The following is a 70,295-nucleotide window of genomic DNA, read 5'->3' on the forward strand; positions in this document are numbered from 1 at the left end:
TTCTCAAGCTATGACATCATTTTCTGGAATTTTCCAAGCTGTTTAAAGGCACAGTCATCTTAGTGTATGTAAACTTCTGACCCACTGGGAATTGTGAAACAGTGAATTGTAAGTGAAATAATCTGTCTGTAACAATTGTTGGAAAAATTACTTGTGTCATGCACAAAGTAGATAAAGTAGTCCTAACCGACTTGACAAAACTATAGTTTGTTAACAATACATTTGTGGAGTTGTTGAAAAATGAGTTTTAATGACTCCAACCTAAGTGTATGTAAACTTTCGACTTCAACTGTATGTATGCAGCATTGGTGTGATCAACTTGGTTCTGAGAAGTTCCACGACAAAGTTATTGTAATTCCAAAACCAATGAACCTTCGAGTCAGAATTATGCTGTTGGGTGCGCCTCATGCTTGTGGAATCAACTTTTGTCTTCCTTAAAAGCATTGTTGTTTCTTTGCTAAACCTGTTGTAGAATACCAAACAAAGCTCAGAATGCCCTGAATGCTGGTTTAAAAGCTACCATGAGTAGTAATGTTTGTATTAGTGACATTTTGCAAACAATCAATGATTTAAACTTACTTTCATACTCTAATGCTGACCGATAGTGTTAGATTGTTGTTCTGGAATGTTCTTTGACACACTCAAAATTAACTTTTATTGATTAGGTGTCACAATTCGGTCAAACAGAATTTACAAATTGAAAAACATCTGTCAACTGTAACCCAGATACTAAAACATCAGCATACTGTATGTAATTTCATATGGTATTTACAGTTGTGACTCAGTCTAAACCTTCTCTCAACCATGACAAGTGTCCTCATGACCTGATATTCCATCTCACTCAGTAATTGCATGTAAACTGGACACACACATACACACGCACACACACACCCAGCCATAACAATTTACATGATGGGATAGAAACAAGGTCAGGATTTGCATCTCTCTCTCTCGTTTCATCCTATCCCCAAGCTTTCAGGTAAAGTGCTTTTTAATCAGTCAGGTAGCCTTTTGGCAATCAATGTTTACTTCACTTCATCTGTCATAAAGCTTTTACAATAACATTTCTTAAAACGCCATTTATTTATTTCATTACATATGCATGGCGATAGATTACATTTATCCTCATATATCAGTGAGTTGTTGACTGTTTGACACAACACTGCTCTCCCATAGCATACCACTAGAGGGTAGAAAAATTACAAATACCAAATCTAACCTCCCAAAGCTGCTTGTCAACACCATTGAGGTGTAAAAGAATGGTCAACGCCCTGCTCATTTTTAAGTCACAGGACACCCGATACAAGCATTTCGCTACACCCACAATAACATCTGCTAAACATGTGTATGTGTATGTGTATGCCCTCCAGGACACCTACACCACCCGATGTCACAGGAAGGCCATAAAGATCATCAAGGACATCAACCACCCGAGCCACTGCCTGTTCACCCCGCTATCATCCAGAAGGCGAGGTCAGTACAGGTGCATCAAAGCTGGGACCGAGAGACTGAAAAACAGCTTCTATCTCAAGGCCATCAGACTGTTAAACAGCCACCACTAACACTGAGTGGCTGCTGCCAACACACTGACACTGACTCAACTCCAGCCACTTTAATAATGGGAATTGATGGGAAATGATGTAAATATATCACTAGCCACTTTAAACAATGCTACCTTATATAATGTTACTTACCCTACATTATTCATCTCATATGCATACGTATATACTGTACTCTATATCATCGACTGTATCCTTATGTAATACATGTATCACTAGCCACTTTAAACTATGCCACTTTGTTTACATACTCATCTCATTTGTACATACTGTACTCGATACCATCTACTGTATCTTGCCTATGCTGCTCTGTACCATCACTCATTCATATATCCTTATGTACATATTCTTTATCCCCTTACACTGTGTACAAGACAGTAGTTTTGGAATTGTTAGTTAGATTACTTGTTATTACTGCATTGTCGGAACTAGAAGCACAAGCATTTCGCTACACTCGCATTAACATCTGCTAACCATGTGTATGTGACAAATAAAATTTGATTTGATTTGATTTATGTGACCAATACAATTGATTTGAGGATGTTAATGGAGCATAGGGCATCCTTATAAATCAAAAACGTCCATATCGACTGAACATCTTCATCTTGTTTTGTACTACACTCTCGTGGAAGCGTTGAACAGAGTAGCTGATTTGGTTCTGGGAGCAGAGATTCATCTTGGACCGACAGACAATACAGCTGTGCTGGATAATGATGATGTCATAATTATAGGATGATGAGAATGTAATGAATCCCCCGGATCCCACGGAAGCCTCCATTTCCTCCTCATAACAGCTCGTCCCAGATCAGTTTGGGCTGTATAGCCAACTGGTATGACCATAGGGCTTAGCTATAGAGCAGATCTGGTAACAGGGTATCCTCCCACACACTGGTCATTTTCATTAGCAAGAAAACAACAGTTTCTCATTAGATAGGTTCAGGGAGTCACTCCCTCCCTGGTATGCTATGGGAGAGCAGGGTATCGTCAGACAGGGCCACAGTGTCCCACGATGTGCGGGGGAGTTAGGGTCAGTCTGTCCTATCTGGTTTATTTCTCCTGTCTTATCTGGTGTCCTGTCTGATCTTAAGTATGCTTCCTAGAATTCTCCCATCCCCCCCCCCCCCCCCCCCCCCCCCTCTCTCTCTCTCTCTCTTCCCCTCCCCTCCCGGAGGACCTGAGCCCTAGGACCAGACCATGCCTCAGCACTACCTGGTCTGAGGACTCCTGACTGTCCCCTCCCTAGTCCACCTGGTCATGTTGCTGATCCAGTTTCTGCTGTAACCACTGTGAATATTATTTGACGATGCTGGTCATCTATTAAACTTTTACAACATCTTGAAGAACAGTCCGGCTATAATGGCCATGTACTCTTATAATCTCCACCTGGCACTGCCAGAAGAAGACTGGTCACCACTCAGAACCTGGTTTCCCTCTAGGTTCCTGCCTTTCTAGTGAGTTTTTCCTAGCCCCTGGGCTTCTACATCTGCATTGCTTGCTCTTCGGGGTTTTAAGCTGGGTTTCTGTATAATCACTTTGTGACATCTGCTGATGCAAAAAGGGTTTTCTAGAAGGAAAATATGTTTTTGGAACACTGCACGTGATCACGTTTTCACGTGTAGTTTCATGTTGTCACATGTTATCACATTGACTTCACATAAGATCACATGATAACATGAAAACGTGTTTTTGGAATACCTCACATGTGAAATTCATCTGTTTTCCCCCCATAAGGGCTGTGTTAGTCTGTTTTTTCTGTTTGGTGCCAAATGAACATGGCCCAGGGAACCTTCACATGTGAAATTCATTAGTTTTTTCCCCCATAAGGTCAGTTTTAGTCTGTTTTCTTCCGTTTGGTGCCTAATGAACATGGCCCAGGGAACCAGGGCGCCAGGAAAGTATATATCCTCCTTCCTAGCTCCCTACCCTACAGCCCAAATCCTGCAGCTGTCGTCTCCAAGGCCTGTTGGCCTGCTGGTCTGGCAGGACTGACGTGTGGGGGTGGAAGGATGGATGTCTCTGGCCATCTTTCGCTCTCTAGTATTTGTCTTTCTTTCTGCTTTCTTTTGATCTCCCTTTCTCTGTATTTCCCTCTCTCCCTCCAACTCGGCTCCTCTCTCTACCAACATGATAGCAACACGTTTATATATAGACTATAGAAAATAACCAGACTGGAACCAATAACCAAACTGGAAAATAACCAGGGCTTCGACTGACAGAGCTAGCTTCCCAATCCCCCTATATGCGTTGGCTGTGATAGCCATGTTGGTTTTGTTGCCCAGTGATAGTTTTATTGTTTTGAGTAAAAGGACTGGCTGCTGGCATTCCCCTCACCCTGCCTGGCTTTGCATTGCTGGTTTGCAACGTACATATATCACATAATTAATGAGAAACTGGGTTGTTGTCTGGATGGCAGCAGTGCACATGTCACTGACCGGGCCCTCCCTGTCTTTCCTGCAAGACTCCAACACACACACCATATCCAGTCGTCTCATTCGTCAATGTCTAGCCCCCCTGTCCACCCTCCTGCCTATGCCTGTTTTCACCTCTCCCAGGGAGAAAGGGAGAGAGACAGGGATTGGAGGATGGAGGGAGAAGGGGAGGGCCCACAGGAGAGGGAGGGGGAGGAGGGAAATGAGAGTTGCGAGGCAAAGGACTGGTCACATGACCAACAGCCAGAGCTCTGTTTACAAACCAAAGAGAGAGAGAGAGAGAGAGAGAGACCCTTGTATTGAATTGAGAGAGGCATAGGCAGAAATATAGGAACAGCAGCAGCAATAGCAGAAGCAGCAGAGGAGGATCGAGGCAGATTTCTAGACCACCATTATGGATTGAGACGAAGAGGGAACCCTGCCATCATGACCAGGCCAGCTGGAGGTGGGAGACTGTCTTTGTCTCAACATTTTCCCCAATCGAAGCAGCAGATGGTTAGAGGGAGAGTAGGAACTTCCCCCTCCTAAATACACACACACACACACTAGCAAAATATCCTAGCTAGAAGACTGTTCTTTGTTTGTGTTTTGGGGGAATCATCTTTTTCCTGCTGTGAAGAGTACGCTCTACCCCCCTAGTAGATCAGAGCCCTGAAGGAGTAGAGGAAGAGGAGGAGAAGAGAGGGCAGACAGAGGGGATAAAGCTTGTGAAAATCCCTCTGTTCAGAAGGATTTGGAGGGGGACAAAGCAGGGACTAATACCTCCCACACTGGAATAAGAGCAGGGACTCTTGTCGTTTGGAATGGTTTTCTGTCACTGTGATGAACTGGACAGTTGTTGTTTACCGGATTGCAATTTATGGAGCTGTTTTTCTCCTGAATGCAAGTTGTTTTGATTGGGAGGAAAGGAAGTGTGTGTTGTTTTGATCCGTGTCGAGAGAAGATTTCACCAGTGGACATTGACATGAGGTAAGAGCCATGTGACTAAACTGATTTCTTCGTCTCTCTCTGACAGTCATCACTTGGACGTCATCGTCAACGTTGAGAGAGGAGAAGGAGCACACACGAGGACTGCAGCACTCCCAATCCCACATCTCCCAATCCTACATCTCCCAATCCTAACCCTCGGGAGCTAATCCAGATTTGGGAATGTCGCGCATAGATTGCTGAGTGGACAAAACCGCACAGCCAGAATCTGTACACTCTTCTTCTCTGATCATCTTCATGGTTTTGTTTGTGGACGATCCACCACGACCTCAAACCACCCCAGCGACTCATTTGTCTTCTTTTAGCCCCAGTTTAGAGACTGATTTTGGGCTTCCGGGCGTCGGGGTAACCTGGTAGTTTGGCCCTCACACAGGTCCAGCCTTCTCCTGACAGGGCCTGGATTTACTGCTGCAGTCCTGGGAGTCAGGTTTCATGCAACCATTCCAATGGTGTAACGGTAAGTGTTTTTCCTCAACCTTCTGCCAAGTCAATGTAATGCAGTCTGTAGCTTACACATCCTGTGTGTTCCACTATAACCCTCCCCCCTCCAACTCTTTACTTACTGCTAACAGGGCTTCTGTAATTGATATGCTTGAGAAATGAGAAATGACGAAGTTGCTTGTGGGTTCAGTTGGGTTTGTCGACAGGGCGAAACGGAACTCAAAATAATTATATTTTCCAGGGTCGTGTTTAGTTAGTTATATATATATATATATATTGGCTACATAGCAACCATCATGTAACTGTAACTAACGGTACGACTAGAGGTTGTTTAGCTATTCAATACCTAGCCGGTCTCTGCATATGGTCCATTCTACATCTGAGAAAATAAACTGTCTATGTAACCATGTTTCAATTCTAAGACCCCCCCCCCCCCCTTACTCCCATTCCCCCCTCCCTTTACCCCAATGTCATATTAATGACCCCCCCCCCCCCCCCGTTCTATCACTCCAATTGAAGTGACACGGCCGTTAAAACAGACTGGCAAAGAGAGGGGGGTAAGGGGGCATCTCGTCCGTGGTGAGGCAAATTCACAAGAACAGAACACATGGGGCATATGGGTGGAAGTGGTGCTTCCTGGTTACCATTGTCTTGCCAAATGGTGCCTCAGTCCCTAGAGTGTTGTGTGTCTGTTCATGAAAAGGCTAGCTAAAGCCCCCAACCAACCCCCACCCATGACACACACACACACACACACACACACACACACACAACACACAAGCCAGCCACCTAGTCTGTGAAGGGGAGTCTGTGGAACAGATGGCCCACCGACGGAAGTGGAGCCACCGTACTCCATGTTGGTTTAGTTCACTGCCAATTACGTGCCTCGGCTCCAGTCAGAGCAGAGCAATACAGAGCAGTACGGGTGGGATGGGAGCCAAATACCAGGCAGTCACTTCCCCCTCCCTCCTCACCAAATATTGACCTTGTCGTTTGGATTGTCAATACAAGGCTTACTAGGCATTCTAACATGAAGCCCTAGATAGTAAAACACATGTCGGTGGCTCTGGTGTCCTACATGGAGGGTATAATGGAGACGTCTAAGGGAGGAATACCATACAATAAGCAACGCAGTTATAAAGAGAGCCCTATATTTAGACTGAAATATATTAGTCCAAATCTAAATATGTCTCTAGTTATAACACCTACGTTAGAAGTGAATCAGCGAGAGATTCTGTGTTCCATTTTAGTGTCTCTCTCTCCTGTTTTAAAGGTGTGTAAACAAGAAGCTGTGAACCATTTGCATGTGGGGATATGTCCCCGGCTCCTCTGTTTTGAGAGGGGAAAACATATCAGTATTTATAACACTTACATTATATGGTAAGTGAGGTAGGCTGTGACATGTTTTCGTTCAAGTCCCTCTATTGTTTTGACAATCTCTTTCATGACAACAAGCTGTGCAAACATTTTTTTTCTCTCAGGATGCCTGTGGTTTAGGTCTCCAGCACTTTGAGAAGTACTGTGGACATAGCAAGATGGATACCACTTACCACCTGCCACTCAATGTCTATGTGATAGTGCTGGGCATCGGCCTGTTCGTTTTCATGCTCAGCCTCATCTTCTGCTGCTACCTCTTCAGGTATGTAGGGTCATCACTAGCTGGAACAGCCACAAAGTGATAAACCCTGCCTATTTCTACCATTTAACCTCTGAATTTAAACCTAACCCTAACATTAACCACACTGCTAACCTTATGCCTAACCCAAACTTAAATTAAGACCAAAAAGCACAGTTTTGTGCTCATTAATTTTGACTTTGTGGCTGTGCCACCTATTGGAAACCCTAGGGCGAAGGACCCAAACAAAGATGGCTGCTGGCCGGTTGCCATCGCAATCAGGATATTAACATGTAGACTTATCCACATGGAGGCTTCACTTATTATGCTTCAAGAGCCTTTCTTTAATGACATATTATAGGCCTATGATATTATTTATATACAGTACAAGTCAAAAGTTTGGACAAACCTACTACTATTTGTTTTATTTTTACTATTTTCTAAAATTGTAGAATAATAGTGAAGACATCAAAACTATGAAATAACACGTATGGAATCATATGTGAGATTCTTCAAAGTAGCCACCCTTGACTTCTACTGTATATTACATTATGTTGGTGTCTGACATTGTTAATGCATCAGTTGTTATATTCTACATCTTAACAAAGCGCCATGCAATGGAAGCAAGAAATACCAAGTCTGACATACAGTGCCTGTCTAGGTCAAGGGTTGTGAATACTTAGAGGGCACTGTATAAGATAGGCCATTGGAATACCCTGCATTTTAAAGTGATGCCACAGAGGTTTTGTATAATTGTGCCCAATTGTGTACTATGTCATCCATTTCGTGTATGTTATCCACCCCCAAATAAGAAATGTTATGAATTCCAATTCAGTTTCAATTTTGTAAATCAAATCAAAGTTTGTCAACTTAATTGCTTAAGTTCCCAGACTCCATCTTTAAACACGGCCATTTTGTATTTGTCTCTTTGTAGGTTGAAACAGCAAGGGACGAGGGAGCAGTTCAGCTACAATGAGGTAGGCCTTTCTCTACACGAGCACATGTAGCACTGGGGTCTGACCAGGGTTAAACTACTACTACAGTATTTCACACTGTCTGTTGTCGTGCGTTGAAACACAACGCCTACTCTTTATAGTAAACCTTCATTACATCAACCCTGGATTTGTACCAATACCGGTGTGTGTGTCAAGTAGCTCACTCTAACACATGTACAAACTGCTTTTTATTTTTATTTCTCAACAGGTGGTTCTTAAAGGGGCAGGAAAGAAGCTGAGCCTTCTAGGAGTAAGTCGTGTTATTCTGTGGGGCGTTTTTTAGTTCAATGCAGATCGTTTGGAAAATAATCTAACATTTTCTGACCCATTTCTGTGTGGGCGATGCAATGCCGTTCATTTAACCTGGTGTCGAGTGTTTGAACTCAGATGATGTATTTAACTTCGAAGCTAAGGGCGGGTTGACTCGATCATTGTTTTTGTAAATGTGACCACACACACTAACACACATTTTTCTTCTTGCCCTTAAAAGCAAACGTGTGCAGTATGTTTGGAAGAGTTTCGGACCAGAGATGAGCTAGCCGTGTGTCCGTGTTCGCACGCATTTCACAAGAAGTGAGTTAACCGTCAGGCTCGCCTTATAGACAGAGCTCACAAAATGTCAACACGTCTGTGGTCATAATGACGTTCCAGAGGCAGCTGAAACTAACATGATAACATCATAAATCCTTCTGGTTCCATCCCCCCTTTCCTTGAAGTTAACATCCTTGTCAGATCAATGATTAGCTCATGGAAGAAAGGAATGAAGGATAGACAGAATAAAATGAAGGATGCATCTCGATAATATTTGAACAGGTTATGCACTTTTGAGGAAAATCGGTCTATTTTGTGTGTCCCATCCAGGTGCCTACTGAAGTGGCTGGAGATCCGTAGCGTGTGCCCCATGTGTAATAAACCCATCCTCAGGCTCCACCCAGACCCCACACAGGGAACTGAGGGGCCCCAGGACCCAGAGGAGGTGTGAAGGACCCACAGGGGCCACCACGACCGCCATACGCACCTGTACACATTTACACAGAATTGATGGTCATTTTATGGACATCACAGAGTCGATTGTATTCTTAAAGTGGCTTCCATGGTGTTAGTCTTTGAGCATTAATCAATATGGCTGGGGTTTGGGTACTGTATATGGATGTTGATTACACCCGTCCAGGCCTTTCAGATCGTCAAGAAAGTCAACGATGACCGAGGGGGCAGGGCGCAAGAGAGTGTTTCAGGATCGGGCCCTACTAGTTTAGCAATGGAACCTAAAAACAACATGATAACTCTAACCTTGAGGGATGTGGTGTTTGGAATTTGGCCATACTAGCATGCCAATGGGGCTTCCTGCAAGAAATGAAGGATAGGGTAGGGGGTCAGGTGCAGCAGGTCAGTTTGGGATTGGGCCCTCCTAGCTTAGCAGTGGAGCTTCATAAAGCTGCCGTCTAGCCTCCCCCTTTAGATCAGGGAGAATGAGTAAAGGCTATACGGACACTCCTGACCCAAATATTCATTTTGCAGGTCAGCAGCGTACTAATAGTATCTCCAGTGAGAATGAGAGGAAAGTGACATAGGAACGGGAGCCACTTTAGAATATCGAGTTCTCCCCCAGTCATTGGACGATGCCTGGTACAATACTCCCAGATACAGCCAATCACAAACGACACGTCAGGCATTCTGAGAAGGTCATTGGTCAAGTATCAGGATTGATGTAAATGGATACCTCTTATACCTCAGGGGTGTTACAATACAAGCCAGCACAAACATGCCATTCAATACCATGTGCCACACACAGAACATGTCCAATACTGCCAACTCCAACCTAGGTAACACGATACTGAGGTCGTCAAAACATTGGTCACGTTCCAGGCCGACTACATTGCAGTCGTGCTGCACACAGCAACAAATGGTTCTGCGCCACGTCATCGACTGAGCAAATGCGGTTAGCTGACATGTTAAACACTTATCCAGGCGTGGAGATCCGGCAAGAGACTGCAATGTAGTCGGTCTGGAACGCAGCCATTGAGATCTGGCAAGTGACTGCAAAGTAGTTGGTCTGGAACGCGGCCAAAGGCTGGAATCACAAAACCAGTCCAATACCAACATCACAGCAGCTCTCTGATGTACAGAACTATATATCCAGGGGTGTGTCAGAAATGGCACCCTATTCCTTACACAGTGCACTTACCTTTGACCAGAACCCTATGCAGGCCCTGGTCAAAAGTAGTGTACTATATAGGGAATAGGGTGCAATTTCTGACACAAACCAGGTCCATAACCTCGAAGACTGATAGACAGCTAGTCTTGCCTGTATGTATGTACGTAATGTTGTGACCCCCCCCATCTTGTAATTTTGTACCGTTTGTTGCTTTTAAATAAAATTATGTATCATCTCTGTGGTGCATCTTCTGTAGATGATTATTAGATGGTATATAAGACATCAGTTTAGGTTATTTACTGTCATTTATTTCATTACAAAATGATAGTCATTCTATTCCGTCAGGTCAGCATGCTTTCTCATCCATACATACAAAAAGTTCATTTAGTTTAAATGATGCTATTTATACAAAATGGGTCAAAAAGACTAGGTAGAATGACCTCCCACATTCCCAAGTCCATATCATGTGTGACATGTCACCATTTGAAAGCTTTCAAGCAATTAACAAATGTCTTCCCCGAATATCCATCAACACTATCCAATAGCAGGGTGTGTATCTGTGTGGCTACATCTGTGTGTGTGTGTGTGTCGAGGCTGTTATGACACTCAGGTCAGGCTTCCCCCTTGAGCACTTTGCCAGTTTGCTTCTTTTCCCACAGTTGCACAACAGCTGTTGGAAAATCCCCAAAACATGATGTGTGTGTGTGTGTGTGTGTGTCTATCTGGCGGCCTCTGTCCCTTTAGACTCCACGTACTCCAGAGCCTTGTCCTTGACAGCCTGGATGCTCTCTGGCGTGCCGCTCTTCTTCTCATACTCCAGGTAACGCTTGAAGAAGAACTTGATCCTCTTCACCGCCACACTCAGGTGGATCACACGGTCAAACACAGCCCTGAACACAGGAAACAGGATGTTAGACCAGGTCACATGACAGGAAACACCTTGCCACCAATGACGGTGCATTCAGAAATTATTCAGACCCCTCGACTTTTTGTACATTTTGTTACGTTACAGCCTCATTCTAAAATGAAATAAAAATGCCTCAATCTACACACATTACCCGATAATGACAATGTTCGCAAATGTATAAAATAAAAAATGAAATATCACATTTACATAAGTATTCAGACTCTTTACTCAGTACTTTGTTGAACCATCTTTGGCAGCGATTACAGCCTTGAGTCTTCTTGGGTATGATTCTACAAGCTTGGCACACCTTTATTTGGGGAGTATCTCCTCTGAAGATTCTTCTCTGAAGATCCTCTCAAACTCTGTCAGGTTGGCTGGGGAGCATCACTGCAAAGCTATTTTCAGGTCTCTCCAGAGATGTTCGATCGGGCCCAAGTCCGGGCTCTGGCTGGGCCACTCAAGGACATTCAGAGACTTGTTCTGAAGCCAATCCTGCGTTGTCTTGGCTGTGTGCTAAGGGTCGTTGTCCTGTTGGAAGGTGAACCTTCGCCCCAGTCTGAGGTCCTGAGCGCTCTGGAGCAGGTTCTCATCAAGGTTCTCTCTGTATTTTGCTCCATTCATCTTTCCCTCTATCCTGACTAGTCTCCCAGTCCTTGCCACTGAAAAACATCCCCACAGCATGATGCTGCCACCACCATGCTTCACCATAAGGATGGTCCAGATGTGACGCTTGGCACTCATGCCAAATAGTTAAATCTTGATTTCATCTGACCAGAGAATCTTGTTTCTCGTGGTCAGAGTCTTTAGGTGCCTTTCGGCAAACTCCAAGTGGGTTTTGTGCCATTTACTGAGGAGTGGCTTCCGCCTGGCTACTCTACCATAAAGACCTGATTGGTGGAGTGCTGCAGAGATGATTGTCCTTCTGGAAGGTTCTCCCATCTCCACAGAGGAACTCTGGAGCTATGTCCTTCCCCAGATCTGTGCCTCGACACAATCCTGTCTCGGAGCTCTATGGACAACTCCTTCAACCTCGTGGCTTAGTTTTTGCTTTGACATGCACTGTAAACTATGGGACCTTATATCGACAGGTGTGTGCCTTTCCAAATAATGTCCAATCAATTGAGTTTACCACAGGTGGACTCCAATCAAGTTGTAGAAACATCTCAAGGATGATCAATGGAAACAGGATGCACCGGAGCTCAATTTCGAGTGTCATAGCAAAGGGTCTGAATACTTATGTAAATAAAGCATTTTTGTTTGAATAAATGTGCAAAAAAAAAATCCTAGACTAAAGTTGATCATATTTAATATTTAAACATGTCTCCATAAATGAAATATTACCGGGTTAGCCGGGTCCCAGATGTGTTGGTGCTTTATTGCCAACTCCTATGGTCATTGTCATGCCAAACAGACCTGGGATCAGGCTATTCCAACGTCATTTCGTAAACATAACAAAACTAGTGAGGTGCCGTCGGGCTCACTCACCGGACTTCCTTCTGGGAGCCGTGTTTGACCATGAGGTCTATGAAGACGGACCACAGGTCGGTGCGTTTGGGGTAGCTGGTCAGGATCCTGTCCAACATGGCCTTTCCTCGCTCTACGTCTCCGTAGCGGAACTCCAGCTGGGCAAACTTGGCTATCAGATCCACATCTGAAGAGGACGACGGAGAAGGTGGATGGTTAACATGGAGATACTGTATGTAAGGTGTTAGTACCTTTTTGTCATAGAGTCAAAAAGGTACTAACTAAGAGCTGTCAACCTGGACAAATGACTTGGTGAGTGGATCTGTTGAAAGATAAACGGACTGAGTAGAATCAGGACAGGAAAGATTGGCGTAAAGCAATACAGACAAAATTCCACAAGATGGCGCTATTGCCATCTTGTTTATATCAATCCAACCCAGTGTCCAATTGGAGCTAGAGGTCGAATAGGGAATGTGTTGAGGTGGGGGGCTCCCAAAAGGTGTGTATGAGTCCGAAAGGTGATAACAGGGGCCTTACTGTCTTTGTTCGGCAGGCTCTTGATGGCCCTCTGTAGCAGGGCGCTGGCCGCGTCACTCTGACCCTGCTGAAGCAGGAAGGTCCCGTAGCTCAGCCACACAGCCTTCTCCTGACGGAACCGCTTCACCATGGTCTTGTACAGACCTTCCGCCTCCTACACACACAGAATTGATGAGAACCTACTCCAAACCGCACCAGTAAAAACAGCGTGCTAGTAGGACCATTCAACAGAAGAAACCTTACAAGAGGCTCAGAAAAAAAAGCTCCCAATACAACATCTAACGTGCTCTAATTCGACACGAGTAAATACGTGAAGTATATCACTTTTTTCCCATTGAGGAATGTTAGCCGTTGTAATGAATGTTTGTGAGCCCTGGCAGTAAGCTACCTTAGTCTTCTGACACTTGGCGTAAATGTCAGCCAGCTGCTGGTAGACGGGCATGGGTTCACAATACTGCACGGCTCGCTCAAACACCTTCTGAAGACTCTCCTCTGTCCCATACAGGTTCTCCAGGTTCAACAGAGCCACCCATACATTCAGCTTCTCCTGCTCTTCTCTGAGGGAGAATACACACACGTGTTATAGAATACATACGTTACACACACCCTTTCCTTCTTCCTTTCACCTCCTTTTTTTGTGATACATCTTTGTAAGAATGATTTGATGACAGACAGGATACAGACATTACACACAATCAACACTAGGGCTTTTAAATTATTATTATTATTTTTTAGAGGTGGTATGACGGTATTTTGTGTATTTTTGAATAAATAAAAGTTGTAAATGTGCTTTATGAGTAGTGGTTGTGACCCTAGGCTGGCAAGACATACATTCTAAGTGATGGGTCTTTCTACATTCTGATTGTTTAATACTGTTCAATTCAACCAAAACGATGTTTCTACATTTTATGAATTTCTGCATTTCCTGCACTAATTTGAGATCATTTCCATACTGCCAAGTAGGGCTGCACGATACAGGAAAACAATCTAGGCATTATTTTTAACCAAATGTTGCAACTGTTGCAAATTTGACTTGCAATTCAGAGCAAAACACTTGGGTGAACTGTTGGAATCATGGAAATAGAATGATTATTCTAATTATATAGCTAGAATATAATAGTGAGCACTTCGAATAGTGTTGTTTGACATGACAACGAATGAAAATGCCAGGGAGTTATTGTGACAGGGTAGGAACCAAAGTGTTGACAAGTGTTTCCCTGGGGACCCTACAATCTTTGGCTACATTGAATGTTTTCTTTAAGCTACTTAATTTAGCTAACATATTCATGTTTTGCGTATTCCTCTCTGATTTAGAAGATACTGTTGATACACGTATTATCAGGCTGTATAGCTGATTACGTTCTCTGACTCAGTACATTTATTAGCTAGCTAGCCAGCTAACTAGGGATTAGCATTAGCGGCAAATAACCCAATTTTCGAAGAAAAGACAAACTAGCCGTTTGCTGATGTAAGAAACACACTAAGTGTTGAAGAACAACAAATGCGCTCCTTGAGTGACAGGGGGCGGGGCTCGGTCTGTGGAAACGGGAATGAAGCGAGAGAGAGAGCAGAGAGATGGCCCAAGTAGCGAAGTAAACTATAAAAATGGACGTTACACACAGCGTACCACATTTAACAAACCAAACATTCAAATACCGTTTTAGAAGGCCAAGTAAAAAAAAAATACAGTATACTGCCCAGCCCTAATCGACACATTCATATCCCCCCACGCCAACCCACCCACAGGACCCGCTTTCTTCTTCGTGTTGTCCGCCCCCCAGCCCAGCTGCGCTGGTAGAATCCCCCCAGTAGAACTGAGGGTTGCCAGAGCAACATTGGGGCTGGGCGGGGCAGGTAGACTGCTCTCACACACCAATGACTCAAGCACCTCCAACTGTACAGCCAGAAAGCTGTTGAGGGCCTCCAGGCTGGAGTTGCAGTACTCAGAGAGCGACGACAGCACCAGCACAGGAGAACCCTCCAGAAGTGGATCTAAGGAGCGTGTTATGAACACACACACACACCTGTCCCCACCACACAACTAACCTGAAGGAGATAGTCTTCAGAGCCCTCTCAGCCACCGCTCTAGCCTGTTCTATCTGTGTGGCCTGCAGGTGGAAGGCCATGAATTGCAGCCAGAGCAGAGAGCTGTCAGGGGAGCCGAGTAGCAGGCGCTCAAAGCTAGCCGCCGTCTGGGGTCGCAGGCCTGGGTCCATCAGCTCCGTCTCCAGCTTGGTCAGGGCCTTCTCGGCCTCCCGCTTCTCTATCTCCTGCACATGGTGAGACTTCTTCTGGGCCTGGTGGACGAGGGGGATGAAAGCAAGGAAAGAAGAAAATAAAAAAAGGAAAGAAAGGATTTAGAGGAGAGTGGCAGTTAAAGAGAGATAGAGAAAGGTCATACAAGGTCATGAAATCAATATCAGTACTATAAATAATCCAATCCAGAGGTCAGACGTACACCTCCATGAACATTTGGGGCTGTACAGCCATTCTAACCCTCATAGCAAATGCAAAGAAAACATTCCTTAACTAAGTGATTTCCTTTAGTAGGTGCCACTCATAGTACAGGTCCAGCATTACTCGTTACCTTAGTGTTCCCCTCGCCTTACAACCCCAGCATTACTCGTTACCTTGGTGTTCCCCTCGCCGTACAACCCCAGCATTACTCCTTACCTTAGTGTTCCCCTCGCCTTACAACCCCAGCATTACTTGTTACCTTAGTGTTCCCCTCGCCGTACAACCCCAGCATTACTCCTTACCTTAGTGTTCACCTCGCCGTACAACCCCAGCATTACTCGTTACCTTAGTGTTCACCTCGCCGTACAACCCCAGCATTACTCGTTACCTTAGTGTTCCCCTCGCCGTACAACCCCAGAATTACTCTTTACCTTAGTGTTCCCCTCGCCGTACAACCCCAGCATTACTCCTTACCTTAGTGTTCCCCTCGCCGTACAACCCCAGCATTACTCGTTACCTTAGTGTTCCCCTCGCAGTACAACCCCAGAATTACTTCTTACCATAGTGTTCCCCTCGCCGTACAACCCCAGAATTACTCCTTACCTTAGTGTTCCCCTCGCCGTACAACCCCAGCATTACTCCTTACCTTAGTGTTCCCCTCGCCTTACAACCCCAGCATTACTTGTTACCTTAGTGTTCCCCTCGCCGTACAACCCCAGCATTACTCCTTACCTTAGTGTTCCCCTCGCCGTACAACCCCAGCATTACTCGTTACCTTAGTGTTCCCCTCGCCTTACAACCCCAGCATTACTTGTTACCTTAGTGTTCCCCTCGCCGTACAACCCCAGCATTACTCGTTACCTTAGTGTTCACCTCGCCGTCCTCCCCGTCGCTGGAGTCCTCTCCCCCCAGGGCAGCGGACGCTGGTTTCAGGGCGCTCAGGGCTGCATCCCAGGAGAACCCTCCGGTCACCTGCAGTCTGGCCGGCTGCACTGGGACGGGCTTCTCTACCTCCGCAGGCTCACACTTATTTTCCTCCTCTTCTTCTCTGAAGTACACCTCCACTCCGCTGTCGCTGTCCTCTCCTTTCCCCTTCTTCGTCTTCTTCTTCGAAACATTTTCTGCGGTTCCCTGCGTTAAGACAGAAGATAAGTGATTATATGGATTAGACATTCCAGTCCCCAATCAAACTGCTATGGCAATCCATGTTATACAGTGATCAGTGCGTCCTCTATTCTGTTTAGTAGTATTAGTATCAGTGACATCATGGAAGAGGACAGGTTTCCTTTGAAAATAGCTTATTATCTAAATTGTATTACATGTATAATTAAAAAAAAATTAAAAGCACTCACATCTCAGTTATCTTGTGTCATATCACTTTGTTTATTCAAACTAAAAAAGGATTAGCTTGTATTTCACCCTTAGCGGGGTCACTAGAAACCAGAAACATCCAGTTTTCAGGGATACAGCGTCTCCAACGTAGCGTCCTTTACCTCTGAAAACTGGATGTGATGACCCCGCTCAGACGCCTGCTACGTTAGATGACCTTGTATTAACAAAAGGGGGACAAATAGACACCTGCTTGCTCTCCGACTCCGTGCGTTTCCTCTTCTTGGTGGCGTCACGCTTCTCCTTGGCCTCTCCTGTCAGGCGCAGGTGCAGCCCCAGGGATTCTGGGAGCACGTCTGGTTTCCCAGTGTCCTCTTGGAGCAGAGACAGATCCACCAGCCCGCTTTCTTTATCGATGCTGCGAGGAACAACACATTCGTGTTAAAAACCTAAATGTAGAAACCTAACAACTCCTACACATTGGTGCTCGTGTTTGCTCCATAATAACCCTGTGGGTCACAGACATGTTCAATATAACAAATAAATCTAGGTTATTACCCAAAAATATGACTAACAACTTCCTTGTTTTATGGAACACCCCTACTCAAGAATGAGGTGGTCAGGAAGGGCCGACCTATTCTCCTAGCAGTGGTGGTGGGGTTGTACCAAATTATTGTAGGGGGGGGGGGGGGGTCTTACCTGAGGATCTTGGTGGTGAGCAGTGTGGACTGTGGTACTTTCTTGGCATAGTCTTGGTGGCTAGCCAAAAAGTACTTAGTGGCCTTCTGGAACTGGGCCCTGCCCTTTATGGATCTAGACAAACTGTCAAAAACAAAAAAAGCAACATTTTCAATTAGCTATATTACCATAGCAACAGCTTTTATACATTGGTTTTTCATATTCAGAATTGATCTTCAGGAAAAAGCTGCATGATAATGTCATACCTTCCCAGAACATTGTACATGTATACTAAAGGGACTGTGAATCTGAGATATAATGTCTTAAGTATAATACTGAAGTAATGAATACCTTACATGTATTTTTCATTCATAGTTTCATATCTTTCCAGGACATTGTAAAGGTATGTCATTTTTTTACATTTTATTAAAAGGGTTGGTTTCTATAAAGGGATAATGGACTGAGTTACCTAACAAAGACTCCCTGTGCATTGACAGTCCTCACATAGCCTCTGACGATCTGCCCCTCTGACAGGTCATCTAGAGACACAATCTCTGGGTCTTTTACTACCGAGGCCTTCTCTGGGTTCGTCCTGAAAGATCATTCAAATGATTCATTTAGAAAATGCCCTTTTCCAGTGCTCAAAGCGCCCAACATAGATATATGATAGTTAGAATGGACCAGTAGAATAGAGGAGAACGAAGAGAGAGACATGTATAGGGTTGAATAGGGTGTCGATATTGCATTTCCTAATACACTTAAACTCTTTAATTCATTTTGTCCATGAAAACCAAGTCAGATAGGGAATCGTACCTCGAAGAGCGGAGGGACAACTGCCAATTGCTCTTCGCCTCTCCTACAATGCAGCACCTAGAGAAAGAGCACAAAAACAATAACACGTTACTTAGTATAACCTTGAAATAACTTGAAGAATTACATAAATAAAGACCAGCTTTATAGAGTTAACACTCCAAAACCATTTTAACTTGACTAAACTTCTAGACTAGTCCAGTTAGCCTTTAACCCGGGTTTAAAGTGTGCCACTGACCTGACCAGCTGGTCCAGTTAGCCTTTAACCCGGGTTTAAAGTGTGCCACTGACCTGACCAGCTGGTCCAGTTAGCCTTTAACCCGGGTTTAAAGTGTGCCACTGACCTGACCAGCTGGTCCAGTTAGCCTTTAACCCAGGTTTAAAGTGTGCCACTGACCTGACCAGCTGGTCCAGTTAGCCTTTAACCCAGGTTTAAAAAGTGTGCCACTGACCTGACCAGCTGGTCCAGTTAGCCTTTAACCCAGGTTTAAAGTGTGCCACTGACCTGACCAGCTGGTCCAGTTAGCCTTTAACCCAGGTTTAAAAAGTGTGCCACTGACCTGACCAGCTGGTCCAGTTTCCTTTAACCCAGGTTTAAAGTGTGCCACTGACCTGACCAGCTGGTCCAGTTAACCTTTAACCCAGGTTTAAAGTGTGCCACTGACCTGACCAGCTGGTCCAGTTAACCTTTAACCCAGGTTTAAAGTGTGCCACTGACCTGACCAGCTGGTCCAGTTAGCCTTTAACCCAGGTTTAAAAAGTGTGCCACTGACCTGACCAGCTGGTCTAGTTAACCTTTGACCCAGGTTTAAAGTGTGCCACTGACCTGACCAGCTGGTCCAGTTAACCTTTAACCCAGGTTTAAAGTGTGCCACTGACCTGACCAGCTGGTCCAGTTAACCTTTAACCCAGGTTTAAAGTGTGCCACTGACCTGACCAGCTGGTCCAGTTAACCTTTAACCCAGGTTTAAAGTGTGCCACTGACCTGACCAGCTGGTCCAGTTAGCCTTTAACCCAGGTTTAAAAAGTGTGCCACTGACCTGACCAGCTGGTCTAGTTAACCTTTGACCCAGGTTTAAAGTGTGCCACTGACCTGACCAGCTGGTCCTTGCTGTACCGCTCCAGAGGTTTTGGCTTATATTTGTCGGCTAGGTCCTCCATGGCAACCGTTCCCATGGCGCTGAACGGCAGCTTCACCAGCAGACCCAGGTTTGGATCTAGCTTCTGCACCAACCCCATGATTACATGGCCCTTCTCCAACTTGTGTACACCTGACAGCGATTGACAACCGACACCACGAGTGAGTAAATGCAACCACAACATAGCGAGAGAGCTGTATTAGATGAGTCAATATGTCTGTATTGACAGTTCAAAGTTTAAAAGTTGGTTATACGTTGACATTTCTGTATTGGTGGTTAGCAGGGCCCATTTTCAATGTACTGATGTTTAGAAGGTTCTATGCGATTTTCAGTGTACTATTGATGGTTGGAAGGGTCTTATATTCACTGTATTGACGGTCAGAAGAGGGTTGTGTTTCTTGTGTTTAATTTGTGTTCTCACCATTGAGGGACAATGAGAGGCGTGAGGGCTTGGAGGAGCTGACTGTCACCACCTTAGCACTGACCGCCTGGCCCAGCTTGAACAGCTTCTCTGGGTGTTTGGCACCCTGAATAATACAAATTAATGATTTTAGAGAACCTATTAGGGTGAACACAGATCCATACAGTATAAGGGACATCTGAGGGATGACACCATCTCCATTTTACCGTTTTACAAAAATGTCTGGGAATTCCCCATAGCAGGAATGAGAAAAACATTGAGTTAAGTGTATATAAAACATACTTCAGGGTCAGAGGTCATGGCCAGTTGTTCAACAGTTCCAGTTACTGAGGGACCAGTAGTCACTTCTAGACACTTCCTATTTGGAAAGTACTGAGGAAGAAAAACACATTTAACACAGCTAGTATTACTACTAAACATGTTTCACACATTCTGTATAACAAGTTACTTAACTTCAATTTACGTTTGTTCAAACTCACCTTTGACACAAAGCAAATGACGTCGTCTCCGACCTGATAACGCTTCAGCTTCTCTTTGGTCTTGACTGGCTTAACATCTGCGTCTTCTTTCAGGTTCCTGTGACCAGAGAGGGACAGATTATCTAACAAGAAACCAAAAAGGCAGTATAATAACAGAATACGTTCTTCTAAATGTTCAGAACATTTACCTGGGAAGAAGTGAGAGTTCAGGCATGGAGTACGTGAAGTTGGGATGGGAGAACGGCAAGAACCTAAATAAAAGAAAGACAATATATATTTGCAACTAAAATAACGCAAATATTTAAAGCAGAATACCTGTAATTCAGAAATATCCTTCAAATGATCGAACTATATAACAAAATGTGGCTACTTAAATCTGTTACTATATTCTTATCCTTACCTGTGACTGTTGCCCTCCCGTCCTCCGATGACCCGGGCTGTGACCTCACTTCCTATCTTGAGGAGGGACGTGGGGAACGTTCCCACGCACACCACTTCCTGTATCTCGGACACGTGCACGCACCCCGTGCTCCCGTCCTCTAGCGTCACCAGCACACATGTAGGCTTCACTGTCTTCACCTTCCCCTTGACCACGTCGCCGTAGCGATACATGCCCTTCGACCTCTTGGAGTTGGAGATTAATCTTTTGCTTATGGGCGGGGCGAGTTCCCAGGACACTAGGGGGAGCCCTTCTAGTTCCTCGCAGCTGGATTTGGTGACGGTGATCGTCAGGGTTTTACCGGCGGTCAGTTTCTCAGCGTCGAAGCGGAACGTTTCGTTGAGGTGATTGGTGGTTTGGATGACCGTCAGTTGGGCCGTGTCGCCCAATGAGATGACGGCAAAGTCGCGGTCGGCGTGATGCACAGTGGCAGTGTGCGTGGACCCTGCCTCCACCTATAAGGACACAGGTTATGAACTATCAAGATTTAAAGGCTTTTCAAAGTGTTAAAGATTGTTTAGTCCAAAAGGGTGCAGGGAGTTTCAACTTGAGATAGAATACAGATCTATTGCATTGAATGTTTAAAAAAAAAAAATTCACCAAATGAACCACTATTGACTTCTCAGCCACCCAACCACTCATAAATAAGCTTCATGTAGTCCCAAATGAAACTAGCTATAGTAGAGCAGTGTTCCAAACCCACTATATAGGAACTAGGGTGTCACTTGAGATGCAGCCTTGTACTCACCGCTTTCCTCTTGCCGGTCAGTTTAGCCAAGAGGGACACGTAGACTTCAGAGGTCACGAGGTCAACGTGGAGGATTACCGGCATGCACTCCTGTCCCGTCGCCAACTTACCTGAAACATTACACACATTTAGTTTACATTATACCTATGATGTAACAGTCAAAACATGTGTCACACTCAAAAGATTCCTCATGTGTCTGGTAGAAGGGTAAACAAAGCTCTATTATTGGGTTCATCGCGATGACTAAGGTGTAACAGTCAAAAGATTCCCCATATTATGTCTGGTAAAAGTTCCACAGGGTACAGGGTCAATTCCATTTAAATTCAGTCAATGCAGGAGCTACAATTGTAATTTCAATTCACTTCCTGAATTGAAAGAGAATTGAGCCCGACCCTGATTGGACATATAGTGAATACTCACCCGGCGCATGGTCCTTGGTGGCCAGTACGGTGGCTGCGCTGAGTTCGTCTGACTTGAAGGTGACACTCCCGTCCTCCCTCACCTCGTCTACGCTCATCTTCATCCTCTGGCCTATGGTCACCGCAGACAGCTGCTTGAGTAGGTCAGAGTCACCTGTCAGAGACAGAGGATGAACAAGAAAATAGAGAGAGAGTTAAAGGTAACTCTTAGCATAATCATTTTCATCAATTTAAATGTATTGGAATAGCACTTTTGAACCTACTAGGAAAAGGGAACTTTAGCAAACGGAAGAAAACTAATAGTTCCTTGAACAGTTGACAACAACGTTACAACTCCACCCACGTACCTCTGCTGGCCATCATCTCCATCACCGCCTTCCTTTCCTGCAGGCCTCGGATCAGCCTGGCCTGGCCGTCTCTCTCAGGGGAGGGGACCTCTGACACCTTGAGACTGACCAGGAACCTGTGCTTCTCCTCGTCCAAGTTGGTCACCTTGGCAACCACTGTATGGCCCAGCTGGAAGTGAGCCGCAGTGTCGCCGACGAACTTGTCACTCATGGCCTAGAGGAGAAAGAGTATGTCAATATAAATTATTCTATACTAATGGCTTTTAGACAATGTTATTGATGATTTGAAGGAGAAAGGAGACGTGAGCTGCATAAATTATACAAAGAGAGGAATCCTGAAGAAAAAAAATCTGTTCCGATTGTGTTTCTTTGGTTGAACATATGACTGAGCTTCAGATCCTTGTGGACCTTGGTCAGGGTGATTATACCTTTTCAACAAACTGCATAATATATTCTTAGCTAACTCCCATTGACCCCTACTAACTCCCATTGACCCCGACTGACTCCCATTGACCCCTACTAACTCTTAGTAAATTCCAATTTACTCCCACTAACTCCAATTGACTGTTGCTAACTCCCACAGGTAACTCCTTCCCTACCAACTCACCGCTTTAGGGGCCAGGCCAACCAGGCCATAGGGGAACTCCACAAACACTCCATAGGGCATGATGTTATTGACCCAGCCAATCAGCTGCACCCCAACTGAGATGTCAGAGAACTCCTTAGCCACCACGCCCCCCTCCTCCAGGAATGACTTCAGAGTGGGCTTTTTAGTCAGGGTCTTGAGACAGGCAGGGTTAAGGGAAAGAGGTACTGTGTAGTCGTACTACAGTAAAAAGTGGTTACGATGTCCTTTAGTTAGAGGTAGTCGTTTCCTTGGTATAGCCACTACATTCTAAACACAACCACGACAGCCAGCCACAATGGTGAGACGAACACAACATTCAGCCACACTGATGAGCGTTCTGTTATGTTTTGGGCTATGTGTCTGAAATCAATGTGTGAAGGTAAGTGAGCGATCTGAAGTTCAAAAGTATGAAAAGGATACAATAGTCTGTTTCTTCTTGCTGAGGCAGACAATGTTGGAGATGATGTCACCCTCTTGCAGCCCCTCCCACAGCAGTAGACAGTTGGACACGTGGTCGGAGAGGTGCATCATGGGTAGCAAGGCGGTGGTCTCCTCTGGGAGAATGGACACCTCCAGACCGGTAAGGAATTTACTCACCACCTTAACCTCCACTTTCTAAAACAAACAAAAAAAATACAAAAAAGCAGAATACAAAGATCAGTTTAGAGTCCAAGCCAACAGCGGAGATGAACCTAACACGTTTAACAACTGCATAGAACATGCAACTATGTAAAAGACAGACCATCTTTTACATTTTTTAAAAACAAATTCAGAAATGATTATATGTGTTAACAATATGAAAGGACGTGCTGCCATTTTCTTACCTTCCCAACCTCAAAGTCAAACTTGGGTTTAGGCGGTCCCTCAGTATCTCCTCCTGCCACTGCCTTGAAGGAAAGAAGGAGCTTCTCCTTCTTCACGTCACAGTTCAGCACTTTAGCCTTCACCACCTGAACATAACAGAGAACCAAGGTAGCCATTAAGACTGCGTTTAGAAAGGCAGCCCAATTCTGATATTTTTTTTCCCACTAATTGGTATTTTAACAATTAACACCAGACCTTTCCACATCAGATCTTTTTGTTTGTTTGTTGATGTGATTGGTCCAAAGACCAATTAGTGAAAAAGAGATCAGAATTGGGCTGTCTGTCTAAACTAAGACTTCCCTGTTTTGATACAGAAGTTTAAAACAGAACCTTTTCTGACACCGGCAAGACAAACTGGTGGAAGAACTTCAGTTAAACTTTTATGTGTCAAAGTTCAATAACTATCAGTAGGCTACTTCAAAGTTATTCAAGAGGACAATTAGCCTATATCGTAAGTAGAACAGAAAAACAACAACAAATCTACAACGCATAAGAATTATCAAGATACAGAAAAGTTCCAGGCAGCCATTTTGTTTCCCCTCACCTGTCCGACATAGAACACGTTCTCAGGAACTATCACTGGCTCCGTGCTGAGCTCGTTGGGGGGCACCAGCCCCTTGACTTTGCCGTAGAAACAGACGATGCAGCCAAAGTCCTTGACACAGACGATGAACCCGTGGGAGACGTGACCGCGGCGGGCATCTTCGTAGGTCAGGAACGGGGGGAGGGAGGAATCTATCAGGGCCCTTTTCCTGGTTAGGGTCAGCTTCTTTGCCCGTGGGTCCACCGACAACACCTGAGACAGAGGGATGGAGGGAAACCGTTTTAAACTAAGAAATTAAACAGCAAACCAGACAAGCAAGCATAGAGTACGTTAAAACCTCTTAAGGATCTCTACAGACTGGTGTTCCACCCGCGGGACGGTTGAGCTAATGTGCGCTAACGTGGTTAGCATGAAGTTGTAAGTAACAAGACCATTTCCCAGGACATAAACATATCTGATATTGGCAGAAAGCTTAAATTCTTGTTAATCTAACTGCACTGTCCAATTTACAGTAGCTGTTACAGTGAAAGAATACCATACTATCGTTTGAGGAGCGTGCACAGTTATGAACTTGAAAAGTTATTAATAAACCAATTAGGCACATTTGGGCAGTCTTGATACAACATTTTGAACAGAAATACAATGCTTCATTGGATCAATGTAAAACTTTGCACATTCACCACTGCCACTTAGTGGCCAAAATCTAAATTGCGCCTGGGCTGGAATAATACATTATAGAATTTCTCTTGCACTTCAAAGATGATGGTACAAAAAAAATACAAAAAAAACATGTTTTTTTCTTTGTATTATCTTTTACCAGATCTAATGTGTTATATTCTCCTACATTCATTTCACATTTTCACAAACTTCAAGTATTTCCTTTGAAATGGTGCAAAGAATATACATATCGTTACAAGACAATTTTTAATCTACTTATTAGGTAGATTAACCTACACCTAATATTTGCTAAAGAGAATTATGAGTAGGTGTTTATTTCATCAATGATTGGTTCCCCAAGGTTAAAGGTCACCACAGTTGACCCTTTCTAAAGGTGAGCGGTTACACAGTACTACTGACCCGGCACTTGATGATCATGCCCACTGCGTACTGCTTCTCTGGGTTCTTGAGGATGATGTCAGAGAGGTGTGTCCGGGGAACCAGGCCTCTGATATAGTCGGTCACCTTCACCATCATGCCATGGTTCTGGAGGGACGTCACCGTGCCCTGGGAGAGAGGGAGGACAAACTGGGTTAAAACACACGCCACTAGGAATGCAGAATTCCAAGGTTGGAAGGTTCCTGGAATCAGGAGCAAATCATCCAGAATCCCCCAACCTGGATTTCTAGAAAACCTAGGAAAGTTACCAGAGTTTTGGCAGCCTACACACACACACACACACACTTTAATGGGCAATTTTTTTTGAAGACCTTTCAGAGGTGTTGTGCGAGAGAGAGAGACAAACTAAAAATATAAAATATCTTACCTGAACAATCTGTCCAGGTTGGATGTCATGGTATCTTCTGAAGAACGGGGCATCAACGATGCTCCTATAGGAGAGACAGCAAGGTTACAAGCTGGTACAAACATACGTCCTTTCCAAGCTGGAACAAACATACGTCCTTTCCAAGCTGGAACAAACATACGTCCTTTCCAAGCTGGAACAAACATACGTCCTTTCCAAGCTGGATCAAACATACATCCTTTCCAAGCTGGAACAAACATACGTCATTTCCAAGCTGGAACAAACATACGTCCTTTCCAGATGTATTGAATATTGAATGGAATTGAAAACATCACACACATTTGCAACAGGGCTTTCACGCACACACACTATTCAAAGTCGGGTTCGTGACCCCTAGTGGGGTTGCTTGGGAATTGTAGTTGGGTCACCCGAAACAGACAATTAAGAATACAGATTATTGTATGGGACAATACACAAACGTTTGAGAAAGATAACTTGAAAAATACTATGTTATTGAATTAATGTATTTATTGTTTCCGCACTTACTGACGCAGGCTGACCAGGTGCACCTGCTCCATGGGGCTGAAGTCCATGATCCTACAGGTGTGTTCAGGCTTGGCCATGACACGGTTCAGGTTGAACGCCTCCATGGGCTCCTTCATGTGGTTCCTCTGGAGACAGGAGAAACGGACGGATCAAATCAAACCACTGCCACTAGGCCAGTCACAGACCACATTAGTCCACTTTCACTGGGTCAGGTCAAAGCAGCCATGGGTTTGAGGGTTTGCATTGTTTTTAATGTTGGGTTGTCACATGATCCAAGGGGCACAGGCTCACCATCATGTTCTCACCTTCGCAATATTCTCTACAACACTGTCTTTGTCCTATAGTGGCTAGTCCTTAGCATTTTGGCAGTAGTAAGGTGCTCTACCAGGTCTACAAAGAGGGGCTTGGCTATAGTTAGTATAGTACACCAACAATATGGTCTACCAACAATAGGAACTAACATGTACGAAGACCCGAGTTGGTACTTAAACTCACAAGACGCAACGCAGGTATGGTCTAACAACACGGACTCACATGTACAAACACCACAGTCTGGTCAGGCAGCTCCAGCATGGCTCCAGACAGGTGATGGAGAGCGGTCATCTTGCAGCCATGCGCCACCTCCCCTATCCTCTCAGTGGCCACCAGGTCCACGTCGCCCCCTGGCTGCAGCAGGTGGCTGCGCAGGGACAGGCCCACCAGCCGGGTGGACGGCTCCACATAAAGGACGCAGGCCTTCACCTGGGAGAGAAAGGGGTAAGAGGTCAAAGGTCAATCAAGGTCAACTGAATGTAATGTCTAAACAAGATTACAGTCATAATTGGCCAATTTGAAATTCTCATGAATTGCTTGTTTTTGTTTTGTTACTCGAGGTAGAAATAAGTACTAAATAAATAAGAACTCCTGCATCTACGATTACTGTTGAAAAACTCGCTTTCATACGATGCAAAGTCCGACATTCTATACCATTCTGTCTCATCCAACTGTGTGACAGACTGATTGGCAATAGCCTAATAGACTGTAAATTCTTACGTTGTCTCCCTCGTTGAATGTGGAGGCCTGTTCTGGTTCCAGGTGCATAAAGTCCACCAGGCCGGTGAAGGAGGAGAGGAACTCCAGAATCAGACCATGTAGGGTCACCTAGAACCACAGTGTCAACCACAATGAAACAGGACATCAACAGATTATTGACTTTAAAAAAAAAAGAGACCTCTCAGATATACTAAATTGCAAGTTCTCTAGTTGCTATAAATATTACAAAAAGTGTATACATCAAGCAACAAGAGACATTTACCAACAATACTAAGCCATGAAACGGTGCAATTGTTCATTTATAATCATAGGTGTAAGCCAACACTTCTCTGTGCTTAGACTTAGAATACTAATATGTATAAGATTGTTGTTAGAATACAGTATTCAGTCAATGTACCTTTTTGATCTGCGCCTTGACCAGTAGGCCAGGCAGCAGGCTGGTAAGGGTCCAGCCGTGCGCTGTGTCTGCAACGGCCTGGGCCACCGCCGTGGGGCTGATGGACAGACGGACCACACGCTCATCGTTCTTCACCTCCTCCAACAGAGAAGTCACATACTGGCCCACCTTCAGCTCTGCAACACCAGGGTTGTTGTGTTCGTTAGGCATCAAACGGAAGAAAACAGACTGAAACAGGAAGGGGCTACCGGGACTTGTCCCATAAGAAATTCTCATTTATATTTTCCGTTGCAAAACATTTAAAAGCTATTCAATTGCGAGCCACAATGAACATGATCCAGAAAAGTCACATTCAACACAGTTAAAACTTCTTTGGGATAGGGGGCAGCATTTTCCCTTTTGGATGAATAGTAAACTGCCTCCTACTCAGTCCCAGATGCTAATATATGCATATTATAATTAGTATTTGATAGAAAACACTCTGAAGTTTCTAAAACTGTTTGAATGATATCTGTGAGTATAACAGAACTCATATGCAGGCAAAAGCCTGAGAAAAAATCCAAACATGAAGTGAGAAATCTGAGGTTTGTAGTTTTTGAACTCAGCCCCTATCGAATACACAGTGGGATATGGGTGATTTTGCACTCCCTAAGGCTTCCACTAGATGTCAACCATCGTTGGAACGTTGTTTCAGGCTTCTACTGTTAAGGGGGGCCGAATGAGAGGGGATTGAGTCAGAGGTCTGGCAGCAGCCTCGATCTCAGTCACGCACATTCACATGAGTTAGCTCTCGTTCTATTGCTTTTCTACATTATTGAACATTTAGGATAAAAACATCCTAATGATTGATTATATACTTAGTTTGACAAGTTTCTACGACCTGTAATATAACTTCTTGAACTTTTCGTCCGACGTTCAGCTGGACCTCAACAAGCGTTTTGGATTTGTTTACCATACGCCCTAACAAAATAAGCTATTTGTACATAAATGATTAACTTTATCGAACAAATCAAACATTTATTGTGGAACTGGGATTCCTGGGAGTGCATTCTGATGAAGATCATCAAAGGTAAGTGAATATTTATAATGCTATTTCTGACTAATGTTGACTGAGCAACATGGCGGATATTTCATTTGGCTGGTTTGGGCTCTGAGCGCCGTACTCAGATTATGCTTTTTCCTTAAAGTTTTTCTGAAATCTGACACAGCGAATGCATTAAGGAGAAGTGTATCTAAAGTTCCATGCATAACACTTGAATTTATCAACATTTATCATGAGTATTTCTGTGAATTGATGTGACTCTCTGCAAAATCACTGCATGTTTTAGAACTACTGAACATAACACACCAATGTAAAATTAGATTTTTGGATATAAATATGCACGTTATCGAACAAAACATACATGTATTGTGTAACATGAAGTCCTATGAGTTTCATCTGATGAAGATCATCAAAGGTTAGTGATTAATTTTATCTATATTTGTGCTTTTTGTGACTTCTCTCTTTGGCTGGAAAAATGGCTGGGTTTTTCTGTGACTTGGTGGTGACCTAACATAATAGTTTGTGGAGCTTTCGCTGTAAAGCATTTTTTTAAATCAGACACTGGTTGGATTAACGAGCATTGTATCTTTAAAATGGTGCCTAATACTTGTATGTTTGAGAAATTTGATTTATGAGATTTCTGTTGATTTGTATTTGGCGCCCTGCAATTTCATTGGCTGTTGGCGAGGGGTTCCGCCAGTCCTAGACTAACAGCGTGACATTGAATGGTATGTGTACTATATTTGATGTGAAAGGGGACTCTTTAGATACCTTTCGGACTATTCGTTTTGTCTTTGGCTGCCTGCTTGGGCAGGAAGGCCTTGGTTCCCTTGATGCCGAGGTCAACCAGGTAGCCGTGATCCTCAATACTCTCCACACAACCACTCAGGATCTGAAACAAAAACGTGACACATCCGTCTAAGCCTAAAGCATGACCTCAAAACATTAACAGGATATCACAACTTTTCTTTATTTTTCTAGCTCTTCTTAGACAAATGCCTCTATGTCTTCAACTGAAGAGACACTGCTCTGGGGAACTGAACCCAGAGACACAAAACATGACCCTGACTCAGTGACCCCCCCAAGACAGACTGTGCTCCGCTCCGACTCGTCATCGTATCATCACTGAAGAGGATATCACAGGCCCAGATCCTGTTTTTAATTTGTACTATATCACGTATACTGTAGGTGTTGACTCACCAAGCCAGCCTTCAGAGAGCCAGTACTCAAGCCCTTGTTGACCTCTTTGGGGTTGATTGACAGCTGAATGCTGACCGATCCTCCTTTGGCAGTGTCCAACCTGGCTACCACACACCTGACCAGCATGCCCGGGGAGAAGAGACTGGCGAGTGAGAAGATCTCCTGGAGAGAAAGAGCAAAGTGGATCCATTAGGATGCGTTGTTCACACCTCATTCGTACAGCATCAGGCATTGTCTTCTGAACTCCGTAAGGTCGGGAGCCCTACGGTGCACCAAGCAAAAAAATTATAATTAAAGCTGTATACGTTTTTAAAAAAAACTCAGAGCACAGTTCTTCTAAATATTGTATAATATGAGGATAAGACCTCTCAGGCCGTGTGTAGACTACAGTCAATTAAGTGTTGTATTCTGATCAAGGAGTTTTGATCATGCATCTACACTACATTTAAATATGTCTACAGTGTCCGGATTTCCTTTCCCGCACTATAATCAAATGTCAGTAAGCATTCTGCTAATGGTGGCATAGGCAAAAGATGATAATAGCACAAGAACTTGATGGCAGTAGTAAAATACTGTAACTAGTCAACTAGCCCCTGTAGCTAGCCAGCAAGCTCGGAAAGCTAAAGAGGTTAGCAGAAACATCTCTGTAACTCTAGCCAAACAAAATTGTGTTTTTCAAAAATATTAGCCAGCTGGATTACATTTATGAAGCCAGCAAACACATTCCTCACACACAAAGAACATATTTCCCCCACAACAGTATAATGAAAAGATGGCTCTCGCTCCCAAAAAACAAGTTTCTAAAGACTTGCCGTTGGAATGCTGATGACGTTGCCCACTATATACGCTTTCAGTGGCCTGATTGCGTCCAGACTCAGGAGAAGTCCGCACACAATGCGTCCCTGAGGTGATCAGCCTTATATGAACCCAGTGCGACTTTTGTGCGCCTAGAACTGTCTTTTAAGTGATTATCATATTCTGATAGCAGAAGTAGCATCTATGTGTCAAGTGTAGACATGCCCTTAGAACTAACTTATTAGACATCTCAGAAACTAGTGCATAGCCTTTTACCTATATAAAGACAGAACAATCCCCTCGGTAGGAGTTACATGAAATGTGTTACCTCTGAAGAAGCAGAGTCCAGGTGGTCACTCAGTATCTTGGTGTACGAGTCCGAGATATTGGAAATGTTCAGGTATCCCAGAAGGCCGCTGGGCAGGTTAATCGTCACCTCTAAATCTGCCACCTCCTTCACACAGCCCAGCAGTAGGGTACCCACCTTCAGGCTCTGGGGGTAAAACACACAAAAAAAAAACAGGATTGTGTTCATTAGTAATCAACCAGAATAAAATGTACCGAAACAGAGGGACTCCCTGAACGTGTCCAATAAGAAACACTTTTTTTTTACCCCTTTCCCTGTTACACAACCTTTAAAGAAAAAATTGCAACGTTGTGCCCTTATGAGCATGACCCAGGTTCAGATCACATTCAAAGGGTGTGCAAAGGAAATGAGATGGCAGAGAAATATAAAATGTTAAAAAGTATGTTGTTGATTGAACTTACTTTTAACTGTAGGATATCTATAGAGGTTGTTGTATTGAGCTTCAGCGCCTCCTCTTTGCTCGTCCTTTGCCTCTTAGCTTTCTTCAAGGCATCCCCTTTCTGTCCCTTCCTTTTCTTGGATTCCTCTGATGTATGTGTCTGAAAGGGTCAACCACAATAGTATCTTTACTGACAGACAGAATACTGTTTGAGATGCACATTTGAGCTTATCTCTGGTCCAGGGCGTCAGTAGGTTGCATTGTCGCCAGAGTGTCAGTCGGCTGCACTGTCGCGAACGAATCTCTGGACCAGAGCTAATTAGAGCTAAACCACAACAAGGTTCGTATATCACATTGATGATCGACTAGACTCATTTTTTTTTATACCTCGAACAGATTGTCCACTTCTGTATGCCTTCTCACAGGTTCTGCTTTACTTTCAGTGGTCTGCTTGGTTTTACCTCCGCGAGGGAAGTCCTCCTCCGTTGATGCCATGGTTGTTTACTGATTTAAAGGTCTACAGACAAAATACACAGTGAATGTTATCAATCAGAGAGGAAAGGGGGTGATAAGGGTTATTTTAGAACACATGCCAGTGGTGGAAAAAGCACACCATTTTCATACTTGAGTAAAAGTAAAGATAGCTTTAAAGAAATTAACTCAAGTAAAAAGTTAGTCACCCTGTAAAATACGACTTGAGTAAAAGTCTAAAAGTATTGGGTGTCAAATGTACTAAGTATCAAACATAGAATACATAAAAAATAAAAAAAAATGCCTATATTAAGCAAACCAGACGACACGATGTTCTTGTTTTTATTAGGATAGCCATGGGCACAGTTCAACACTCAGACAAAATTTACAATCGAAGCATTTGTGTTTAGTGAGTCTGCCAGATCTGAGGCAGTAAGGATTACCAGGGATGTTCTCTTGATAAGTGCGTGAATTGGACAATTGTCCGGTCGTGCTAAGCATTCAAAATGTAACGAGTACTTTTGGGTGTCAGGGAAAATGTATGGAGTAAAACGTACATTATTTTCTTTAGAAATGTAGTCAAAAATATGAATACTAAAGTAAAGTACAGATACCCCAAAAAACGACTTAAGTACTACTTAAAAGTATTTTAACACCACTGCACATGTCAAGCAATGTATGATTGTACAGTTTCATATATCTACTATTTCTAATACACCTATGATAAAGCTTTTGATTGTGAACACTTTGGCATTGCTACATCCACATTGAATGTATTATTTACCTTCTGCTTTACAAAATACTTAGCTAGAATCTTGATGGCTTGCTACATCCCCACTAGCACATCCCAAAACATCAGCAGCATTGCTAACCTTAGCTAGTAAGCTACAGTCCATTAGCATGCAAGCTATACGTACCAGACAATCGGTTAAAACACAAAAATACAACAATCAATACGTGCCAAGGTTTTCCTCGATTCTACATGTTTATAAAAATGTAACATCTACCAGCAAACTCTACCTTTTTTTTAAAATATCCAGTTCAGAAGTTGGTATGCAAACTCACATGTGTGGATCAGAAGCACACCATGTTTTCAAACCGGAAACGAACTTCAGTGGGCGTTTCCCTAATTGTCCATTCACGTCCATCTTTAGAGTGATTGACGTTTCAACAAACCTATCACTGTCCAATTTTACAATAAAAAGGCGGGGTTATTCATTGACTGACGTTAGCTTCGTCCAGAAAAATTGGTTCATTAAACACTAACCACTGAACATGCGCAATAGAGAGTAGGCGGGACTTCCTGATACTTTTAGCATTTCGGCCTCTCTCGTTGAAGGGCACTTGTTCAATTTCGTGCACGGTGAAGGTAAGAATAGTGACAATCAATATAACATCTAGCTTTATTCATTTCCCTACGTTTTATAACAGCGTTGTCCAGGACGCTGTTGCTTGTGGTGTCTCTAAAATGCCCGTTTGGTTTGTCAGTACAAATTAATCTTGCTAGCCAATATTGCAAACGTTAGCGAGGTAGCAAATAATCTGTCTTGAGCTAACGTTAACCTCTAGCGGTAGCTAACTAGCTACTGCCTGTCAGGTACTGTTTTTGAATGAAAGTGAACCAGCTAACAAACTAACAATACCCACACAAATATAGCAGTCCGCTTTGGGTTGAATGGTACCACACAATTGCATGATATAATTACTGTAACTAGCTAACGTTACGTTAGCTCATTTGTTTTCACTGTTGTGGGAAGAAACTGCCTGGCTTGCAGACCGTTAGGCTTGTCAACTAGGGCTACTGAGGGTCAATGTTTGACAGGCAAGTTGTCTTGAGTAATTATTCTCCCCCCGAGTACTGACATTAACGTCTTGCGCGTGGGTGTTAGAAATAGGCAATTCCATAATTTGTGGTTGGCATTACTTTTACTTGCCCTCTGTAATCCTCCCACTATTAATGCATTGTAATTGACTAAGTAATCTATTTCTCTCTGGACCAGCTACTATCCAACATGGGCGGACACGACGCAGGAACCAGTCACCAGTTTACTGGTTTTGCCAAGTACTTCAATGCATACACAATCACAGGCAGGAGGAACGTAAGTTCATGCATGAATTACTGTGCAAGATGGTGTACAACCAGTTCACATTCTCAGAAAGGTCACACGTGTGTTATTCTGTCCACAGTGTGTCTTGCTCACATATGCAAGCATAGCCACCATTGCCCTCTTCTTCAAGTTGAAGCCCAAGAAACAGGCGGCTGTCACAGCAAAGTGATGTGAGTGTATTGCATAGGATACCGTCAGTTTCTCGTACCCATTTTGTCTAGCAAACTTACCATTTTATAAAGACTGCACTGTTTTATTCAGAAATGTGTATGACTAATCGGGAGTCTTTGTATGGACAATACATGTTTCTGCCTGGTGGAAAGCTAACTGTATATTTCCAATGTGTTCTTATTTCCCCACAGGTGTCCTGACTGTTCTGTAGTATAGTGGTCGGAAGTTTGGCGGCAGCTGGATGTGCTTGTAAGAAATAAGGCCATTATTTGGCATCACTGTGTTATTAACAATAAAAACAATGTACAATTTAACCCACCAAGTCATTAAAAAAGTGTTTTATTTACACAATATGCACCAGTATAAAATACTCTATACAGCATGACAGCTACATAAAGCTGTTTGTGGCAGTGAAACATGGTCTCTTTAATAGGCTAGTAATGGCACTCTTTTTAGGGGAGTAGGGTGACATTGCACCTAGACACTGGTCCTGGGTCAGTGTTGCATTTCCCCACTAAGGATTAAGATTTGAGAGGACAAGCTTATCCTGGATCTGTATCTAGGGGCAGTTTCACCCCTGAGCCATTTTAGGCTGGGTGGGCTCAATCAGATCCTAGATCAGCTTGATGGTGCTGCAGCTTTTGGAACAACCATGATCCTTAGGTCTGCATCACAGTAGACACACTTCAGTTGGGCATTTTGCTTTGATCCACTGTGGTTGGATAAGACTTTTGTAATTTCTCATCTCACACAACCCCAGTTTTTTTTTTTTTTTAGCAGGGGGTTCTCTGAATGTCCTCATGGGTTGTAGGCCCCTGCAGCCAGCAGTAGGTTCCTGCGGGTGAAGTGCAGGTGAATGACAGGGGTGGACTTGGTCATGTAGGTGCCTAGCAACAGCTCCTGGGAGTTCTCTGGTAGATGGATGTGACCTGTTGCTGCGGTGAAGTCATCCAGCTCCACATCATCAAAGGCCTTCAGTGTATCCCACAGTTTAACAGTGTTATCCATTGAGCCTGGAAAATATTATTATATAAGTGGAGTGGTGGAAAACTACAAGCATACATTTCTTGTAGACCCAATATCCCCCTAAACCATACTGTGCTTGCTCAGATATTGTCTTTTCACATTGTCTTAAGTATGGTGGGTGCATGACCAGGCCAGCACAAAGGGCTCAGTAGTGTGAAAAGGCTATTACATGTCAGTAAAGGGACACCAACCTGAGGCTAGTATCTCTCCGTCCCTGCTGAACTTGAGGGCGTAGATGGTGTCAGTATGTCCCTTCAGCTCTCCGACCATCAGGCCGTGACCAACGTCCCACAGTAGAACCCTCCCGTCAGTTGCTCCCGAGGCCATGAACTTCCCATTGGGGGAGAAGGCCAGGGAATGAATGGGGCCCTGAGAACCAAACCGGTTTGAGATATGGAGGCTGTAACATCACACATACTACTCTTGTTGTGTACAGTATGCAATAAGTTATTCCAAATTGTACAAAAGGACATGTTACTCAGGGTTGTGAAATAAATTTAGGCTGTTCCTCCTCCCTTTCAAGGTGTAGTCTCCCATTTTGTGCCTACTAAACCTTGAACACCAAACCATCTTATGAGACATTCTATTGGGAGAGAACAGATCACCGGGTACCCTACAACCTTGAACTCTTTGTACCTTGTGACCCGTGAGGATGCGGACACAGTTTCCAGTCAGGACGTCCCAGAGGCGGATGGTACGGTCAGCTGAACCCGTGGCCACGTAGTTGGAGTTAGGGTGAAAGCGGGTGCACGTGATGTCAGCCAGGTGACCAGCGAACATACGCAGGGGCTGGTAGTGGTCAGTCGCCCACAGACTGCAGGAGAAGACCAAGCAAAACCTCAAAGACCAGTGGCTGTTTTCTTGTGACCCATCAGGTAAACAAAACCAAATTAGTCAGGCTTTTTCTCTAGACATAAATTAAGCCTTGAAAGCCCTGTCAATAGAAGATTTCCATTGAACATCCTTTTCAGTCCAGGAAACAGGCCTAAAGAATGCCATTCATCAATTGCATTGAAACAAATGGAACATTAGGTATTTATAAGGGTTCTTACCGAGCGACTCGGTCATGTCCCCCAGAGATAAAGTAGTAACCATAGGGTGAGAACTGAGTGTCCCAGACAGGGTAGTTGTGTCCTTTATACCCCACCAGACAGGTGAATGTCTGCAGACTCCACAGTCTGACCGTACCGTCCTCAGAACTGGACAACAGGTAGTTCCTAAAAATACATGATTAGAGGAGAATTGAAGTTAACAGTAGAAATAAGAACACTAGAAAAGACCGTAACTCTAGTGTTTCAAACCTCTATGAAGTTTACAGTTAATTCAAACTATGTATCCTTGCCTCCTAACATTAGTCCAATACGCCACACTACATGATACACCCTGGTCCAGTTCTCCAAGGACAGATTAAGCATAGTCCTGGACTAAAAAGCCCTTAGACCAGGGGTGTCAAACAGTGTCGTTTCTTGACTGTCCAGCTAACTAATAATCACTAGACAGTCAGGGAGCATAAAAATTCCATTAACACTGTATAGTGGACTCCTTTTTAGAAACATTTGACGTCAAGGAAATAAGACAGCTTCAGTGCGGCCTTCCAAACTAGAGGTCGACCGATTAATCAGGGCCGATTTAAAGTTTTCATAACAATTGGAAATCTGTATTTTTGGGCGCCGATTTGCAGATTTAAAAAATATATATGTTTTATACCTTTATTTAACTAGGCAAGTCAGTTAAGAACACATTCTTATTTTCAATGACGGCCTAGGAACGGTGGGTTAACTGCCTTGTTCAGGAGCAGAATGACAGATTTTCACCTTGTCAGCTCGGGGGATCCAATCTTGCAGCCTTAAAGTTAACTAGTCCAACGCAATAACGACCTGCCTCTCTCGCGTTGCACTCCACAAGGAGACTGCCTGTTACACGAATGCAGTAAGCCAAGGTAAGTTGCTAGCTAGCATTAAACTTATCTTATAAACTTATCTTATCTTATTATATTAAGTTAAAATAAGTGTTCATTCAGTATTGTTGTAATTGTCATTATTACAAATAAATAAATAAAAATCAGCCGATTAATCAGTATCGGCTTTTAAGGTCCTCCAATAATCGGTATCGGCGTTGATAAATCATAGTCGGTCGACCTCTATTCCAGACCTCATTGAAGATCGAATGCGGCCCCCGGGGCAAAATCAGTTCGACACCCCTTACCTTATACATTCTCCATTGAGCATTCTTCATTATCCAGGACCAGATTTAATCTGAGTTTGGGAAAGTGTCCCCCCCACTGATCACTTTATAGCATCTTACCTGTCAGGGCTGAAGCTGATGCCGTATACTGGTCCACTGTGTCCGTACAGGATCTTAGACTCACTGGCCGTCTTCTCATCCATGATCCTCTCCAACACGTCATCAGACTCTTTATCAATATTACTCAGGTCTACAGGGAGATGAGAGAGAGGTAGCAGATTTAAAGTCATGGTTACTATCAATTTATGTGCAAGCTTATGATCTCAAGTTCAACAATGGTTATAGATGGCTTGTGGAATGCTACTTTCAGCCTTGGTCATAACATGTGTTTGGATGTGTGCATGATGTATTGTATGTTATCTCTGTGGTCACCATTGTCATTTACCTGCTGCAGATTTGACCCGGCGTAGTTTCTTGGGTGTGACGCTCCACACCCTAACGGTGGAGTCAGCGAAGCCCCCCGCGATCAGACTGGAGTCATCTGTGAAGTCCACCGCTGTCAGACCCTACAGGTCAAAGGTCAAGACAGAATACTGTATGTTACCGTATAGTTTTGTGGTAATACTGTGAGTAAAAGTTTTATTCACAATATTAAATACTGATGCTTTAGAAGCTTCACGTTGAGAACACTAAGCTCATCACAAAGTTTTTGTCAACATTGAAATCAAGTTATACTTGTATACTAATAAAGTTGTCATTCAAACATTCAAAATCCATATCCAAGCATGGCTGACCTGGTAAGCGTTGAGGAAGGAGTAGAAACAGATGGAGGGTAGGTTGTCTGGGCCCAGACGAATCTTCTTCGTGGCCTCCTTCATGTTCATGATCTTATCCAGCTTGTCAGAGTCCTTCAGCTCGGGGAGGGGGATTCTTGGATATTAAAAATGAACACAGTCAATTTATACATCATTCATAAGTCATAGTCAGGCAGTAACAGTTGTTTCAATGGGGAGGGACTGCAAATGCTAACAAGCTTTGTGGCTAACTCTAGTGCAGAATAGAGTGCAAATGTTGTTCGTGGTCTCTGAAACATAAGGAAATCTGGGCTGTGTTCATTAGGCACCAAATGAACACTGACTGAAACAGGGACTACCTGGACTGGTCCAATAAGAAATAAACATGTTCATTTCCCCTAGCAAAACGGTTCACTAGGGCGTGTGCACTAAGGAAAACAACTCCTAACTAAAGAAATATGTGTCAGTGGTGATGTACCTAGTTTGTTGGGGTGCGTTGGGGTCCTGTTTCTTGCTCTTGGAGCCCATGCTGTCCTTCTTCGGTTTCTTCTTCTTGGGTTTGCCCTCCTCGTTCTCTGCCTCCTCATCCTCATCGTCCAGAGGTACCTCGATCTCTGGCTCCTTCAGAAGACCATAGAACACCTGCACAACAGCCAGGAGTGGTACAGTAAGTCTAGTCAGTACAGATCAATGCTCTCAATCAGCAAATACAGTAATGCGTATCTGACATTTAAAATAAAAAGCATTGCTCACTGGCTTACTTACACCTACATTGACAACACTATCACTTTAAAACAAACCAACTATTACAGACCCCCCCCCCCCCCCCCCCCACATACACACACACCCACCTTGGCTTTGTTGGCATCTCTCTTGCCCTCCCCAGCCAGACTGCCCGACATGGCATCAATCTGACTTTTACTCCGAGGCATCCCGTCAAAGATATCAATATAGAGATGTTCCTGTATAATATTCCAGATCTGGTTGTTCTGACGTTCCTGCAGGTGCCTCTTCAACAGCTGGTAAGATAACATACGATACGTTATTGTCAACTGCCACAGAGACCTTGACATTTCTGTTTTTTCCAAGACTACTTACCTGGTAGGAGTCTCGGGAGATGCGGAGGACAAACTTGCTGGTCCTGAAGTCCAGCATGGTCTCGTTTCCCTTCATGTGTTCCTTCTTGGACATGCTGGAGAGGATGCGGAGGTCCTCCTCGTAGTAACACTCCTGGTCACCGCTGAACCTGAGGTAGGGTGAGACAGCAGGGAGCAGAGTCAGTGGATCTAACATCTAAATAACGCATGCGTAGTGTCACATTACACTGAGTTAGGCAGCTACAAATAGAACAGGTTGTTTCCCATTTGATTGTGGAACTCCCTAAAAGTCCCTGACAAATCAATACACCAGTTGGACCTACAATCAATAAAAGACATGTACTTGACAGGCAGGAACTTTGGAGACGCTACAAAGGAGCAACAACACTACCAGTCCACAACACTTACTTTTCAAAAAACTGTTTAGCCTCATTCTCGTGGTTGTTGTAGACCAGCTCCAGGTACATGTGGACAAACAGTGGGTAGAAGACCTGGGAGAGTTCAGCTCTGTGGCAGTCCAGGACAGACTCTATAAACTTCTTCAGGCCGTTATAGTAGAGTGGGTAGAGGACAGGGTCCCCCTGCTGGCTATAGGCCGACAAGACAACGTTGACGTCTGGTTGGTCTTCCCCACCTGATGCTGCCACCACTGTACAAGCACAGTTGTTAGAAGAATGAAAATATATTGGAGTAGCTAACTAACAGTAATAGAACTATTGGTCTTACCCATAGTACTTTCGGGGTTGGGGTGCTGCGACTAGTAAAGGCCCAGTGCACTACTTTTGTGAAAACAGAAGCTAAATGTATTTGAGTGTTTACCTGCGTTTGTAACCAGAGTCTGATAATTATCTGTACAAAACAGTTAACTTGTGGAACATAAAAATACTTGTTTGATATATGTTTTCCAGTTTCTTGAAATACTAAGAAAATGCAACTTATTTCTTTGTGAAAAGTGAAAATGGTCTATTCATTCCTTTTCCATTTTAGTAGACGGTTCTTATCCAGAGCAACTTACAGTAGTGATGCATACATTTTTCATACTGGCCCCTCCCCCCATGGGAATCCAACCCACAATCCTAGCATTGCAAGTGCCATGCTCTACCAACTGAGCCACATCATCAGAATCCACTTGATGTCTCAATGTACTCAATTACTGTATTATACTTGTTTTTCTTCATGGTGATGGAAAGTCTACCGGTACTAATCTAGATCACCAGCCTATGTACATTTACATTAAGTGGTTTGTAAGGATGGTCAATTGGGTTTTTTCTATTTTATTTGGTCAAGAAAAATATTAAAACCCTGCCCTCAAATATAAGTTTGAGGATGGGATTTTGTTCTTTCTGGATTCCATTAGAATGACAATCGCGGGGACAGGGCGACAACTCTTGCAATTGCAACTATTGAATTCTGCAGGATACTGTTCTGAATTATACAACTACCTTTTTTGCCAAAGCAGAGATGCTGGAGGGAAAAAAGTGCTTCACGGTAACAGACCTCTATTTCAGTCCGCTTATACTAGTAAAGGCAGAGGGCACTACTTTTGTGAAAATCATTTTCTGAAAAAATATTACTATTTTGCATTACTATTTTTTTATTCTGTTTTTTTTCAGGGGGTGCTCCTACTTCCCGTGGCTATGGTCTTATCGCAAAGAACTGTTTTCATTCATCTACCAGTATGAGGAACAAAAACAGCAGTTTCAGGACTGGCTGTCAAGCTCTCTCGTGTTTTATTCATTCAACAGTAAGCCAACTGGCAATAACAAATCAATTGCATTGCATGCCCTTGTGAATACGCAAAGTTATAATCATTTATTTGGTATCTTAGCTGGGTAGCTAGCTAACAAGGCAAATTAAAAACAATACGCATGACTTTTGAATGTGATCGCACGAGACCTTTTGGGGGTGCCGTGGCCGGGGGTGCGACGGGGGTGGCGATTGACACTCGGCTGAGGAGAGAGTTGGCATCCCCCCCATCAGCACCGACACTTGGGACGCCACCCGATCCAGCTCCCGCCGACTCGGATACCGGGGAATCATCTGCATCTGCAGATAAGCCCGCTTCTCGCCGCAAAATGTCGACCGACTCTGTCAATTTATTCCTCTTGAGAAATTGCAACACCGCGAGCAGTGTCTGTTGATCTTCACCCGATCCCGCAGGAGATTTCGATTTACCGCCCGAAGACGTAGAACCGGGTGACGAAGAGCTTGCATTGATGTTTCCAGACCCATCGTTTGTTATTTCTGTTTTTATGTCTTTTTCGACCTCCAGATTGAGCTGACCATCTTGCACAGCCGCCATTTTCGAAATGAAGTGCGCATGTACGGGCAAAATAAAGAAACGTGGACCGCACAATATCTGCCATTCTGATTGGTCCTCCGAAAGAAGAAATTGTAGTTTCGTTGGTTCTCAGTGGTGTAGGCGAATTCTTAGAGAACCGTCATTCCTGTACAGCAGCCAATCAAAATTCGAGTTTATAACAATTTCTATTTTTATTTTTAGAAACTATTTATTATGGCCAACTCATATTTCTTGATTGTAGAAATATTGTGCTATGATGTTTACATTTTTGTATCATATGAAAATCTTGTATTAATAACTTAGTTAACATTGTTGAAGAGGACAGCTAATAGCTTAGAGATAAATATTGCTTTTAGTTTTAGTTAGTATATATTTTTCACCTGCTGACAAAAATATACAAAAAATGATTACCCTTGACTGGGGATCTGTGATCTATATGTGCCAGTCATGTGTCAGTTGTACCAGTAGATGGCGCTTTGGGCCCACTGTCACTTTCCCTGACGTTTGAGAGAGAGATCAAATCTCCTTAAAGGGATTCGGCAATACCGGTATATTTTTTTATTGTTGATGTTTGTAATGAAATGGTGTAAAAGAAAAGAAAGAAAAAGCAATACATTTTTTTTATTCTAGTAATTTAACAGACGCTCTTATCCAGAGTGATAAGGAGCAATTAGGGCTAAGTGCCTTGCTCGAGGGCACATCGACAGATTTTTCACCTAGTCGGCTCGGGGATTCGACCAAGCGACCTTTCGGTTACTGGCCCAAAGCTCTTAATCGCTAAGCTACCTGCTGCTCCTTCAACAATGCTATTCTACGAGAAAGACATATTGAGTACGGTTACATGCACACAATAATAGAATAATGCAATTTGGAATTTTATTATTGTGCATAGTCAGATTAATATAATAGTTTGTTTAAACTCTTTACATGCTTTGCAAGAAGAACGATTTTCCTAATAATCCAGTTTACATGGACACATCTGAAATCAGGCCTGATCGGACAATAAGGAGGAACTTAGGTGAATAAGTAAAAATGTCCTGACTCAAACCGATAGTACTTTTGATCAAAATAGCTCATTCGGCCATAGGCTTTCAATAAAACAACATCTCACCGATTTCTGAATCATGAATTCACTATATATATATATATATATATATATATATATATATATATATATATATATATATATATATATATATATATATAATATATACATATATATATATACATATATAAATACATATATATATATATCAGGAGTCATGTGACCCATTTTTGCAGTTGCTTCAGTATAACACTACAGTGAGAGAGAGAGGACCAACTCCAATGAACTAGTTTCAATATATGGAATCACTTCAGAGTTTCTTGATTTTGGGTAAACTTCCCCTTTAAATAAATGCAGAAAAAAAATCCAGTCAAATTGAACTTTCTACCACAGCAACCATGGTATTTCTGTGAAGCCTATTTGTTTCTAAGTTCGGACATGTAAAGTTTGTATGTGAAAACTATCTCTAAGATGCATACTTTCACTTTTTCCGAACTCACTTCACTCGCGCTTAAGAGGGAGGCTTGCCCTACGGTTGCTGGTACCTGCGCAGATCAAACGCACCGCTGGAACACCGAGTAAGGTGTTTACATTCCTAATAATTCCAATGATTTCTCAGCAAACTAGATGTTTTATTTGGCGTATGCTTAGATTTGGACCTTATTCCAATTAAGATAAAAATACTAAAGTGTTTACGTGACTATGGCCATACTTGGCCTACTGCCATAATCATGTGTAATATTCAAATTATTAGTGTGCATGCAAGCGTACTCATTGTTACAGTGAGTCTGACGTGTGCCACTGTACTTTCTCTCTCTCTGCACTTTAACGGAAACTGTCATTTATACATTCATTTTAGGTATTATCAACAGTAAAAAACTCATACTGTAAATGATGGTGCATTGTGGGAAAATTGCTGTATATCGAATGGTACTGTAATTCCACCCCACAGAATACCAGATCATTGGAGCGTCATAAACCTTTTGACCACTAGTGGGTGCATGGTATTGTTGTTTCTGGCTCATTAACATATTTCGAGGCGCGCCTTGTAAAAGGCTATATTTGTTGCACCCGTGAGTGAGAATGTACATTTTACGGTATTGTACTGGGTGTCATTACACAGTACTTGCTTTGATACCATGTTTATATTACAGTAGGTGTGCAGTAATATTAAATACAGAATTTTACTTGCCACCGAGCTGCCTCTAAATTACTGTCCAATTCATGGTAACCCCTTTACAGTGTGGCTAACACACACACACACACACACACACACACACACACACACACACACACACACACACACACACACACACATATATACACACACACATACACGCACACACATACACTCTCTCTCTCTCTCTCTCTCTCTCTCTCTCTCTCTCTCTCTCTCTCTCTCTCTTTTCAGCCACAATGATTCTTGCTATTGCAGCCTGTGTTCAATCATTCTCCCAGCAAGATTTCTGATGGGAATCTTTGTCCTTCACTAATCCCTGTATATCCTCTTATATTTTACACTGCTTATCTGACATTAGCCAGACTAGTCATCTTGTCTGAGGACATTGTACATAGAGATTTCATTTAAGATATTGATTATTTTAAGGAATAACATACAGGTGTACGATCTTAATTTGATCTATATTCAGTCACAGCAAAACAATCCTGCAGCGGCAGGATCTGAGCGTTTAGTCTATAATGTTGCTTGATCGGTGGTTAGGCTACTAGCTGGCCAAAAGTAGGCTACATGAAGTGCAATACTGTTAATATAACCGTGTGCTAGTGTGGGTTTTCAGTCAATTGATTGAAATCACGAAGCTCATAATTCTCAGCAACAAAAGAGTGATCAAATTACATCTGTAACTATAGCTTTAGATTTGGCCAAAACCACATGTCTGTATGTGTTAACATGGTTCAACAGTTTCATAGCAGTCTGATCTAACACATGTCAGCATTTAAATCAATCCGCTTTTAGTTTAAATGCACTCTATTGATGGAACAAAACTCAAAATAGACGACTGTTTAAACCTTTGGGGTCACTTAGAAATGTCCTTGTTTTTGAAAGACAAGCACATTTTTTGTCCATTGAAATAACATCAAATTGATCAGAAATACAGTGTAGACATTGTTAATGTTGTAAATAACTATTGTAGCTGGAATTGGCTGATTTTTAATGGAATATCTACATAGGTGTACAGAAAGCCCATTATCAGCAACCATCACTCCTGTGTTCCAATGGCACGTTGTGTTAGCTAATCCAAGTTAATCATTTTAAAAGGATAATTGATCATTAGAAACCCATTGTACAATTATGTTAGCACAGCTGAAAACTGTTCTGATTAAAGAAGCAATAAAACTGTCCTTCTTTAGACTAGTTGAGTATCTGCAGCATCAGCATTTGTGGGTTCAATTGCAGGCTCAAAATGGCCAGAAACAAATAACTTTTTTTCTGAAACTCGTCAGTCTATTCTTGTTCAGAGAAATGAAGTCTATTCCATGTGAGAAATTGCCAAGAAACTGAAGATCTCGCACAATGCTGTGTACTACTCCCTTCACAGAACAGCGCAAACTGGCTCTAACCAGAATAGAAAGAGGAGTGGGAGGCCCCGGTGCACAACTGAGCAAGAGAACAAGTACATTGGTGTCTAGTTTGAGAAACAGACGCCTCACAAGTCCTCAACTGACAGCTTCATTAAATAGTACCCGCAAAGCACCGGTCTCAACGTCAACAGTGAAGAGGCGACTCTGGGATGCTGCCCTTCTGTCACAACATTAACGTCTACACTATTTCTGATCAATTTAATGTAATTTTAATGGACACAAAATGTGCTTTTCTTTTAAAAAATAAGGACATTTCTAAGTGACCCCAAACTTTTGAACGGTAGTGTATATTTCATCTTGATGTTCTGATGCCATTCGGTCACTTTAAAACATTGATTGGGGACTTAGTTGAGGAATGTAATTGTTTTTTCTGGGTGATTTGTGATGTTACATTTGTGCTTCCCATGACTTTTTGTATTTTAATGTACACTGCTCAAAAAAATAAAGGGAACACTTAAACAACACAATGTAACTCCAAGTCAATCACACTTCTGTGAAATCAAACTGTCCACTTAGGAAGCAACACTGATTGACAATACATTTCACATGCTGTTGTGCAAATGGAATAGACAACAGGTGGAAATTATAGGAAATTAGCAAGACTCCCCCAATAAAGGAGTGGTTCTGCAGGTGGTGACCACAGACCACTTCTCAGTTCCTATGCTTCCTGGCTGATGTTTTGGTCACTTTTGAATGCTGGCAGTGCTTTTACTCTAGTGGTAGCATGAGACGGAGTATACAAGTGGCTCAGGTAGTGCAGCTCATCCAGGATGGCACATCAATGCGAGCTGTGGCAAGAAGGTTTGCTGTGTCTGTCAGCGTAGTGTCCAGAGCATGGAGGCGCTACCAGGAGACAGGCCAGTACATCAGGAGACGTGGAGGAGGCCCTAGGAGGGCAACAACCCAGCAGCAGGACCGCTACCTCCGCCTTTGTGCAAGGAGGAGCACTGCCAGAGCCCTGCAAAATGAACTCCAGCAGGCCACAAATGTGCATGTGTCTGCACAGGTGTCTGTGTCAGAAACAGACTCCATGAGGGTGGTATGAGGGCCCGACGTCCACAGGTGGGGGTTGTGCTTACAGCCCAACACCGTGCAGGACGTTTGGCATTTGCCAGAGAACACCAAGATTGGCAAATTCGCCACTGGCGCCCTGTGCTCTTCACAGATGAAAGCAGGTTCACACTGAGCACATGTGACAGACGTGACAGTCTGGAGACGCCGTGGGGAACGTTCTGCTGCCTGCAACATCCTCCAGCATGACCGGTTTGGCGGTGGGTCAGTCATGGTGTGGGATGGCATTTCTTTGGGGGGCCGCACAGCCCTCCATGTGCTCTCCAGAGGTAGCCTGACTGCCATTAGATACCGAGATGAGATCCTCAGACCCCTTGTGAGACCATATGCTGGTGCGGTTGGCCCTGGGTTCCTCCTAATGCAAGACAATGCTAGACCTCATGTGGCTGGAGTGTGTCAGCAGTTCCTGCAAGAGGAAGGCATTGATGCTATGGACTGGCCCGCCCATTCCCCAGACCTGAATCCAATTGAGCACATCTGGGACATCATGTCTCGCTCCATCCACCAACGCCACGTTGCACCACAGACTGTCCAGGAGTTGGCGGATGCTTTAGTCCAGGTCTGGGAGGAGATCCCTCAGGAGACCATCCGCCACCTCATCAGGAGCATGCCCAGGCATTGTAGGGAGGTCAAACAGGCATGTGGAGGACACACACACTACTGAGCCTCATTTTGACTTGTTTTAAGGACATTACATCAACGTTGGATCAGCCTGTAGTGTGGTTTTCCACTTTAATTTTGTGTGACTCCAAATCCAGACCTCCATGAGTTGATGAATTTGATTTCCATTGATCATTTGTGTGATTGTTGTCAGCACATTCAACGATGTAAAGAAAAAAGTCTTTAATAAGAATATTTCATTCAGATCTAGGATGTGTTATTTTAGTGTTCCCTTTATTTTTTTGAGCAGTGTATATACAGTACCATTCAAAAGTTGACAAACCTACTCATTCAAGGGTTTCTTTATTTTGACTATTTTCTACATTGTAGAATAATAGTGAAGACATCATGTAGTAACCAAAAGAAAGTGATAAACAAATCTAAATACATTTCAGCTTCTTCAAAGTAGCCACCCTTTGCCTTGATGACAGCTTTGCACTCTTGGCATGCTTTTCCAACAGTCTTGAAGGACTTCCCACATATGCTGAGCACTTGTTGGCTGCTTTGTGGTCTAACTCATCCCAAACATCTCAATTAGCTTGAGGTCGGGTGATTGGGGCGGCAGGGTAGCCTAGTGGTTAGAGTGTTGGACTAGTAACCGGAATGTTGTAAGTTCAAATCGACAAGGTCTGTCGTTCTGCCCCTGAACAGGCAGTTAACCCACTGTTCCTAGGCCGTCATTGAAAATAAGAATTTGTTCTTAACTGACTTGCCTAGTTAAATAAAGGTAAAATAAAAAAAATAAAAATAAAATTGTGGAGGCCAGGTCATCTGATGCAGCACTCTCCTTCTTGGTCAAATAGCCCTTACACAGCCTGGAGTTGTGTTGGGTCATTGTCCTGTTGAAAAACAAATTATAGTCCCACTAAGCCCAAACTAGAAGGGATGGCGTATCGCTGCAGAATGCTATGGTAGCCATGCTGGTTAAGTGTGCCTTGAATTCTAAATAAATCACAGACAGTGTCACCAGCAAAGCACCCCCACAACGTCACACCTCCTCCTCCATGCTTCACGGTGGGAATCACACATGCAGAGATCATCCGTTCAGCAAAAGGAGACAAGCAGCAGACAGGTGAAACAGATCAGGGTGTGACAATATACGATGCCATTTTTGGATGCACCCTGTGAGTTGGGGGACCTCTGTTGAATAAGGTGATTTATTGCAATGTGATTGGTGTTACAGGGAGGAGAGAAAAGGGGGAAGGAGAGGGGGTTATCAGATCCCCTTCTGCAGCACACCTGGTGAGCTTGCACTGCAGTTCTTCGTACAGAATCCCCCAGACTCCTCAGTATGGGCTGTACACCAGACCTCATTATCAATTACATAGATACAGCACAGGAAGAAAATGCACCATTTCAGTTGAAAGGCAATAGTTTGCCTTTCAACTGAAATGGTGCATTTTTTGCATGTTTCGTATACAATATCATAGCAGGAAGTCTTGTCAGCATAAAGTAGGAAATTCAATAGTTAATTGAAAGTTATACTCTGTGGGGAAAGGTCCATCCATTTGTCATTTTAGTAATTTTGCAGACACTCTTATCCAGAGCAACTTACTGGAGAAAGTAGGTTGGAGTGCCTTGCTCAAGGGCACAACAGCAGATTCTTCACCTAGTCAGCTCGGGGATTTGAACCAGCAACCTTTTAGGTACTGGACCAACCTCTTAACCGCTAGGCTACCATTCTGGTCACAAATGAATTCATTAACCCCTGCATCTATTATTATTAGAATAAGCAGTTAGTGAAAAACGAGCGTTTAACATTTAGAATGTCTGTTTCTGGATCAAACAACAGAGAGATTGTTTTTGGAGGACGAAGATGAGAGTACTAGAACGGACTTTCAGTCCCACATCTGCTCCTGCATGGGACCACACCCTGGGCTGGGTAATGCTAACGTCTGTGCGTTCCCCCCTCCTCGCCCCCACACCGCCCTAGACTGCTGCAGCTGTTATGCAACAAACGCAGTGCTCCAGCTACACCTCCCCCTCCCCTGTCAAGGACCCTGGTCCACCGCATGTAAAACCTGGTGCTGGAATGTCAGTGTAATGACACCCTGTAGGTAGGAGGAAGCAGCTGAGAATCTGGACATCTGGACATCACTAGTTTGCTGGAGATGAGGAGGAGCCTGTCACGCAAACAACTCCCTAGAAATAAGCCAAACTTTCCTAGATGGGTTACTGTTTCTGTTAATAGCGATATTAATGCTTTCTTCATCATCTAAAAACAAAATTAGAATGTTTGTTGCTAATAATCCCCCGCCTCCCAGATAGATCTCTAATGTTGAACTGTAGATTTGCCCCCTACTAATGCTGGCTCAGGACTGAAGCACACGTAAAGGGCTTAAGTTTATTGATTTAAGATCAATGGCTGTTTGGCCCTCCCCTCCAAAAGCAATTACCAGAGACAGGACCTGCAGCGTGTCGTCTTAATTCATGCGGAATCTGCCGCCTGCCTTCTGAAATGCCACATAGACAAGCTGCAGACCGCCTATAGCATCAACGTACAGACAGCAACTTCTCACTTCCCGAGTGTCCATGTGGTCGTTGGATCTTTGTGTCTCCATGACGTTGTGTGTGATTTGTGCGTGCGTGCGCGTGTGTGTGTGATGTGTGCGTGCGTGCGTGTGTGTGTGTGTGTGATGTGTGTGTGCGTGCGTGCGCGGCAGGTGATTTGTAGATCAGGGATCATGTGCAGCACGAGGTAGTCCGTCTAAAACGTGCCCATCCTTTAGCTATCAATATGTGGATCACAGCTTCTATTCTGTCTGTTTCTCCTTAGTTGTTTCATTTGCTCCTGCCGTTACAAAATTCAACAGACTGTTGGGGAATGGATGTAGTAGTAGTTTGTTTGAAGTAGGAAATGAAACAGAAATGTTGTTTGATCGAAACAAATGAATGATGTTCTGGATGGCAATGACCCAGATGCTTGTCTAAGAGTTTGAAAGTATCTTGGCAGTTGGCACTGCGGCTGCCAGTGACTTGAAATAAAACGGAGTAATTCGATTTCTCGTCAAGACATTCAGTGCCAGATTGATTTGTGAAATGAACACACCCTGGACGCCAGTAAATCTTGTGAAAGCATCCAATTGATTAAAGAGGTAACCATGCCAACGTGTTTTTCCTATTGTTTTCCTACTACACTTTTTCACAGTTTGCTACTCTTTCTCTGTGGGATACTTTGAGAGGAAGTGGATGTATGTTGATGTGTAATGTTATATGGTCATGTGTTCTGTGCCCTGACTTGCAGTGTTGTTGGATTTAGTGCTCTATGAATATTCAGGCGCTGTGAGCGTGTGTGTGTGTGTGTGTGTATTCTGGTGTGCTTTAATACCATTGGGTTGCGTGCTGTTCCATATTATACGTGTGCAGTGCACTCTCTCATATTCTCACGAGCGCCTGTGTGTGTGTCTGCCCGCTGGTTGTGTGTGAGGGGGGGACGGTTCACATGTTCAGTAGCTTCACAGGAGGAAAGTGACAACTCCCCCAGTCACACGCTGGGTGTCAGAACAAACCCATTCTCTCTCCTCTTTTCTTTTCTCTCCCCCTCCCTCCCGCTCGCCCTCCCTCCCTCCTGCATTTACAACACATCCCTCACGTTGACTGTGTGGAAACACAACAGGGTGTGGCACTACCACCGTCGCACCGCTTGACAAAAACACTACCAACGATGCACAACAAACAAACGCAACCACGCACGCACACACACCAGCACTCACACCAGCACTCCAAGAAACCAGAAGGACTATTTTATCTACAGTTCAGTAGCACTGCGGAAATCTAAACCACATGCCAAACGGAACATTATTAAAAGATCTGATGAATGACCCTTTAAAGCTGTCTTCTTTAACCTGTTTGTAAAATGCTGCCCTGATGAGGAGATCGTTTGGGAGTTTTACAGCCATTGTCTGTTAAGTGCACTGCAGTCTGCAGCATTGGTGACTGTAGCCATAGAGATCTCCTTTGTCACACTCAGGTGCTCGCTAGGTACTCTGATGGCAGAACTCTCTAGAGCCCTCTTCCCTGCTGGGCTTTTCCAATTAGTTTGATATCAATCTGCAGTCATTGAGTTGATATACATCATGTAATTCCCTTCAATGCCCAGTCTGGTGAATAGTCTTATTCTTTCTTATTAGATTGAAATGTGTGAAGGGTGTGTGTGTGTCTGCGGGTTCGTGCATCTGCGTCTGTGCGTGTGTGTGTGTTTTCCACTTGGCAGAGGAGAGCAATGTAACACCATTCTATGACAGAGAAGGACTGAGATAGGGCGTGGTACATCCACACTTCCCTTCCCCCTCTTCACTACCCCTCTTTTTTTAGGTGTGTGTGTGTTTCAGGGAAAGCACATGGCACAGAGAACAAGGAACTGACAAAGACTTGCAAAAAGATACAGTGAATCCTGATAACAAGTTGTATGTTATACTTTTTAACAAAACATTTATTCAGGTCTTCTGTGAGAGGATGATACACACTGCCAAGATTATTTTTGTTGTGTGTGTGTGTAAAATAATAGCCATGCAGTATTGTCAGTCTTTGGTTCCCTCCCTATCTGTTCAGTCTGTGAGAGAAGGCCTTTGCTTTGTTGTCTTGAACTGCCTTCAGACTCTGTAATAGCTGTGTTCTGTCATTGCTCAAGCCCCTGGTCAGTGAACTAGATCCTCAAGCTGTTGCTCGAAAGATAAGATGCTGGTGGCCTTGTGTTCGCTGCCCTTCCTCAGTGCTGGGTTGTAGTTTATCATAAAACTTGTCCTAAATGCTCACTGAACACAGATTTTCATCTTTTAGCCAAAATCGCGAGTGTTTGGGGCATTGCTTACCTTTAGCAAACAAGCGTCTATGCATCGGCTGTTTGAAAGGTCTCTGCTGAGGTGTGTCTATTTGAGCTGTGTGTGTGTGTGTGCGCTCATGCGTGTGTGCGTGTATGTGCAAATGGTGAGAGTGTGGCTCCTCACCCCCCATTGTGTTGCACATTGAATAATTCATGAGTTGTGGCTCACAGATGAAGCAGAAAACACCCCAAGAGAGAGAAAGAAGGAGAGAAAGAGAGAGAGAGAGAGAGAGGGAAAGAAGGAGGGAGAGAGAGAGGGAAGGAAGGAAGGAGAGGGAAGAGAGAGGGAAGGAAGGAGAGGGAAGAGAGAGAGGGGGATGGAGGGAGGGAAGGAGGAAGGACAAAGGGGTAAAGGGAAATGGAGGTGAGGGATGTAGAGAGGTGAGGGATGTAGAGAGGTGAGGGGTGTAGAGAGGTGAGGGATGTAGAGAGGTGAGGGATGTAGAGAGGTGAGGGATGTAGAGAGGTGGAGGATGTAGAGAGGTGAGGGATGTAGAGAGGTGAGGGATGTAGAGAGGTGGAAGATCTAGAGAGGTGACAGTTGGGAATGCAGTAGAAAGAGTGATGGGGATGAAAAGTGGGAATGGGCTATGTGTCGAAGAGAGGGAGGTAGAGAGAGAGGAGCGAGTGAGAGATAGAAAGGGAGGAGGTGGAGATGAAAGTGGCACGAGGGGGATGTAGTAGAAAAGAGAGAGAGGGAGGGATGTAGAAAAGAGGGAAGGAGGTAGAGAGAGCGAATCCAGGAGACTTTCCCTCTTTCACCCTGAGGCACACCTCTTTCATCAGCCCCCATCCTCCCTAATCAAAACATATTGGAGAGAAAATATTCCCTCGCCTATGGCTAGCAGGGCAACCCCTGAATGCCTAACAGAGGCATGCACCAACAGATGCTTTCACCTAGCTGCCTCACATCACAGCAGATACCAGTCTCTTGTCTTTCATTTGCACCTGAGTCACACCGGTGACCTGGTGGGATAGTTTTATTAACCCTTCATCTGTCAATCTGGCAACCCACTCAATATCCCCCACCTGGCAAGCTGAGGCACCAGCAGACCAGTCATCATATGAACCTTTTCATCTGTCAATCTGGCAACCCACTCTATATCCCCCCACATCCAATTACTGTTCCATCCAACCCCCACATCGTTTCATGCCAACCTCAAAGACAGATCTGATGGTGAAGAGGGTGCATTTAAACTGAAATTCAAGGACACTCCCTCATCTCCCTTGTATAGCCTTGGGCTAGCCCTCTCACCAGACCTAGGTTCAAATAGTGTCTGTTTTCTTGCAAATATTCTAGCTGAAATTGATTGAGCTTGCCTGGCGCAATGGAAATAATAGATTAGTCCCAAAAGTGCAAAACAGTCCCACTTGGCACACCAGGCATTCTCAATCAAACACTCAAAGAATGCTGAAAAACAAAACAAATTCTGTTGAATTCATTTAGCTCAAATGAGCTAGCTAGTTGGCTACGATAGCAGCCCCAACTGTCAAAGTGAGAGAGTAGACCATTCTGGATAGGGCAGGTACTTTTGTGTAGTTCCTGTCCCTAGAAGTGAGGACAGAGATAATATTCAGTGTGGTGTAATTTGACCATAATGAAGTCTGTTCCTTATTTTTTTAATTTTACCTTTATTTAACTAGTTAGTCAGTTAAAAACAAATTCTTATTTTCAATGACGGCCTAGGAACAGTAAGTTAACTGCCTGTTCAGGCGCAGAACGACAGATTTGTACCTTGTCAGCTCAGGGGTTTGAACTTGCAACCTTCCGGTTACTAGTCCAACGCTCTAACCACTAGGCTACCCTACCACCCCATGAGGTTTTCTGTCCTCAGATAAAGAGAGCTATGGAAGCCTGTCTGCAGATGAAGAGGTCCCAATGAAGATGAAGAGGTCCCAATGAAGAGCAGTGATTCTCAGTCCTGGTCCTGGGGTCTCAAAGGGGGGCACATTTTTGGTTTTGCCTTAGCACCGCACAGCTGATTCAAAGGATCAACTCCTCATTAAGCTTCGAGTGGTATTTATGTATACATTTGTGACACTATCCTTGATCTGATCCTGATATTGTCACAAACACGTACAGTTGAAGTCTGAAGTTTACATACACCTTAGCCAAATACATTTAAACTCAGTTTTTCCACAATTCCTGACATTTAATCCTAGTAAAAATTCCCTGTCTTAGGTCAGTTAGGATCACCACTTTATTTTAAGAATGTTGAATGTCAGAATAATAAGAGAGAATGATTTATTTCAGCTTTTATTTCTTTCATCACATTCCCAGTGGGTCAGAAGTTTACATACACTCAATTACAATTTGGTAGCATTGCCTTTAAATTGTTTAACTTGGGTCAAATGTTTCGGGTAGCCTTCCAGGAGCTTCCCACAATAAATTGGGTGAATTTTGGCCCATTCCTCCTGACAGAGCTGGTGTAAATGAGTCAGGTTTGTAGGCCTCCGTGCTCGCACACGCTTTTTCAGTTCTGCCCACTCCAATACCCTGACTTTGTTGTCCCTAATTAAGCCATTTTTCCACAACTTTGTAAGTATGCTTGGGGTCATTGTTCATTTGGAAGACCCATTTGCGACCAAGCTTTAACTTCCTGACTGATGTCTTGAGATGTTGCTTCAATATATCCACATTATTTCCCATCCTCATGACACCATCTATTTTGTGAAGTGCACCATTCCCTCCTGCAGCAAAGCACCCCCACAACATGATACTGCCACCCCTGTGCTTCATGGTTGGGATGGTGTTCTTCGGCTTGCAAGCCTCCCCCTTTGTCCTCCAAACATAACGATGGTCATTATGGCCAAACAGTTCCATTTTGTTTCATCAGACCAGATGACATTTCTCCAAAACGTACCATCTTTGTCCCCATGTGCAGTTGCAAACCGTAGACTGGCTTTTTGATGCCGGTTTTGGAGCAGTGGCTTCTTCCTTGCTGAGCGGCCTTTCAGGTTATGTCGATATAGGACTCGTTTTACTGTGGATATAGATTCCTTTGTACCTGTTTCCTCCAGCATCTTCACAAGGTCCTTTGCTGTTGTTCTGGGATTGATTTGCACTTTTCTCACTCCATCATCTCTAGGAGTCAGAACATGTCTCCTTCCTGAGCGGTATGATGGCTGCGTGGTCCCATGGTACACTTGGGTACTATTGTTTGTACAGATGAACGTGGTACCTTCAGATGTTTGGAAATTGCTCCCAAGGTTGAACCAGACTTGTGGAGGTTTACAATATTTTGTTTGAGTTCTTGGCTGATTTCTTTTGATTTTCCCATGATGTGAAGCAAAGAGGTACTAGGTTTGAAGGTAGGCCTTGAAATACATTCACAGGTACACCCCCAATTGACTCAAAGGATGTCAATTAACCTATCAGAAGCTTCTAAAGCCATGACATCATTTTCTGGAATTTGCCAAGCTGTTTAAAGGCACAGTCCACTTAGTGTATGTAAACTTCTGACCCACTGGAATTGTGATACAGTGAATTCTAAGTGAAATAATCTGTCTGTGAACAATTGTTGGAAAAATTACTTGTGTCATGCACAAAGTAGATGTCCTAACCGACTTGATAAAACTATAATTTGTTAACAAGAAATTTGTGGAGTGGTTGAAAAACAAGTTTTAATGACTCCAACCTAAGTGTATGTAAACGTCTGACTTCAACTGTATGTGTGCCCGTGCATCTATCAATCCAATGTTATCTTGATTTGTTATCAGGGATATTATACTTTAGTAATCCATAATGACCTGGTGATGTAACAGTCTAATAATTGCGTTGTCTTCCATATTCCTACAGATACCTTGTAACTGGAGATTCCTTCAAAACGATTGCCTACAGTTAACGTGTAGGGCACGGAAAGGTTGGGTGACCAGGGCCACCTGGGACTGCCTCCTGGAGGACTTCAGGTGTGTGAAGGCTACCTGTGTCCTGCATAACTTCATGAGGATAGACAGGAGGACCAGGAGGGGATCTGCATCTTGCCACCATGTCCCAGAGGAGGAGTCTGCTGCTCTGCAGGATGTTTCAAGGATGGGGTCCAACAACACAGCGGGAGAGGCAATCAGTGTGCAGGAGATCTTCACCTCCTACTTCTTGGAAGAGGGTGCTGTTCCCTGGCAACACCATAGACTACACTATGCACCACCAAAGTGTCACGCCCTGACCTTAGAGAGACGTTTTATTTCTCTATTTGGTTAGGTCAGGGTGTGATTTTGGTGGGTATTCTATGCTTTCTATTTCTTTGTTTTTGGCCGAGTGTGGTTCCCAATCAGAGGCAGCTGTCTATCGTTGTCTCTGATTGGGAATCATACTTGGCCAGCCTTTTTCCCACCTGTGTTTGTGGGTAATTATTTATTGTCTGTGTGTGTTTGTGTGCGCCACGGTTGCGTCACGCTCGGTTTCTGTTGACCTGTTTTTTGTGAAGGTTTCACTTTATGAAAGATGTTGATTTACATGCACGCTGCGCCTTGGCTCATTTATGACAGGGAGTTTGAAGACAGTGAACGTGACACAAAGGCTCTTTTTAGAGCCATTCACATTGCAATAAGAGTATTCTTCCATTTACTTAGCTATGTCAACTGCAGTTATTCAATTCCCAGTTTCTCTCCCTTTGATTTCTACTTCTCAGGTGAGGGTGCTGTTTCGGTAAGGGTGTGATTTCCGTACAAAAACAAAACAGGCTATTTTAAATCACCCATATTGAAAAGATTTAGAACAATTAGACACCCTATAACCCACACCTCCACACTCATGTATCAATCTGATTGATGGATTGTGTTATGCAGTAAACAGGCTCAGGTGTATAACTGTGGCTACTTTCACCTTCAAAGAATAGGCAAGAGGGCCCAACCATGGAGAATAGTAAGACACTTCATTATTTTTATAACTACGCTATATTGTTTGTCCTCGTGTGTCCATTCAAGTTTTTCAGCATAAAGTACTCTGCAGCCACTCAGTGTGGACACCAGGTGAGGCCACACACGCAGATTTCTGATGAACACTGTCTCTTTAACTACCTTATTTTCTCAATAAGTCTCTCTCCTTCACTTCATCCCTCTCTCCTCTTCTCCTTAAATCCTCTAGGTTATATAATCTGTGTCGGTGAACCCCTCCCGCATCTGAACTGGCTACATAGAGGGCACAGCATGATCAGAGGTGAGAGGTCACTTGGTCAGGTCAACAGGAAGTATTATTAATTAAGGAGATGCTTCACATTGAAATGCAGATAGAGATGCAGTCGTCCCAGAGTTAATGATCCAAGGTCAGTTTTGCATTTCACCTCCTGATGATTATGATGACTGACTGTGTTAGAATAAAAACAAATACACAAGGCTTGAACATGCTCTCTCTCTCTCTCTCTCTCTCTCTCTCGCTCTCTCTCTCTCTCTCTCTCGCTCTCTCTCTCTCTCTCTCCCTCTTTCTCTGTCTCTCGTCTGCAAGTATGTTTTGATGCGAGAGAGGATGCCAACCCTCAGTCTCTCTCTCCCTCTCTCTCTGTCTCTCGTCTGCAAGTATGTTTTGATGCGAGAGAGGATGCCAACCCCCAGTCTCTTTCTCCCTCTCTCTCTGTCTCTCGTCTGCAGGTATGTTTTGATGCGAGAGAGGATGCCAACCCCCAGTCTCTCTCTCCCTCTCTCTCTGTCTCTCGTCTGCAGGTATGTTTTGATGCGAGAGGATGCCAACCCCCAGTCTCTTTCTCCCTCTCTCTCTGTCTCTCGTCTGCAGGTATGTTTTGATGCGAGAGAGGATGCCAACCCCCAGTCTCTCTCTCCCTCTCTCTCTGTCTCTCGTCTGCAGGTATGTTTTGATGCGAGAGAGGATGCCAACCCCCAGTCTCTCTCTCCCTCTCTCTCTGTCTCTCGTCTGCAGGTATGTTTTGATGCGAGAGAGGATGCCAACCCCCAGTCTCTTTCTCCACCTCCTCTTTCTTCCTCTGTTTTTATAATGCACAAACAAATGTGCATTGAAGCACAGATTGAACTTGTATTTCTAATATTTATAATGCATGTATTTATAACACTTGGATAATCCTCTTCTTTCAATAAAGCATTTCACATTCTCTACTGATTGAAATTAAGTCTCTCATTTGATGAAATACTACACCTGTCCTGTGTTTATCTAATCAATGCAGATGAAGGGCATTAGATATTGAGATGAACCAGTTTTAGACTATTTACATGATGCATAGGAAGTGTAGTGTACTGTTTTTAAAAATCTATTTCTGTATATATATATATTCATTTGCATAGCAAATATCAGCAAGGCAAGCTTGCAAAATTGTACATTCAATTTGCAGTAAATGTTTTAGCCAGCTAGATTCTTTACATCCACTGTTTCACAAGACCACAACCTGGTTTGCTGGTTATTTCAGGAGTCCCTAAAACATTAAACAACCAGAATTACAATTTCATACTCATGTCACAACACCCATAACGCTAGCTGGCTAATGTTAGCAAGTTCGCTAGCTTGCTAAGTCCCGATTTTCGTAAATATGCATAATTGTTTGTCTCTACATTAACTAACATATTCCTGTCAACTGTACATTTTTTTCATGATTCGTTATGATGTTAAATTCACTTACATTTGCTTCCATCCAAGTACAGTGCCTTGCGAAAGTATTCGGCCCCCTTGAACTTTGCGACCTTTTGCCACATTTCAGGCTTCAAACGATATAAAACTGTATTTTTTTGTGAAGAATCAACAACAAGTGGGACACAATCATGAAGTGGAACGACATTTATTGGATATTTCAAACTTTTTTAACAAATCAAAAACTGAAACATTGGGCGTGCAAAATTATTCAGCCCCCTTAAGTTAATTCTTTGTAGCGCCACCTTTTGCTGCGATTACAGCTGTAAGTCGCTTGGGGTATGTCTCTATCAGTTTTGCACATCGAGAGGCTGAATTTTTTTCCCATTCCTCCTTGCAAAACAGCTCGAGCTCAGTGAGGTTAGATGGAGAGCATTTGTGAACAGCAGTTTTCAGTTCTTTCCACAGATTCTCGATTGGATTCAGGTCTGGACTTTGACTTGGCCATTCTAACACCTGGATATGTTTATTATTGAACCATTTCATTGTAGATCCATTGTAGATTTTGCTTTATGTTTTGGATCATTGTCTTGTTGGAAGACAAATCTCCGTCCCAGTCTCAGGTCTTTTGCAGACTCCATCAGGTTTTCTTCCAGAATGGTCCTGTATTTGGCTCCATCCATCTTCCCATCAATTTTAACCATCTTCCCTGTCCCTGCTGAAGAAAAGCAGGCCCAAACCATGATGCTGCCACCACCATGTTTGACAGTGGGGATGGTGTGTTCAGCTGTGTTGCTTTTACGCCAAACATAACGTTTTGCATTGTTGCCAAAAAGTTCAATTTTGGTTTCATCTGACCAGAGCACCTTCTTCCACATGTTTGGTGTGTCTCCCAGGTGGCTTGTGGCAAACTTTAAACAACAGTTTTTATGGATATCTTTAAGAAATGGCTTTCTTCTTGCCACTCTTCCATAAAGGCCAGATTTGTGCAATATACGACTGATTGTTGTCCTATGGACAAAGTCTCCCACCTCAGCTTTAGATCTCTGCAGTTCATCCAGAGTGATCATGGGCCTCTTGGCTGCATCTCTGATCAGTCTTCTCCTTGTATGAGCTGAAAGTTTAGAGGGACGGCCAGGTCTTGGTAGATTTGCAGTGGTCTGATACTCCTTCCATTTCAATATTATCGCTTGCACAGTGCTCCTTGGGATGTTTAAAGCTTGGGAAATATTTTTGTATCCAAATCCGGCTTTAAACTTCTTCACAACAGTATCTCGGACCTGCCTGGTGTGTTCCTTGTTCTTCATGATGCTCTCTGCGCTTTTAAACGGACCTCTGAGACTATCACAGTGCAGGTGCATTTATACGGAGACTTGATTACCCACAGGTGGATTGTATTTATCATCATTAGTCATTTAGGTCAACATTGGATCATTCAGAGATCCTCACTGAACTTCTGGAGAGAGTTTGCTGCACTGAAAGTAAAGGGGCTGAATAATTTTGCACGCCCAATTTTTCAGTTTTTGATTTTTAAAAAAAGTTTGAAATATCCAATAAATGTCGTTCCACTTCATGATTGTGTCCCACTTGTTGTTGATTCTTCACAAAAAAATACAGTTTTATATTTTTATGTTTGAAGCCTGAAATGTGGCAAAAGGTCGCAAAGTTCAAGGGGGCCGAATACTTTCGCAAGGCATTGTATTTTTGCCAGCCATCTTTGCTGAAGAAAGTCTCCAGCCTTGGGTCGCATAGTGTCAAATTCGTCATGGGAACCACTCGATATGATTGGTCACCACCCAGCGGTCGCCGCTGGTGATTTGCATGAAGTTGGGAAAAGTTTAAATGTTTCACCGCCTCCCACGCCACCTTCGCACTGCCCAAAGGTCCCCCGCCCTCTCCGCTTCTCATCGCTTTCCTTTCATTGAAATGAATGGGAAGCGGTGTTTCACCGCGCGGCAGGCATCCTGTGCTAGTGTATCATGCCCATCATATCCCCTTCTCTCTCCTCTCCTCTATACCCTCTCCCCTCTCATATCCTCTTCTCTCTCCTCTCTCCCCTCTCCTCTCCAGTCTACTCTCCTCTCTCCTTTATACTTCTATCTCCTCTCTCCTCCTCCATCCTCCTCTCCTGCCCACTCCTCTCCTATCCTCTCCTTTCCTCTCCTCTCTCCTCTTCTAACTCCAATCTCCTCTCTCCTTTCCTCTCCTCGCTCCTCTCCCCTCCTCTCTCATCTCCCCTCTGCTCTCGTCTCCTCTCTTCTCCTTTCCTGTCCCCTTCCCTTCCCTCCTCCCCTCCATCTCCTCTCCTCTCCCCTCCTTTCATCTCCTCTGCCTCTTCTCTCTCCTCTCCTCTTCTCCCTCCAATCCCCTCTCCTCTCCTATCTTCTCTTCTCCTCACTCCTCTCCCCTCTCCCTTCTCCCTCTCTTTTCTCCTTTCCTCTCCTCTGCTATCCTCTCCTCTACTCCCCTCCTGTCATCTCCTCATCTCTCCCCTCTTCTTTGCTCTCCTCTCCTCTCTCCCCTCCTCCCCTCCTCTCCTATCTTCTCTCTCCACTCTCCTCTCTCTTCCTCTCTTCTGCCCTCCTCTCCTCCCCTCATCTAGCCTCATCTTCTCTCCGTACTCCTCTCCCCTCTCCTCTCTCTTCTCCTTTCCTTTCCTCTCTCCTCTCAACTCTCCTCCCCTCCCATTTCACCCTCTTCCCTCCTCTCCTATCCTCTCTCCTCTCATCTCCCCTCTCTCCTCTCCACTTCTATCTCCAATCCCCTCTCCGCCCTCTCCTATCCCCTCTCCTTTCCTTTCGTCCCTCTCGTCCCTCTCGTCCCTCTCGTCCCTCTCGTCCCTCTCCTCTCCTCTCCTCTCCTCTCCTCTCCTCTCCTCTCCTCTCCTCTCCTCTCCTCTCTCCTCCTCTCGATCTTCTCTTCTCTTCTTTCCTCTCCCCTCCCCTCTCCTTTCCTCTCTCATCTCCTCTTTCTCCTCTCCTCTGTCTCCTCTCCTCTCCTATGTCTCCTCTCCTCTCCTCCTCTCTCCTCCTCTCTCATCCTCTGTCCTCACCTCACCTTTCCTCTCTACCCTTTCCCCTCCTCTCATATCTTCTCTTCTCTCCTCTTGCTCTCCCCTCACACCATCATCAGCCAGGGCTGCTCTTATCCTGTGTGTGTGTGTGTGTGTGTGTGTGTAGGGTGTTGTTCAGAGCCTTTTACCCAGTGTAGCATGATAATGGCTGTCAGGGAGAGTTCTGGGACCAGTGATCTCTCTGCTCTGTTCAGGAGAAAATGTGGGCAGCCTACATTATTCAGTACCAGCCCAACCCAAGATGGAGCTGGAGCTGGGCACGCAGTATAAAATACAATGGTGAGGTGGCGCAGTGGTCTAGGGCACTGCATTGTTCGTGCCCAGGCTCTGTCGCAGCCGGCCGCGACCGGGAGGTCCGTGGGGCGACGCACAATTGGCCTAGCGTCGTCCAGGTTAGGGAGGGTTTGGCCGGTAGGGATATCCTTGTCTCATCGCGCACCAGCGACTCCTGTGGCGGGCCGGGCGCAGTGCGCGCTAGCCAAGGTAGCCAGGGTCACGGTGTTTCCTCCAACACATTGGTGCAGCTGGCTTCCGGGTTGGATGTGCGCTGTGTTAAGAAGCAGTGCGGCTTGGTTGGGTTGTGTATCGGAGGACGCATGACTTTCGACCTTCGTCTCTCCCGAGCCCGGGAGTTGTAGCGATGAGACAAGATAGTAACTACTAACAATTGGATACCACAAAATTGGGGAGAGAAGGGGATAGTGGGAGGATAGTAGTACCTGGTTTAAATGAATTATGATGATGCATGAGGACCCGAATAGACTTCATGGTCGGTGATCTTGGGTTTAGACTGTACTGTGAAGGACAACGTCTGATATAGTGGGTTAAATTGTTCCGTACCAGCCTTAGTTTGTCAACTTAAGTTTTTGCAGAATTGTAATTTCTCTCTCTCCTTCTCGCTCTGTAGTTCTGTCTCTCTGTTCCCTCCCACACACTGAGATCCCAACCAGGCAGCCCGATCCCCGTCCTCACTGCCACGGGTTCTTCAGAACAACAATGTCTATCTCCCCAGTCTCTTTATTAGCCTGAATAATGCATCTAAAATGAATAAGGCCCCTCGCTACATCAGTGCACCGCACGACATCACAGAGCGGCGACACAACACAGTTTACAGATGTTACGGTGCGTGAATGAGGACCCAAAAGCGAATTAACTTAGACAGAGCTTCTTTAATTACCAAACATAGGTAGGCTCAGACGGACCGGCAGATTCCGACAGGACAAGACAAGGTTACAGCAAACATGACGACAGTCTGGTTCAGGCATGAAACACAACAAACAAGAATCCGACAAGGACAGGAACAAAAACAGAGAGAGATATAGGGGACTAATCAGAGGGAAAAAGGGAACAGGTGGGAAAAGGGGTGACGAGGTGGTTAGGAGGAGACAAGGCACAGCTGGGGGAAAGAGGGGGAGAAAAGGTAACCTAACAACGACCAGCAGAGGGAGACAGGGTGAAGGGAAAGGACAGAGACAAGACACAACATGACAGTACATGACAGTACCCCCCCACTCACCGAGCGCCTCCTGGCGCACTCGAGGAGGAAACCTGGCGGCAACGGAGGAAATCCTCGATCAGCGCACGGTCCAGCACGTCCCGAGAGGGAACCCAACTCCTCTCCTCAGGACCGTACCCCTCCCAATCTACGAGGTACTGGTGACCACGGCCCCGAGGACGCATGTCCAAAATTCTACGGACCCTGTAGATGGGTGCGCCCTCGACAAGGATGGGGGGGGGGGGGGGGGAAGACGAGCGGGGGCGCGAAGGACGGGCTTGATGCAGGAGACATGGAAGACCGGGTGGACGCGACGAAGGTATCGCGGAAGAAGAAGTCGAACTGCGACAGGATTAATGACCCGAGAAATACGGAACGGACCAATGAACCGCGGGGTCAACTTGCGAGAAGCCGTCTTAAGGGGAAGGTTCTGAGTGGAGAGCCAAACTCTCTGACCGCGACAATATCTAGGACTCTTAGTTCTACGCTTATTAGCAGCCCTCACAGTCAGCGTCCTATAACGGCAAAGTGCAGACCTGACCCTCTTCCAGGTGCGCTCGCAACGTTGGACAAAAGCCTGAGCGGAGGGGACGCTGGACTCGGCGAACTGAGATGAGAACAGCGGAGGCTGGTACCCGAGGCTACTCTGAAAAGGAGATAGCCCGGTCGCAGACGAAGGAAGCGAGTTGTGGGCGTATTCTGCCCAGGGGAGCTGTTCTGACCAAGACGCAGGGTTACGAAAAGAAAGACTGCGTAAGATGCGACCAATAGTCTGATTGGCCCGTTCTGCTTGACCGTTAGACTGGGGGTGAAAGCCGGAAGAGAGACTGACGGAAGCCCCAATCAAACGGCAAAACTCCCTCCAAAATTGAGACGTGAATTGCGGACCTCTGTCCGAAACGACGTCTGACGGAAGGCCATGAATTCTGAAAACATTCTCGATGATGATTTGTGCCGTCTCTTTAGCAGAAGGAAGCTTAGCAAGGGGAATGAAATGAGCCGCCTTAGAGAACCTATCGACAACCGTAAGAATAACAGTCTTCCCCGCTGACGAAGGCAGTCCGGTGACAAAATCTAAGGCGATGTGAGACCACGGTCGAGAGGGAATAGGAAGCGGCCTGAGACGGCCGGCAGGAGGAGAGTTACCGGACTTAGTCTGCGCGCAGACCGAACAAGCAGCCACGAAACGACGCGTGTCATGCTCCCGGGTGGGCCACCAAAAACGCTGGCGAATGGAAGCAAGCGTACCCCGAACGCCAGGGTGGCCGGCTAACTTGGCAGAGTGAGCCCACTGAAGAACGGCCAGACGAGTAGGAACGGGAACGAAAAGAAGGTTCCTAGGACAAGCGCGCGGCGACGGAGTGTGAGTGAGCGCTTGTTTTACCTGCCTCTCAATTCCCCAGACAGTCAACCCGACAACACGCCCCTCAGGGAGAATCCCCTCGGGGTCAGTGGAGGCTACTGAAGAACTGAAGAGACGAGACAAAGCATCAGGCTTGGTGTTCTTAGAGCCCGGACGATAAGAAATCACGAACTCGAAACGAGCGAAAAACAGCGCCCAACGCGCCTGACGCGCATTAAGTCGTTTGGCAGAACGGATGTACTCAAGGTTCCTATGGTCAGTCCAAACGACAAAAGGAACGGTCGCCCCCTCCAACCACTGTCGCCATTCGCCTAGGGCTAACCGGATGGCGAGCAGTTCGCGGTTACCCACATCATAGTTACGTTCCGACGGCGACAGGCGATGAGAAAAATACGCGCATGGGTGGACCTTGTCGTCAGAGAGGGAGCGCTGAGAAAGAATGGCTCCCACGCCCACCTCTGACGCGTCAACCTCGACAACGAACTGTCTAGAGACGTCAGGTGTAACAAGGATAGGAGCGGATGTAAAACGATTCTTGAGGAGATCAAAAGCTCCCTGGGCGGAAACGGACCACTCAAAGCACGTCTTGACAGAAGTAAGGGCTGTGAGAGGAGCTGCCACCTGACCGAAATTACGGATGAAACGACGATAGAAGTTCGCGAAGCCGAGAAAGCGCTGCAGCTCGACGCGTGACTTAGGGACGGGCCAATCAATGACAGCTTGGACCTTAGCGGGATCCATCTTAATGCCTTCAGCGGAAATAACAGAACCGAGAAATGTGACGGAGGAGGCATGAAAAGTGCACTTCTCAGCCTTCACAAAAAGACAATTCTCTAAAAGGCGCTGGAGGACACGTCGAACGTGCTGAACATGAATCTGGAGTGACGGTGAAAAAATCAGGATATCGTCAAGGTAAACGAAAACAAAGATGTTCAGCATGTCTCTCAGGACATCATTGACTAATGCCTGAAAGACAGCTGGAGCGTTAGCGAGGCCGAAAGGAAGAACCCGGTATTCAAAGTGCCCTAACGGAGTGTTAAACGCCGTCTTCCACTCGTCCCCCTCCCTGATGCGCACGAGATGGTAAGACACTCTGCTTTTACCAGACACTCTGCTTTTACCAGAAACTCTGCTTTTACCAGACACTCTGCTTTTACCAGAAACTCTGCTTTTACCAGACACTCTGCTTTTACCAGACACTCTGCTTTTACCAGAAACTTTACCAGAAACTCTGCTTTTACCAGACACTCTGCTTTTACCAGAAACTCTGCTTTTACCAGACACTCTGCTTTTACCAGAAACTCTGCTTTTACCAGAAACTCTGCTTTTACCAGAAACTAAGCTTTAACCAGAAACTCTGCTTTTACCAGACACTCTGCTTTTACCAGAAACTCTGCTTTTACCAGACACTCTGCTTTTACCAGAAACTCTGCTTTAACCAGACACCCTGCTTTTACCAGACACTCTGCTTTTACCAGAAACTTTACCAGACACTCTGCTTTTACCAGAAACTCTGCTTTAACCAGACACTCTGCTTTTACCAGACACTCTGCTTTTACCAGACACTCTGCTTTTACCAGAAACTCTGCTTTTACCAGAAACGCTACTTTTACCAGACACTCTGCTTTTACCAGACACTCTGCTTTTACCAGAAACTCTGCTTTTATCAGACACACTGCTTTTACCAGAAACTTTACCAGAAACTCTGCTTTTACCAGACACTCTGCTTTTACCAGAAACTTTACCAGAAACTCTGCTTTTACCAGAAACTCTGCTTTTACCAGAAACGCTACTTTTACCAGAAACTCTGCTTTTACCAGACACTCTGCTTTTACCAGAAACTTTACCAGAAACTCTGCTTTTACCAGAAACTCTGCTTTTACCAGAAACGCTACTTTTACCAGAAACTCTGCTTTTACCAGACACTCTGCTTTTACCAAACACTATGCTTTTACCAGACACTCTGCTTTTACCAGAAACTCTGCTTTTACCAGAAACTCTGCTTTTACCAGAAACTCTGCTTTTACCAGAAACGCTGCTTTTACCAGAAACTCTGCTTTTACCAGAAACTCTGCTTTTACCAGAAACTCTGCTTTTACCAGAAATTCTGCTTTTACCAGACACTCTGCTTTTACCAGAAACTCTGCTTTTACCAGACACTCTGCTTTTACCAGAAACTCTGCTTTTACCAGACACTCTGCTTTTACCAGACACTCTGCTTTTACCAGACACTCTGCTTTTACCAGAAACTTTACCAGAAACTCTGCTTTTACCAGACACTCTGCTTTTACCAGAAACTCTGCTTTTACCAGACACTCTGCTTTTACCAGAAACTCTGCTTTTACCAGAAACTAAGCTTTAACCAGAAACTCTGCTTTTACCAGACACTCTGCTTTTACCAGACACTCTGCTTTTACCAGAAACTCTGCTTTAACCAGACACCCTGCTTTTACCAGACACTCTGCTTTTACCAGAAACTTTACCAGACACTCTGCTTTTACCAGAAACTCTGCTTTAACCAGACACTCTGCTTTTACCAGACACTCTGCTTTTACCAGACACTCTGCTTTTACCAGAAACTCTGCTTTTACCAGAAACGCTACTTTTACCAGACACTCTGCTTTTACCAGACACTCTGCTTTTACCAGAAACTCTGCTTTTATCAGACACACTGCTTTTACCAGAAACTTTACCAGAAACTCTGCTTTTACCAGACACTCTGCTTTTACCAGAAACTTTACCAGAAACTCTGCTTTTACCAGAAACTCTGCTTTTACCAGAAACGCTACTTTTACCAGAAACTCTGCTTTTACCAGACACTCTGCTTTTACCAGAAACTTTACCAGAAACTCTGCTTTTACCAGAAACTCTGCTTTTACCAGAAACGCTACTTTTACCAGAAACTCTGCTTTTACCAGACACTCTGCTTTTACCAAACACTATGCTTTTACCAGACACTCTGCTTTTACCAGAAACTCTGCTTTTACCAGAAACTCTGCTTTTACCAGAAACTCTGCTTTTACCAGAAACGCTGCTTTTACCAGAAACTCTGCTTTTACCAGAAACTCTGCTTTTACCAGAAACTCTGCTTTTACCAGAAATTCTGCTTTTACCAGACACTCTGCTTTTACCAGAAACTCTGCTTTTACCAGACACTCTGCTTTTACCAGAAACTCTGCTTTTACCAGACACTCTGCTTTTACCAGACACTCTGCTTTTACCAGACACTCTGCTTTTACCAGAAACTTTACCAGAAACTCTGCTTTTACCAGACACTCTGCTTTTACCAGAAACTCTGCTTTTACCAGACACTCTGCTTTTACCAGAAACTCTGCTTTTACCAGAAACTAAGCTTTAACCAGAAACTCTGCTTTTACCAGACACTCTGCTTTTACCAGAAACTCTGCTTTTACCAGACACTCTGCTTTTACCAGAAACTCTGCTTTAACCAGACACCCTGCTTTTACCAGACACTCTGCTTTTACCAGAAACTTTACCAGACACTCTGCTTTTACCAGAAACTCTGCTTTAACCAGACACTCTGCTTTTACCAGACACTCTGCTTTTACCAGACACTCTGCTTTTACCAGAAACTCTGCTTTTACCAGAAACGCTACTTTTACCAGACACTCTGCTTTTACCAGACACTCTGCTTTTACCAGAAACTCTGCTTTTATCAGACACACTGCTTTTACCAGAAACTTTACCAGAAACTCTGCTTTTACCAGACACTCTGCTTTTACCAGAAACTTTACCAGAAACTCTGCTTTTACCAGAAACTCTGCTTTTACCAGAAACGCTACTTTTACCAGAAACTCTGCTTTTACCAGACACTCTGCTTTTACCAGAAACTTTACCAGAAACTCTGCTTTTACCAGAAACTCTGCTTTTACCAGAAACGCTACTTTTACCAGAAACTCTGCTTTTACCAGACACTCTGCTTTTACCAAACACCATGCTTTTACCAGACACTCTGCTTTTACCAGAAACTCTGCTTTTACCAGAAACTCTGCTTTTACCAGAAACTTTACCAGACACTCTGCTTTTACCAGACACTCTGCTTTTACCAGAAACTCTGCTTTTACCAGACACTCTGCTTTTACCAGACACCCTGCTTTTACCAGAAACTTTACCAGAAACTTTACCAGAAACTCTGCTTTTACCAGAAACTCTGCTTTTACCAGAAACTTTACCAGACACTCTGCTTTTACCAGACACCCTGCATTTACCAGACACTGCTTTTACCAGAAACTCTGCTTTTACCAGAAACTCTGCTTTTACCAGAAACTTTACCAGACACTCTGCTTTTACCAGACAGTCTGCTTTTACTAGACACCCTGCATTTACCAGACACTGCTTTTTCCAGAAACTCTGCTTTTACCAGACACCCTGCTTTTACCAGACACCCTGCTTTTACCAGAAACTCTGCTTTTACCAGACACCCTGCTTTTACCAGAAACTCTGCTTTTACCAGAAACTCTGCTTTTACCAGACACTCTGCTTTTACCAGACACTCTGCTTTTACCAGAAACTCTGCTTTTACCAGACACTCTGCTTTTACCAGACACTCTGCTTTTACCAGACACTCTGCTTTTACCAGAAACTCTGCTTTTACCAGAAACTCTGCTTTTACCAGACACCCTGCTTTTACCAGAAACTCTGCTTTTACCAGAAACTCTGCTTTTACCAGACACTCTGCTTTTACCAGAAACTCTGCTTTTACCAGACACTCTGCTTTTACCAGACACTCTGCTTTTACCAGACACCCTGCATTTACCAGAAACTTTACGAGAAACTCTGCTTTTACCAGACACTGCTTTTACCAGAAACTTTACCAGAAACTCTGCTTTTACCAGAAACTCTGCTTTTACCAGACACTCTGCTTTTACCAGACACTTTACCAGAAACTTTACCAGAAACTCTGCTTTTACCAGAAACTCTGCTTTTACCAGAAACTCTGCTTTTACCCGAAATTCTGCTTTTACTATAAACTCTTCTTTCACCAGCTAGGGTTTAGAATCCCATGTTATTCCCTGGAGAAACCTTTTTCAGTGTAAAAGGGGCTACAGAAACTGACACCACTCAGGTGGAGAGCTGAACAGACAGTAGGCTTTCCACCCCACTGTCCCACAAGACTATAGGGCTTAAGACCTTGTCCTACCAGGCTTTGTGTCAACCTGACGGGGTCAACCTAATCAGGCAGTGGGACTCGGGATCCACAATCCACGTCAACCAGGAAACTTTCAGAGGGGGGCAGGTTGCTGTCGATCCTAACCCAGCGAAGTGACACTTTCGGTGGGGTCGCTGAGTGTTGGGTGAAATCAGTCTTCCATGGCTGTCACACACACACACATACACACACACCCACAAACACACGCACATACACGCGCACACACTCTCGCACGCACGCACATACACACACACGCACACACACACACACACACACACACACACACACACACACACACATGCCCTGCCTACTGCAAAGGAGTCATCTGGGACATCTCTTCATTTTGGCTTACCATTCAATTTATTACAGAAGACGTATTACTTTTCTGGCTTCTGCTGCCTGTGCTGCTGCATGGGCCAACAGTAACTCATCATCCCCAGTCGACACACACATGCTGGAGGATATGTGCGCGCATGTGTGCAAATGTGTGTGTGTGTGTGTGTGTGTTTTTGCAGCATCTGGTTTGTCATAGTAACACGCAAGGTCATTGGGGAGGTTGAAAGAGAGGGGGGGAGAGGTTGAGTGAGAGGGGGAGGTTGAAGTAGAGGGGGATGAGGGGAGGGGGATGAGGGGAGGTTGAAGGAGAGGGGGATGAGGGGAGGTTGAAGTAGAGAGGGATGAGGGGAGGTTGAGGGAGAG

General features: G+C 44.3%; 4 protein-coding genes and 2 non-coding genes across 10 annotated transcripts; 2 read left to right on the forward strand and 4 right to left on the reverse strand.

The window, feature by feature from the left end:
* Window positions 1-4,230: 4,230 nt before the first annotated feature.
* On the forward strand, window positions 4,231-10,418 carry LOC110485749 (RING finger protein 122). 3 transcript variants are annotated; one of them, XR_005035463.1, is made up of 8 exons: window positions 4,231-4,433; window positions 5,004-5,432; window positions 6,898-7,055; window positions 7,966-8,008; window positions 8,235-8,276; window positions 8,517-8,599; window positions 8,888-9,306; window positions 9,393-10,418. XR_005035463.1 is itself a non-coding variant. In XM_036940409.1 (7 exons), the coding sequence occupies exons 3-7, from the start codon at window positions 6,952-6,954 to the stop codon at window positions 9,006-9,008; spliced, it is 393 nt and encodes a 130-aa protein (XP_036796304.1). In that variant the 5' UTR covers window positions 4,231-4,957; window positions 5,281-5,432; window positions 6,898-6,951; the 3' UTR covers window positions 9,009-10,418. The 3 variants fall into 3 exon arrangements, 2 of the variants coding, with proteins under 2 accessions (XP_036796304.1, XP_036796303.1); XM_036940409.1 differs by having other exon boundaries at window positions 4,231-4,957; window positions 5,281-5,432; window positions 8,888-10,418; XM_036940408.1 differs by having other exon boundaries at window positions 8,888-10,418.
* Window positions 10,419-10,467: 49 nt separating this feature from the next.
* LOC110485748 (protein RRP5 homolog) lies at window positions 10,468-33,236 on the reverse strand. 3 transcript variants are annotated; one of them, XM_036940406.1, is made up of 35 exons: window positions 33,148-33,236; window positions 31,999-32,128; window positions 31,634-31,771; window positions 31,194-31,358; window positions 30,071-30,232; window positions 29,642-29,762; window positions 27,829-28,004; window positions 27,432-27,539; window positions 26,934-27,140; window positions 26,400-26,524; window positions 25,875-25,938; window positions 25,469-25,615; window positions 24,392-24,643; window positions 23,808-23,933; window positions 23,404-23,598; window positions 22,963-23,136; window positions 22,356-22,569; window positions 22,010-22,162; window positions 21,590-21,699; window positions 20,803-21,296; window positions 20,591-20,653; window positions 20,403-20,499; window positions 20,206-20,295; window positions 19,924-20,029; window positions 19,457-19,634; window positions 18,367-18,423; window positions 18,023-18,145; window positions 17,575-17,697; window positions 17,125-17,293; window positions 16,408-16,677; window positions 15,136-15,386; window positions 13,478-13,646; window positions 13,090-13,243; window positions 12,574-12,739; window positions 10,468-11,071 (listed from the first exon to the last, which is right to left on the reverse strand). In XM_036940406.1, exons 2-35 carry the CDS (start codon window positions 32,104-32,106, stop codon window positions 10,900-10,902), a joined length of 5,427 nt encoding a protein of 1,808 aa, XP_036796301.1. In that variant the 5' UTR covers window positions 32,107-32,128; window positions 33,148-33,236; the 3' UTR covers window positions 10,468-10,899. The 3 variants fall into 3 exon arrangements, with proteins under 3 accessions (XP_036796301.1, XP_036796300.1, XP_036796302.1); XM_036940405.1 differs by having other exon boundaries at window positions 33,103-33,185; XM_036940407.1 differs by lacking the exon at window positions 33,148-33,236 and adding an exon at window positions 33,000-33,105.
* LOC118938621 lies at window positions 14,855-15,095 on the reverse strand. Its single transcript, XR_005035828.1, has one exon. It is a non-coding gene; the product is annotated as a small nucleolar RNA SNORA53 (small nucleolar RNA).
* On the reverse strand, window positions 29,853-30,001 carry LOC118938571. The gene has a single exon (XR_005035779.1). It is a non-coding gene; the product is annotated as a small nucleolar RNA SNORD15 (small nucleolar RNA).
* An 86-nt stretch (window positions 33,237-33,322) lies between the features above and the next one.
* On the forward strand, window positions 33,323-34,679 carry LOC110485752 (ATP synthase membrane subunit DAPIT, mitochondrial). Its single transcript, XM_021556908.2, has 4 exons — window positions 33,323-33,451; window positions 34,083-34,181; window positions 34,270-34,360; window positions 34,553-34,679. Exons 2-3 carry the CDS (start codon window positions 34,095-34,097, stop codon window positions 34,357-34,359), a joined length of 177 nt encoding a protein of 58 aa, XP_021412583.1. The 5' UTR covers window positions 33,323-33,451; window positions 34,083-34,094; the 3' UTR covers window position 34,360; window positions 34,553-34,679.
* A 5-nt stretch (window positions 34,680-34,684) lies between these two features.
* Window positions 34,685-41,791, reverse strand: LOC110485751 (transcription initiation factor TFIID subunit 5). The gene is made up of 12 exons (XM_036940410.1): window positions 41,359-41,791; window positions 39,871-40,111; window positions 39,464-39,611; window positions 39,217-39,384; window positions 38,844-39,007; window positions 38,366-38,501; window positions 38,017-38,137; window positions 37,692-37,821; window positions 36,440-36,604; window positions 36,024-36,201; window positions 35,579-35,756; window positions 34,685-35,374 (listed from the first exon to the last, which is right to left on the reverse strand). Exons 1-12 carry the CDS (start codon window positions 41,762-41,764, stop codon window positions 35,160-35,162), a joined length of 2,250 nt encoding a protein of 749 aa, XP_036796305.1. The 5' UTR covers window positions 41,765-41,791; the 3' UTR covers window positions 34,685-35,159.
* Between the last annotated feature and the right edge of the window lie 28,504 nt (window positions 41,792-70,295).

The sequence above is a fragment of the Oncorhynchus mykiss genome, chromosome 13 (genome assembly GCF_013265735.2).
Source record: "Oncorhynchus mykiss isolate Arlee chromosome 13, USDA_OmykA_1.1, whole genome shotgun sequence".
In the NCBI taxonomy this organism is placed as follows: Eukaryota; Metazoa; Chordata; class Actinopteri; order Salmoniformes; family Salmonidae; genus Oncorhynchus; species Oncorhynchus mykiss.

Excerpts from the sequence above, each read along its gene's own strand:
- LOC110485749 (XM_036940409.1), top strand. The coding sequence starts at position 6,952 with ATGGATACCACTTACCACCTGCCACTCAATGTCTATGTGATAGTGCTG. Across the intron at positions 7,056-7,965 it reads TTCTGCTGCTACCTCTTCAG|GTTGAAACAGCAAGGGACGA; the intron begins GTATGTAGGGTC and ends GTCTCTTTGTAG. Across the intron at positions 8,600-8,887 it reads TCGCACGCATTTCACAAGAA|GTGCCTACTGAAGTGGCTGG; the intron begins GTGAGTTAACCG and ends TGTCCCATCCAG.
- LOC110485748 (XM_036940406.1), bottom strand. The coding sequence starts at position 32,106 with ATGGCATCAACGGAGGAGGACTTCCCTCGCGGAGGTAAAACCAAGCAG. Across the intron at positions 13,244-13,477 it reads CCAAGTGTCAGAAGACTAAG|GAGGCGGAAGGTCTGTACAA; the intron begins GTAGCTTACTGC and ends CTGTGTGTGTAG. Across the intron at positions 12,740-13,089 it reads GAGCCTGCCGAACAAAGACA|ATGTGGATCTGATAGCCAAG; the intron begins GTAAGGCCCCTG and ends CGTCCTCTTCAG.
- LOC110485752 (XM_021556908.2), top strand. The coding sequence starts at position 34,095 with ATGGGCGGACACGACGCAGGAACCAGTCACCAGTTTACTGGTTTTGCC. Across the intron at positions 34,182-34,269 it reads CAATCACAGGCAGGAGGAAC|TGTGTCTTGCTCACATATGC; the intron begins GTAAGTTCATGC and ends TTCTGTCCACAG.
- LOC110485751 (XM_036940410.1), bottom strand. The coding sequence starts at position 41,764 with ATGGCGGCTGTGCAAGATGGTCAGCTCAATCTGGAGGTCGAAAAAGAC. Across the intron at positions 37,822-38,016 it reads CCGGGTCAAATCTGCAGCAG|ACCTGAGTAATATTGATAAA; the intron begins GTAAATGACAAT and ends ATCTCCCTGTAG. Across the intron at positions 35,757-36,023 it reads GCATCCTCACGGGTCACAAG|GGCCCCATTCATTCCCTGGC; the intron begins GTACAAAGAGTT and ends TTTGGTTCTCAG.